Source organism: Protopterus annectens, chromosome 15.part0, assembly GCF_019279795.1.
Source record: "Protopterus annectens isolate FY-2018-M chromosome 15.part0, PAN1.0, whole genome shotgun sequence".
NCBI lineage: Eukaryota > Metazoa > Chordata > Ceratodontiformes > Protopteridae > Protopterus > Protopterus annectens.
Window position 1 is genome coordinate 76493688 of NC_056749.1, and position 72089 is coordinate 76565776.

The window sequence follows — 72089 nt, forward strand, 5'->3', positions numbered from 1 at the left end:
CATCCTGTGAGGATCTGTATAGTTGTGAGGTATGTCCTGTAGTAGTTGCCACTGTGCTATACAGGTGAACAGCAATGATGTGTACATTGGTGCAGTCTGTGCTAAGGAAGGGCCATCACCTATTACACTACTCACATATCCCAAAGCTCTATATTGTTAGTTACATGTAGTAAAATTGGCTGCAATGCATGATGTTGAAGGCCGTGTGTCATGCATGTCACCATTTGGGTAATGTGAGGTCCGTGTAACAGATTTGTCCCACCTCACTTGTAAGTGCATGGGTGTGTGTGTGTGTGTGTGTGTGTGTGTGTGTGTGTGTGTGTGTGTGTGTGTGTGCATGTATGTACCACCCAACCTCAAAGTGCAAGTATTAATGTACATATGTTGTCTTCCCCTCACAGGTGGTGATGGGATTCGGGGTCCCTCCCACTTGGAAACTGATGTCATTGTCTCTGCAGACGCTGACAATGATCATGGGAATAGTGAGGTACAGGTGGGGTTCTCAGGGGCTTAATCTGCACCATTGGTTGGCATCCCACTCTTGTCCACACCATCCCCACACAGTGACAATGCCCACACATACCCCATCACCAGTGGCCACAGATGATGGACAGTTGGCAGGTGGTGGCATGAAACAGGCTAGTGTGATAACTATGGCAGGTGTGAGTGTAGATAGTGTCCATAGCCAGAGTGCTGGTGAGGTCCCACACAGGCCGATAGACAGGGGTGCTTGCAGGATTGCTGCTGCTCATCAAGCCACTGTCACAAGTGCCACAGCAGGTGTCACCAGAGGCATGTTTTGGGCTGTCATAGATACATAGGCACATAGTGAATGCCACACCAGACAAATACTCAGGGTGGTGGAAGCAACTCTTCCTGATTTACGTGGCGATATACATGACCTTGTTGAGGTCACGTGTTAAAATACTGAGGTCATGAATAAATGGTGGGGTGAAACCCTGCAATCCTTAACCATGGCATGTCTGTGCTAGAGCATGTGTTGGGAGATCGGCATCATCCATGTGGATGTAAGTCAGCACCAACAACAGCTGAGAGTCTATGGGGGTCATGCACCTTCACACTGCCATAGTGGCAGTGACACCAGCACTATGAAGGGGGGTTGTAGTCAACATCACACCAGAGTAGGCTATGGGCACATGGTCCTGGCCGGTCCCATCAGGGGCATAGATCCAGCAGACATCAGTCACAATCAGGAAGCAATACTGCATCTAGACTTGGGCCTGGTGGTGCCAGTGATACCCTTGGCAGGACCAGTTCCCATGTCTGTGGCCAGAGACGATGAACTGGACACCTTGCCATGTACGGTCCACAGCTGTCCAACATACCCCTGTGTAGGGAAGCCATATGGTGTGACTGTATGCATACACACACATCTGTATCACTGGCAAGTCACATCCAGACACACACAGCACTTCTGCACAGCCCATCTATTGGATACCCCTCCAAACACACACACACACACACACACACACACACATACACACACACACACACACACGCACACACACAAACACACACGATGTAAACTGTATGGCCCAGCCTAGGTATCTGGCAAACCCACACCACACCCTATGCACATTATGATACCTGTGCCACATCCCTGTCATCCATGACATTGATGCAGGGACATGCTAATATGGGTCTGATGCACAGGGTGAATATAGTGCAGTGTGGCTATGTAATACTATGTAAGGTGCTGTTTGCTTGCATTTGTTATGAGTACACATACAAGTGTATGTACCTTATTAGCCAGGATGCATTATTGCTGTTAGCACCACTGACTGAATGTAATCTGACATGTTGTATTCTGTTTGTGTTCCAGGTGTCTGTGTGTCTGCAAGCTGTGGCCCTGTAGACATTCCCAAGAGGGAGTATGGCAGAATGGGAATACACTGACCATGTCATAGCCAAGGTACAGCTTTATATGTGCATGTACCAGGTGTGTATGCAAGCAACAGTGTATGAGGGACACTGTTGTCAGACAGTGTGACCTTGCATACATACCTCTTGTCACAGACAGGTAGCCTTCAGACATGTCAGCTCTGTGTTGTGTAGTACCACAGACTCATACATACAGAACAGGCTACTGCAGTAATGTCTACAGGTTCTTTACAAGCATAGCCATTGCATTAACTGCAACAGATTCACCTGTCAACACCCGTTGGCCCTGCCATTTCTTTCCCATACACTCAACCCTGATGCAGTTGATGACATCATGCATGATACTGTGTATGACAGGTTTGTGGTATGTATTCCTGAGTTCACCGGGTGGAACAGGGAGACAAAATGGTATATCCTTTGCATACACACAGTAAGGACTGACACAGGGGATGTGCACACAGTAACATAAACACAGGTGGCAATAGACAGATTAGTAAACCTACATTTCCACCTTGCTGTACTATACTATTACATACACATGACATGCCCCACATAGATTATATGCATGGGACATAACACAATACCTCTTACAACATGTAATGTTCTGAATGCCTTCATGGATGGTGAGATAACCCACCAGAAATAGCATGTGGAGTCGTGTAGTGCTCCTACAAGCCTGGACAAGTGATAGTGTAGCAGGCATGGTATCAGCATGATGTTTCAGTCAGGTATGATACCTGATACTGGCATGTGTGTCACTACACTCACTGTGGCTGATTTGGAAACAATATCACATACATGGGCATTGTTAAGGGACACAGACCACATATAGGTTGCAGACATCTGGATATTCCATACACATCTATACAGAGGACTGGTAAGGCATGCACAATGGTTTAACATGCTGCATGTGAGGTAGACGCCATTACCATGATATATAAAGTAATGCCATCAGGAGGTGGTAAACAGATGTGGGTGGTGCACACATCAAAATGATATCAGCCAAACAGGATATGATCTTTTCCCAAACACACACACACACACACACACACACACACACACACACACACACACACACACACAGTTGCCAGTATTGGGATTAGAACCCCCTACCTATCTGGTTATTTCTACTATAGTGTTATGCAGTTATCAGATACACCACAGAGCTTGCATAATTTCACCTAGTCCCAAGGTAATTCTAAGGTGAATGACATCAGCAGGCCTACTAACGTAGGGTGATGGGAATTTTACAGGGTGATACACAACTCAAAATGGTATAACCCCCAGTATATGATTCTCACACAAACACACACACAAACAGTTGCCAGTATTGAGATTAGAACCTCTACCTATCTAGTTATTTCTACTATTGTTTCACAGTTATAAGATGCACCACAGAGCTTACATAATCTCACCTAGTCCCAAGGAAATTCTAAGGTGAATGACATCAGCAGGCCTAGTAAGTAGGGTGATGGGAAGTTTACAAGATGGTACACAAATCAAAATGATATAATGCACACAGTATGTGATTCTCACACAATCACACATACCCACACACTTACTTGCCAGTATTGAGATTAGAACCCCTGGCTATCTAGTTATTTGACCTATAGTGTTACACAATTATCTCACATGCTAAAGAGCTTACTGGGCTGACAATTGGCCAAAGGTGCTGATAAATGCACAGCTGAGGTAAGCTATTACAGGTGCCAGAAAGTCTGCCTTCAGTTTTTCCCTTGGGTGTTGCTAGTTCTTTCTCTCTTGCACTTCAGATAGCCTAATAGCTTTGCACTTCAGCAGGTTTTTGTATCAATTATTCTAGCACGCCTGAGACCCAGTAGTCATTCCTCATAGAATTAGCTCCAGTACTTAGTAGTTATGACCACCCCTCCTGGCATGATTAAAGTGGAGCTATCTGTGCTTTTGCCCATTAACCTGGTGCACTTGGGCATTCTGAGGCACTGTTGCAGCTGCCTCATGTACACAGATAACCCTGTCCTCTAAAATCCCAACACTCAGACTTGTGAGAGATACCCCTATATCACCAAATTGGAAGATATGCACTCTCCAGCGAGCACTGGACTAGCTAGTCAAGAGGAGAAAGGTCAACATCTGCATCACATCACATAGAACACATACCCCTCCAGAACACCCACTATCACAGCTCTGACATACAAACAAAAACCACACACCCACCTTCACAGAGGCACTCAGTAGACATTTACCCAAACAGTAGAGACCACCAAGACAGACACCCACTCTACCACCACAACACAGCACAAACCACAGGACATATATCTCACCTACACAGTGTGCCCCTCAACCTAAGACCCTAAGGCCAACCACCTTGCCTGATACAGTAATCATAGGTGAATCAATAGTGAGGCACACAGATGTCCCACTCTATAGGTTGATTATGGAGGAAGTAACAGTCAGCTATCAGGTGTCAGAATCCAACACATAACACACCCAGTCAGGTCACTCCACAACAACTACAAGTATCACTCTGTCATTGTCAATGTGAGTGTGAATGACCTGAGACACGCCTCCCTGGACTAAATGAAAAGAGAAATGGTTAGGCACTCAGATTATGTGGACCAGGCAGGCATGACTGTAGCCCTGAGCAGTATACTGCTGTCACCCAAAATGATACTGCAGTACAAACAACTAATGATTGACTTTAACAATTGGCTTAAGTGTCTGGAGTCATTCTCAGGGGATCCAGTATCTGTCTGCTTGGGATGACATGACTGACAGACTGTGATGACTTGCCAGAGATGACCTGCATCTGTCACCCCTGGGATTCCAGGTACTGGCTAAGTGTCTTGTCACTCCTATAGTGCCTTTTTAGGTGGCGTTACAAATCAAATTACCACAACAGCTATACATAAATGCAATCTGAGGGTCATGCTGATCAACACTGGACATTTACATCTCGGAATGCAGTCACTCGAAGCACTCCTCAAAATGGAGAACATTGGCATTTGTGCTGCAATGGAGACCTGGTTTGCAGCAGCAGATAGCACCCCTACACTGCCAGGCTGTAACTCATTCCACAACTGTCAGCCTCAAAACATGGACCACAGCTCAAAAGGTGGTGGTGTCTCCATATTCATACAGGATATGCACAACTTCAGACTAGTATCACAGCATAATGCATCTGAGATACTTCAGGTACAACTGTCATTGGGTAATAGTGCAATCCAGGTCATAGCCTGCTATAAGTCCCCATCCATGTCCTTATAATTTCAATCCACATTCCTCAACACCCTGGAATCTATCAAGGTCCATCCCAACACTCTCACACTAGGAGACTTCAACTACCCCTCCATCAACTGGGAAAGATACTCAAGCACCAATACACTGGCCCAATGCTTCCTGGAATTCATCAGTTCCAATACCGTGGACTAGCTCATTCTGACACCCAATAGAGGAAGCAACATCCTTGACCTGTGTTGATTACTAACATACGGGACTGTTGCTTGACAACAGTAGTCAATGCTTACCTGGTCAGATCCAACATTGAGTAATCACCACGGAAATTCACATCACACCCACACCACCCACAAAGGTAACCACCTTGAAAAATGTTTCCAAAGATGACTTTGGACTCCTAAAAACAGAGGTGGCTAACTTCACAGCACCCATGCCAATGGAATACACCTGCAGGACTGCCTAATCATACACAAATGCACTGTACAAACATGTACATCAATGCATGGGACTAGCCATACACAACAGAACCAAGACACTCTCCTCCAAACACTGGAGGCCAATCTGGTGGTCCCCTGCCATTAATAACCTGTACAACAGAAGGAAGACACTGTTGCAGACAAAAGTAGAGTCCTAAGAGTGGTAAAATTCCCTTATTAGCTTCAACAACAACTTGAGGCTCCTCATGAAATCATCTAAAGCCAGCTATGATAGCCGAATTGCAACAGACACTGACAACAATCACAAAGCCTTTGATAGTTATATCCAGAACCTCCACAACAATACCCAGAAGTGCTCTGAGTTACTGCACAATGCTACCTCCTATACTGAGCCAACAGATATTGCCAACATTCTTGCCAAAACATTCAGTGCCAGCTTTACCCCTCTCTCCCGCCTATGGGAACAATCAGAATGCCAGAAGAATGCCAGGCACCCAGGATTACTGCCACCCAGGTTAAACCTGCATTGTCCATGGGCAAGAATACAGCTTCCATGGGACCCAAAATTATCTGTGGCTGTGTTCTTCATGAACTACAAAGATACCTGGCACCACATCTGTGTGCCCGGTTCAGTCACAGACACACCTCAGGCTTTGTCCCTCCCAAATGGTGCACTGCTACTGTCATCTCTCTGAATAAAGGGGTAACAAATACAAACTCTGGGATTTATCAGCCCATTAGCCTGATGAGTCTGATATGTACAGCTATGCAGTGCATCATCAGGGACCTGTTCGATAAACATATAGGTAATCTCCTAACTCTGGACCCCACACAGTTTGGCTTTGTGAAAGGGAGATCATGCCTGCTCAACCTGGTTGACTTCTTTGAGTCAGTCACCAGGGCTGTGTATGACAGTAAGGCACTGCATACAGCCTACATCAATCTAGCCAAGGCTCTTGATACCATTCCTCAGTCAGGAATCATTAATGAACCCACTAAACTAGGCATCAGCCCCTATATCATTAAAGGGGGGGTGTGCAAATTGGCTCACAGATAGAACACACAGTGTGAAAATAGTGAGCTCCAAGTCAGACTGCCAAACAGTCACGAGTGGGGTCCCACAGGGATCACTCTTGGGTACTCTCCTGTTCAGCATCTACTTCTCAGGAGTCCAGGCCAACACAAAGGAACTCTGGGTGACCAAGTTCACAGATGGCTGCAAGCTGGGAGCCATTATTAACTCCACAAGTGATGCAGACATCCTAAAGAAAGGCCTCACTGAGACCACTGACTGGTGTGGAAACCATGGCATGAAGCTTAACACCACAAAATGCATCATTAGCCCCTTTGGTAAAAACTCCGTTCCCACTAAGTACCACATCGATGGGAGCCCACTGAACACTGTAGGTGTTATAAGAGATCTGGGAACACAGGTTGATAGCAACCTCTCCTTTAACCACCACATTGCCACTGTGGTCAGGGAATCCTTCTATGTGGCACATCACATTACCAAGGGTTTTGCATCCAGGAAGAAAGAGGGCATCATCTCTGTGTACTCTTCCCTCATTAGACCAATCATCAAGTATAATTGCCCATTTGGCAAGTACCTCACTAGACACTTGCAACAGCTGGAGAGGCCACAGAGGTACCTCACAAAGAGGATCCTAGTAACTAAACTCATGTCCTACACAGACTCAAAAGACTCTAGCTATTCTCAATCTCATATCATCTACTTAGAGGCAATCTCTGTTTGACTTGCAAAGCCATGTCTGACCCAGCTCTTTTAGAAATGCTACATCTAAAGACATCCCAATCCCTCTGCATCACACACACTGCAGGGACCTCAATCTCATTACCACAATCAACACAACATGCTGGAGGGACAGGTTCATCACCCAGAGACTGCACATGCCCTGGAATAGACTTCCCATACATGTCAAGCAAATCAGCTAGATGATCCTGTTCCAGTGAAATCTTGATGTGTGGATGGGTAATAGAAAGGTCACCCCAGGGATCACTCCAGTGGCTCTACTTGATGGAGGCACTGGGAACTAAAGTTGGCTGGCACAATGGCAGGGCATTTCTATGGGCTAGGCTTGTAAAGGCACTAGGGCCATTAACCTAGTACACATCTATGAACCTATAAGGGGAGTGACATCAGCATGACCGATAAAGTAGGCCAGTGGGTGGGAAACTTATCAAAATACTTCTTCCTACAAACACATACTTACACACACACTTATACAACCACACAAACATTTGCCAGATCTGAGAGTAGAACCTCTGTTTATCTTATTTGTACTATAGCATTACACAGTTATCGCACAAGCTACAGAGCTTAGTGGGCTAACAATTGTCCAAAAGTGCTGATAAGGGGAATGACATCACCAGGACTGATAAAGTAGGGGACTGTGTGGGAGACTTATAAAAGTACTTCTTCCTACAAACATACACACTTACACACCCATACACACATTTGCCAGATCTGAGAGTAGAACTCCTGCCTATCTAGTTATTTGTACTATTATGCTACGCAGTTATCGCACATGCTGTAGAGCTTACTGGTCTGACAACTGGCCAAAGGTGCTGATAAGGGGAATGACATCAGCAGGAGTGATAAAGTAGAGCAGTGGGTGGGAGACGTATCAAATATTTCTTCTTACAAACATACATACTCATTTGCTAGATCTGAGATTAAAACCCCTCTTTAGCTAGTGATTTGTACTATAGTGTTACGCAGTTATCACACACACTTACTGGGCAGACAACTGGCCAAAGTTGCTGATAAGGGGAATGACATCAACAGGACTGATAAAGTGAGGCACTTTGAAGTGTTGTGGGTGGGAATGGCCTAAAACTGTTTCACCTACAAACACACACTCCCTCACTCTTGCATACACAACTGTCTGTCACACACACACACACACACACACACACACGCACACACAGACACACACATGCACACATGCGCATGCACACGCATATGCACACACACACACACACACACACACACACACACACACGCTCACGCACAGGTGATGTGATTTTATAAACCCAACCTCAGTACTGTTACACAATGGGGCTCACCTTTTATGCTGCACGTGCAACTATTTACAACTGGTATGCCACTGTCCACAGCAAGACATCACTGTATGCCATTTACGGTATCCGTGTGTGTGACTCACTTGGTCTGTGTCCCCCTGTGTCTCTCTCTGTATCACTGTCTTTCTCTCAATTCCCCACATCTGTGTGTGTGTGTGTGTGTGTGTGTGTGTGTATGCTTGACATGTTATCGGTTGCCTATATATATATATATATATATATATATATATATATATATATATATATATATATATATGTGTGTGTGTGTGTGTGTGTATGTGTGTCTCACACAACAGATGCAGATATATCACATACTGGCCACCTACAGCTAGCTGAGGGTAACCCTGTCTGATGTGTGTGTGTGTGTGTGTGTGTGTGGGGGGACAGTTGAGGAGTACATAACTGTCTGTATGCATGGACATATATACACCATGCAGTCATATATTCCGTTGTGGATTCCAACATGTCCTGTGATTCTCTAAGTGTAGGAGCATGCCCAGTGCGACCTTCTACAGTTAGAGTGGGTCTCTATTGCAGAGATAGGTGTACTCCAGTCCAGGCTTTTGTATGCTACAGCCATACCTCTCAGGAGCACACAGGACTTTCCGCAGGGTACTTGTTTTGTTTAGCAGACATTTTCTGACATATCTGTAGTCTGAAACTGCAATGTATTGTGTCATTACCCAGTGTGACATCCTCAGATCATCACAATGCTTTACCAGAGGAATACTAGTTGTATGATGCATAGCCCAATATTATGAGGGCAGCTATGTAAATTCTTGCCCAACAAGGCCATTTGTGAGGTGTGGCTACAGCAAGTTTAGTAATGACAGATGGCTGTGTAACCATTCCAGCAATCTAGTGATATACTGGCTGGGGATGTCCTGCTTGTGTGGTATCTTTCTAACCTGAGATGTTATAGCTTTGTGTGGGCAGACCTCTCACCTGTACATTTTTGGCAGGTTGTCCAGGTGTTTGGCTAGAGGTTTCATCCTTTCTATGTAAACTTGTGTTTTTATGGCAAGTTAGTTACATATAATTGAAGTGTTGTTGTTGCTGTCTTTCAGCTTTTCCCGGTTAGGGGTCACCACAGCAGAACTCCGGTCCACTAATGATTGGCAGTAGATTTTCACGGTGCCAAGTTGCCAGGTCGGCGCCCACCTTCAATAAAGGCATGCCCATTCACGCATGTCTTTCGGAACGCCACTCGACCCACGGGGAGGACATGCAGACTCCACACAGAAGGCACACCCAGCACACTAGCTGAGAATCGAATGGGAGAACCTCTTGCCATGAGGCAACAACGCTACCGATGTCACCCTACCAACTTTCTCAGTATGTAAGAGTGATATTTACAACACATGCCTATCATTGTGCCTTTGTTCCACTTTTATTTCTGCCCTTGTCCAGACATCTTGCTGTCAGAGGTTGGGAGTTATGGATGTGGGTACAGAGTGCATTCAACTGTGTAGGCATGTACATTATATGTAAAAGCAAACATAAAAAAGGATTATTGAGAATGACCACTGGCAACAGTACCACAAAGCACTTACATTCACAAAAGCCTTGGCACCTCTGCTACAAATCCTTCAAGATGTCACTAATATATGCAGTATATTCCACATAGCACTGTGACTTCCAGGTATGTCAGTGGCAGAGCAGTGGGTGTCACTGACATGCATAACAGTTGGCACTGCAGGTATCTGCACATGGCCCTGTCAAAGGGGGCACTGTACCTAGGGCACAAGATGACTGCCAGGAGAAAGTGCTGGCCAGATCCAGACAGTATTGACCACACATACACATAGCTCATTGACCCCTGCATATTGTGGACAGGCAACATGTTTTCATGTGTATTGGTACAGCCCTGTCAATGTGTGCTCTGCTGCTATTTCCCTGCAAACATACATGTCACTGCATTTATGTAGGTATATGGGGGGCACATGTGTCAACTGTACAAATTAACAGACTGTGGTGATATTTGCTTTATAGTTTGGTTCCATTTACCATACTATTGAGTCTTGGGGACTAGATGCATATCAGTAAAGAGCTCTGTTCAGAGTGCACTGGCATACATTTGAGCTTCAGACTTCTTACCCTTCATAGCCTTACTGCAACTGCAGGTCCTGCTGTGCTATCACTGTGTGAGTCTGCAGCGGACAATTCAACATTGCTGCTATTTGTGTGCCTTTATTTACCAGACATTTCTCTGTGGTTTTCTACAGCTGACATGCTGTGTGGGTGTGAGGGGTGGTTATGGGACCCCCACCCAGACATCCATGCCTGTGATCCAAGACCACCAGTTAGTTGCCCCCACACATATACTGCTGTGGGATTTGCCACCTTGGGTACTACTGCATAGTGTGTGGAGGCCAGTTTTGGCCAAGCATTTTCTGGTGTCCCACATAGCTGTCATTTGTGTGCTGCTATCCCAGTAGACCACCCCATTCCCTTGCATGCATGCAGCATTACCATACATATGCTAGCAGAACATAGTAATCCATTCATTTATTATTAAGAAGACTGACTTACCTTGTGTTTGCGACAGTTGTGAGTTAAGTGCTTGAGGGCCACCACCTATGTTGGATGCACAGAGTACACTACCTATACATGGTAAGTTACAGGTAATGTGATGTGTGTGTCATCCATTTTACTATGTGTGCGAGTCAGAGAGAGGTGTCAGTCCCTGGGGTCCCTACAGTGTCAGTGTGTGTGCTATGTGTTGTCTCTTTGCCAAGGCCTAAGCATATTGGGCATGCCTCCGTCTGCCTACAGGTGCAGGCTCAGGGCCCTCCTCCTGTGAGTCCCTCTGTGCCTGTGGAGACCTTGGCAATGGTGGTGGGCTGTGTGGCCCTTCCCTGTGCTGTTCCTGCTGCAGCTGTTTCCACAGGATCATATTGCATAGCATGGCACATACTATGAACATGTGTGCACATGGAAAGTACTGCAAGGCTCCAGCAGATATGTCAAGGCAGTGGAACCGTGACTTGAGCATCCCAAACAGACGCTCTATAATGATGTGTGTGTGTGTGTGTGTGTGTGTGTGTGTGTGTGTGTGCATTTCTGATGGGTGTCATCAGCCACAGCTTCAGTGCATAGCCAGCATCCCCCACCAGACGGCCATACGGCATGTCCCCACTGGCAAACGCCTGGTACAGCTGTGATGAATGGCAAATGTGGGAGTTGTGTCAGCTTCCAGGGCTGCCAGCACACACATTCATGATAATGCCCTGGGCATTGCACATGACCTGGCAGTTGATGGAGGGGAATCCCTTGTGGTTTATGTAGACCCTACCCTATTCACCAGGTGGTGCTTTGATGTAGATGTGTGTGCATCTATGCCACCCAGTACCTCGGGGTATTCTGCAACATGGTGGAAGAGATGCATATTGCTGGTCCTCTCCTCACGGGTGTTTGGGAAGTAAATGTGCTCATAACATGGCATCCAGGAACTGGTGGAGTACACTGGATGCAGATGCCTGTGAGACCCCCATAATGTCCCCAGTAGGTGTTTGCGAAGTACCAGTAGCTAGAATTCTTAAGGCTACACATACCTTAGTATCCACTGGGATGGGGTTCCCCTCTGTTGGTTGTAGGTCTGAGCTGAGGGTGGCACAGCTCAGTGATTTGCTTAAGTATGTCTCTGTCCACCCTGTAGCACTCTACTATCTCCAGATCATGTATCCCCTGGTAAGTTACCCTGGGTCTGAACAGTCTCCTCCTCCTCCTTGGACTGTGGTGGTTGTCACCATTATCCTCCTCACTGCCCTCAGCCTCTAGCACATACTGATGGATCAAAGCAATGGCAGCCCACTATCATTTTTTCGGTTAAAATTCTTCCGCACGTGTACACCAATGGTGCAGAGTTTGTGGGAAAAAACAGACTGTAAGGTGTTTCCATTCTTTATACTGTTGTGGTGCAGATGCTGCCTGTATGATTGGCTGACTATGATGCATTCCATGTGCCAGCTATGTCATTTGTACTTGATTGCTTTAATTCTGCTATTTTTCCTTTTTTTTCCTTTTTCCCCTTCCCATTTCCCCCCCTTTTAAGCCTCAAGGTGGCCGCGCAAACCCGATGCCCAAATGTAAACAGTCCTGCTATTTCTTTTTTTTTTTTACACCTAGTGCATGCCACGCAAACCCATTTAGCTTATGTAAACAGTAAGCAATGGCCCTCCCCTGGGCGCGAACATGCTCCTCAGTTCATAGAATAAGACAATACAGCTTCAGACACACCCCCTTGCTTAGCTGTGCTTAGCTAAGCTTATCTCTGCAACTTAGGGCTCCAATGTGCTTACAACATGCCTTACACACACCCTTTTTATGTCTGTTGCTCCTCCTAGTCACACCATTGTGCAAGCACCTACACGGTTAGGTGCAGTTTGGGACTTAAAAGATTTTTGTGATTCAGTAAATTTCCCCTCATTTGCATACTCCACTGCCTTAGTCTGCAGCTACTGTACTTACACTGAGCCTTTCCCCTTGACAACCACTGTTCCCTGGTATTTTCATTCTGCATGGAATAGACTATAATGGCAAAATGCAGATTTCCCTTAAAATTGATTTTTCACCTTTTTTTTTTTTTTTTTTTTTTTTATTTTCCTCCCGATCCCATTTTCACGCTGCTGCCCTATGCTTAAATGGCCAAGATCAGCCAAAAAAAGTTTGACTTTTATAACAAATAAACAGTTTTCTATGTCACTGGCCATATATTTGGCCATTGGCATGCCTAACCACTGTAATACATGATTTTTTGAGAGCTATCATGCCTCCATTTTGTTATTTGCAGAAATGTATTTGGTTAGTAACCAAATACATTTGGATACCTGACTGCTTGGTGAATCGCTAATTCACCTCATTTGCATGGTTTTCACTAACAAATAAGGTAATTAGGATTCTGCTGTGCAGGAACAGTGCAAGAACATTGTAGGCATGCTCGTGCACGTTAGATGAGCTGTTTGTTGGATCGTTCGGTGGCCATATTCCACGTAGGAATGGCTACACTGTTCCTGCACAGATAAAACAGCTTAATGAATCCCGGGGTTTCTTGCTACAGGGAAATGGATACACATGTGGATTCATTTACTCAGATTACAGGCACAAATGGTGTTGGGGAATGTTAGAATGTTACGCCAAATTTTAGAAATTTAAAGTATAGTCAGATTTCCAGATTTTAAGGTAGAACAAGAAAAAAGTGCTTTTATTTTTTTTTAATTTCTCTTTGGATAATCATGTTCTGCTATGAGATAAAGGCAACAAGTACTGGAATGTCTTGCTTGTAAAATAGGAGATGGAAATATAAGTGCCAGATCTAATTTAAATGTCGGGCACTTTTGGGTGGTTTTACAATCAGTTATATATAAATGGAAAGGGACCTTGGTCCTGTGTCTGTGAGGCAGAGGTGTATATAGACAGGCTAACATTACTTTCACTGTCAATGGACAGTCTGACTTTTTATTGCTGATATTACTCATGAAGATGTCAGTCTGATTTTGAAGGAACGTAAGAAAATAAAAATTCTATACAGATATTTCTTAAGGCTGAAGACAAGTTTGTTTCTTTTTTTATATTTATTTTTAATAGAACATGTTTTTTATTGAAAGAATTTAATGATCAATAAGTCACATCAATTATGAACAGAAATTACATATGTACAAAAAACAGCAACAAATAACATTAACATTAAAACAATCAACATAACAACTATATACATGGTGTCTGCAAGTCAAAACTGAATCTAGTCACATATTTAATTGCCATTCTATTTAATTAGGATTAAACGTCCATTTGTTTAATAAACTGTTAAGTTTCATCCATGAAATTAAGGAGGTAGTTATTATAGTGTTTTTTCCTTTAATTGTTAATATCTCCATCTGACACATTTCAGTAGTAATATTGTAGAATCCCTTCACTGTTGGTGTGGTCGTGTTTTTCCAACTTTTTGTTATTACTTTTCTTGCTATCGTAAATAGAGTCCAAAGACGGGAGGAGTGAAGTCTATTAACACAGTTGGGTACAGGTATACTGAATAAAATTAACGATTTGATAGATTGAAATTATCAGTGAAAGTACCTGGAAAAAATTCATATCATTCCAAAAGGTTTTAATTAGTGTACAATCATAAACCATGTGTTGTGCAAATAACAGAAGACCAGGAACCAAATGGAAAATGCACCAAACAAGTCTGTATATGAACTCAGTTTATTGCAGCAAAAACACACCAAGATTAAGCGTTTCATCTTTCACATAGAAGACTTCATCACAATAAAGCACATTGATTCAAGAACCATTTTTATACCAGTACATGCTACATAATAGATAAAATAGAGCCAATGCTATTGTCAAAAAAAGTCACATGTAAAATGGTCACATGAGCAATATTAAATATACAGGATGTTAATATTCAAGCAAATGTAGCTTTTTACAAATAAAACACTGTTATATATTAAATACCTTCAGCATATATTTAAAAATGCAGGCACAGTCCTGCAAGTAAAAATGTTAAAATACTTAAGTTTCATAGATTTTTCTTTCAGGGCTGGAAGTATTGTCAAGGAATCATTTATACCTGGTGTAAAATTAGCTGCTAGTCTGAGTTGCCAAACCAGCTTTTTTTTTACTTAATACATTCTTCCAGTCACCCCCCTCAAATCTGTGTCCACAGTATCCAAAATACCAAATTTAAAACCTTTAAAATTAGAACAAGCGAGGGAATGCGTATATAATGCACTTGTATCCTTCTTGTTTTTAACATCATATACATGCTCATAGATTCTGCTTTTCAATGCCCTCTCTGTTTTCTCAACATAGAATCCATTGCACGTATCACATAGAGCAAGGTACACCACTCTGGTGGTAAAACAATTTCCTTTCTTGAATATAACCTAAGATGCCATCTTATTAGCTAGGTGGGTTTGAGGTGCTTTGAAAATATTAGTACACTGGGAGCACCTCCCACAAGGTGTTGTACCACAACCACCTTCTATCAGTAAATTCAACTTGTTTTCCATAAGATGTTTAATATTCATGCTCACCTTGCTGATAAAAACTGATTTATCTCCCACTGCAGTTAACACATCATTATTTACCTTAAATATACTCCAGTTCTTTTTTAATATGTTTTTCACTTCATATACTATAGGACTGTATTGCACTATACATACATGCTCATAAATCGTTTCACCAGGATCTGAGGGGGCTTTATTAGTTAATGGGTGGTTTCCTAACAGGGGCTTATACCTTTTCCCTATCCTATGTAAATCTCCTCAATAATTTGTTCCACCATCTGTTTGGGGTATCCCCTTTCTAAAAACAGATCTCTTAATGTGAAAAATTCCTGCCTCACATCACTCAATTCTGAAGTCATGCATGCAATTCTTATAGACTGTCCATTGACTAAGCTCTTTTTCTGTGAAAGTTGATGGTTGCTTGTATAATGAAGGTAAGAATTACAAAAAGTACTCATAAAATATATTAGATTTGAAACCTATAGGTGTATGGGAAATTGTTGTGTCCAAGTAATGTATAGCTCTAGTATTGTAGCTATAAATAAATTCCAAAAATGAAGTAGTTTTGTTCAGGTGGTTAATAAAGCCAGGGATATCTTCCACTTTTCCCTTCCACAAAATAAAGATGTCATCCAAAAACCTGCAATATAACTGGATGTTGCTCCAAAATTCTTTGTGGAATACATTTCTTAATTCCCAGCCTAATAGTACTATATTTGCATATATAGGGGCGCAGGGAGCCCCCATGGCAACCTCTCTTGTTTGTTGGAAATATTGGCCCTCAAAGAATAAAAAAATATTCTCTAAGATAAGTGCCATCATTTCCCACACCGGGTTTACTTTATCGTGATTCAAGGTGGAACATGTAAAGAGTGTCTCTTCAAATAATTCTAGTCCTTCTTGCTTAGGAATACAGGAAAAGAGATCTTTCACATCAATGGTTAAAATACCAAATCAGCTGTCCATAGATTTTGTTTAAGCTGTCCTAGAAAATCCCAGGATTCCGTAACTAGATGTACCTGCTCTCTCCACTACATGCTTAGTCATTTTATCTACAAACAGTGCCAGATTATGTGTTTTGGAGCCACTGGCGGAAACAATGGGTCTAAAAGGTGGTTCAATGTTGCTTTTGTGTATTTTTGGGATGCCAAATATGACTGGCACCTTAGGATAGGAATTAGTAAGAAAATTAAGGAGGTCATTAGTAATATGTTTGTCCAGGACATATTCTTCTAAATAACTGTCAATACTTTGATATGCAATATTTATTTGGTTCTTAGAAACCTGTGCATAATTCTCTTCATTAAATAAAATATTCTGCATAATGTTGGAATAATCCTCTGAAATGAATATCACTATACCACCTCCCTTGTCAGGGGTCATGATACGCAGTCCCTTGTCCCCCCTCAGTTGATTCATGAGAATTATTTCATCTGAACTTAAGATGGCATAAAACTTTCTATTCTGAGCCCATAATTCATACATCTTCTTTCACTGCCTTCTCAAAAACATTAATGAGGGGATGGAGTGGTGGTTGAACACACTACTTTTCTTCAGAATATTTTTGTGTGCACTTGCCTCATTTGTAGGCCCCACTTGATTTTGGGAAAAAAGGGGACGGAAATTGAGCTTCCTAGTGTGCATCTGAACATCTATCAAATAGTCAGTAACATCCGGTATTTTGGAGGGAACAAATTTAAATCCTTTAGAAAAAAATGAAATTATCAATCTTAAAGCCTTGAAAAATATGCACAATACGTTCAGTTCCAACAATTAATATCCGTTCTTCTCCCTCCCCCAGTTGGGATGTCCCTTTTGAATTTGCACTGCATGACTGTATGTGTATTTCCTCTCCTGATTTCTGTTTGCTATCCTTTCTGAGCATCTTGTTGCTGAAAATCCTGTGAACCACCTTCATTCATTTCATTATACACTTCAGCATAGTCATTATACACTTCAGCATAGTCATTATACATATCATCAGCCATTTCCCTGGCATTACCAGCAGAATTACTGTGCACATCAGAGCCATGAACAAATTTCTCCACAGTTAACCTACTAGTAGGGTAAGCAGATTTAGATGGATAATGTTTAACATCCCTCTCTTTCTTTTTTTCTTAAAAACAATGCATTACATTTCCTTTCTACCCTGTTAATTTTTTCATAAAAATCTTGATACTGTGAAAACAGCAAGTCATTCACAATATTAGTGTTTAAATCATCTTTATCCATCTTTGCCTGCATCTGTTCATTGTAAAATAATGCTTTTTCTAGAAGTTGCATCCCCATTTATCAAATAAACACACAAAATCTTCAATCATATTGGCATCATACATTAAGCCAAAGGGAAATTTAAAAATGCTCAAGCCTTGTGGTATAACTTTTAAATTGATACATTGTTTCAAATACACAATTTCCTTTGCAAACTTTTGTATTTAAAAAGTCTCTTTTCAAAGAAAAAAATCATGTCCTTAAGTGAACCAAAGTCTTGAACATTTCCTGCTACATAATTTGTGTGACCAGAACCAGCCATATCTTGAAAGTCAAATGCTTTAGAAACTAAAGCACCAAATTTACCACAAACATCATGCTGAACACTTCTAAGGCTAGAAGCCATATTACAGCCCTCAGGCCTTTGTATGGATGAAAAATTGTTATTAAACCTTATTTCTGAGGAAAACAGCATATCAGTACCTTTAGCTGTTAGCTGCTAGCTGCATTTGCAGACCTTACATTGATGCCAGAAACATCCTCGCTGATAGAATTCAGGTCTGATCCATGGTAAACAGCTCCATTGTAGCCTTTGTGATTCAGAAATCCACCATGATGAACGTCAGCTCCCACAATGACATCACAGTGTCCTCTAGAGTCGCCAGCAGGCTGCACACCCTGCCTTAATAGATTGTAGTTACCAGGGCAGCCAGAAGAATGAGTGGAAGACACAGGTACACTGCAACCAGCAGAAACAGCCAAATTAGCCTCTTTGGGGGTCAATAATTCAATAAGTCTAGTTAATTCCCCCAAATTTGCCACAACATCTGATTTACATCTCCAACAATTAGTTTTTTTTTATAGATCAACTATATTTTATGTGGAGTAATGAATGATCTGCTTAGAAATCTCCAGGAGAATAATTTCCATCTCAAATAATTTCCATCTAATTACTAGTGGGTTCGCATCTAGAAATAAAGAGGTTATAGTGCCCCTCTACTCATCACTCATCAGACCCATCACTTCAAACAGTTAGAAAGACCACAAAAGTACCTCACCAAGAGGATCACTGGCCTCAAACATATGTCCTATGCAGCCCGACTGAAAAAGCTCCGGCTGTACTCAGTGGCATATCGCTTACTCAGAGGTGATCTCTGCCTGACTTACAAAGCCATGTCCAACTCAGAATTGATGGATGCTCCACCTAAAGAAATCCAAGTCACTGCGAGCCATGGACTCTAGTGAGCTAAATCTCACCACAACAATAAATAGAACATGCTGGAGGGATAGATTCCTGTCACAGAGACTCCCAATGCTTTGAAACAAAATTCCTAACTACATTAGGCAGAGCCCCTCACTAACATACTTCAAGAGAAGCCTTGACGAGTGGATGGGTAACAGAAAATACACTCCGGGATCATTTCATTGGCTCTGCTTGACAGAGGCTCAGTTAATTAATCAATGGGGTGGCGAAAGCCGAGACACTCTGGCTAGGCTTAAAAATGCCCTCTGGCAGATAGCCTAGTACCTACCTATGAATATATGAATCGAAATATGTGGAGGTTAGCGAAGAAGAAGTAAGAATATTTTTTTCTCGCTATCACTTGGATGATAATTATTGATTGATACAAAATATTACCAGTACTTCTCATCATAAAATTCTGCTTTAGGTTTAAGTATTCTATAGACTCTAGATAAGTATCCTTTTTCTGGGGCATCTTTATGTATTGAAAATATTAAATATTTTATCAAACTGGGAGTCTCTTTTTTAATTGCTGTATGCATTAAAGATATTCTCCTTTCTATTGCAAATCTACAGTTTTGTGTATCAAGCCACATTTCGGTGGAAGACAAGTTTGTTTCTCAGTTCACTATTTAAGTAATCTATGTTGTGAATACTGAGGTTCCTCTTCCTACTCAGAAACAATCAATTCTTATGGTTCTGTGCCTTTCACATCTTCATGCCCACTGGAAATTGTTGTGGGGTCTCAATTTTCATTTGGAATTTCATTCTTAACTAAGTGATACCCAGTGACCCTCAAAATGAGCTCACCGAAGTCAAGCTTACAGTAGGTAAGTCAGTCCTTCAGCTTATAACTTGTACAGGTCCCCTTCCATGGCCCCACATAGCCATGATAAATTCCTAGCATTTCCTAGAAAACATCACAATTAAAGATGGATCTCTAATCCTCAGTGACTTCAACAACCCCCTCCATAGACTGAAGCACTGATACTTCTAATGCTGGTTTGTACAACATTTCTTAGATTGGGTGAATGACAATTCTGTGGATCATATTTTCCATAACCTCACTAGGGGCAGAAATATCCTAGACCTAGTTCTGTTGAACTCACCTCTGGCCTGCTTCCTGATCACGGATGGTCCCTTCATTGGTAAGTCTAATTACCAACTGTATGTATGCCTTTACTTAAGAATATATTCTCCCAGGGTTACCAATGCTGCCGTTTCAGAGAAATTGCATGAAGAAATCTTAAAATTTTCCCATGCTAACCCAAAGATAAAAACAGAATATGCAGCCATCTATGTCAAGCATCTTTATGCTGATTTAGATAAATGCATTTTTATAAGTGTCCTCACCTGGACCAAGTACAGTGTAAAATCAGTAACAAACCCTGGTGGTAGTAGACTGCTTAAATTACCTTGTAAGGCTAGAACCTCTCATCATAATGAGAATATAAAATGCCTCACCAGGAAAATTAAGGCAGCTATTAAGCCCAGCAAAACTGCCCATGAACATAAACTTGCTTCTGAGGTTAAGGATAATTATAAGTCCTTTACTGGCTATGTTAAGAAACTAAGGAATAATTCCCATCACTGCTTAGAACTTATCTGTAATGGCACCTAATATTAAAATCCTAAACACATCAAGTTTGCTGCAAATGTCTCCCCTGAAACTTTCATCTCCACCCCAAACATACCCGAGTCACCCCCACCCCCCACTATCTCCAAGGACCATATCCTTAAAGGAACCCCTGAGAAACTAAGCTCTTTTGCTAGTTTACCTTCAGTGAATATTTATCCATTCAAGGTTCATGAACTAGTTCAGTGATGAAACACAAATAGATTCCTAGCTTCATAGGTGTATACTAAGCTAACAATCACTGGGGCCTTTATAAGCCTAACCAAATATTCCAACTGCATCCCGCAAGTTTGTGTGCTTTAGAGGTTATGTAAGCTAGGTCAAGATTTACAGGCTGTCTTTGTCCATTAGAGATGTAGATGCTAAATCTGGAGTATATTTCTGATCTCCCATTCACTGGTCCAGGTTTTTCTTGAATAGTGTTGAAGAGTTCTGCTTCACATCGATGGGGAGTCTGTTCCAGAGAAGGGGAATTCTCTGAAGCACATACCTCTTCCTCCAACTTGTCCTATTTATGTCAAAAGTGAAATTTAAACCCCCTAGATTGAGTAATTCTGTTGCTATTCATTTTTTGGGTATGCACAGTTCCATCAGAGTGGGATCCAAGGTCACCTCTCAACAGGTATAGAGGTAAGGCTTTGAGGTGATCTGCAGAGGACATACACTTTATGCCCTGTATTCTTTTTGTGAGCAACCTCTGTGGACATTGCATTTGTTGCATTTGCCTGTCAGTTACATACCGAAGGGGTGTTGTAGTAAACGATGGGCTTGATGAATGCTGAATATAGTGGAATAATGACTTCCTTGGACCTAGATGACACACCCTTGTTTATATGTTGAGTAACATAGAATGATTTCCTTATTACCATAGACATATGCTGGTCAAAAGCCAGGTAACTGACTACATAGGGACCCAAATCCCTGACTAATGGTTCTACTCTTAGGGGTGTGTTATTGATTATGTAATTTTCTAGGGGGCTGACTTTCCAAGGGTACTGTTATGGATTTCTTGTCATTGAGTTATAAGCCATGGCTTTGGCACCAGTCATTTGTCAGTGTTAGTCCCTCCTGTAGGACATTAGTGTCTTAGGAGATTCTGTGATTGCTCCCAGCTTGCAATCATCTGCAAAGTTGGTCAGTCTGAGGCCCTTGACATTGGCCCTTACTTCTAAGAAGTAGATGCCAAAAAGAAGTGGACCTAGCATTGAGCTTGGAGTTACTACACTAGCTACTGGCCTCTTTGTGGAGGTGGTCTTCCCTATCCTAACTTCCTGGGTCCTATCTGAGAGCAAGCTGTTTAGCCAGTGTAACTTAGGGGTTTATGCTTATATCCATGAGTTTGTTAAAAATGCTCAAGTTGTGTACTATATCAAATGCCTTAGGCATGTCAAGGTAGTTTGCCTTCATCCATTGCCTTGGTGATCTTTTCAAAGAAGTCCACCAGACTGAGTAGGCATGATTTGCCCTTGGCAAAACCAAACTGGATTAGCTCTAGTGTTTAAAGGTTTTATTTCCATGGCTTTGCATATGAAACTAGTCAGACTTATAGGTTTGTAGTTTTTGTGGTCTATTGATAACCCATCCTTATGCAGAGGTCTGACCATTGCAGTTCTCCATTCTATGGCACAAAGCCCATCTGGCAACTGTGGTTAAACAGTGCCTCCAATGGTCCTGATAGGTTTGTTGTAGGCTTTTAAGAAGCATCCTGGGATATTACTAGGGTCCATCGATCCAGTGTTTTTGGCCTTAGCGAGGGTATCTGGGACCTGCTCCCTAGTGATAATGTGGTGGGGTTTGCTTCATGGTATTTCTTGGGGGGAAGCTGGGAATGGGGGGGGGGCATAAAACTGGAGCAGAATTTATCTGCCAGTAGATTTGCTATATTTTTCTGATCAGTGTAGGTGTCTCCATTTACAATCAGTTCTACACACTACTGTGTGCTGCCTTTCAGGTTTTGGACATAGCTAAAGAAAGCATTGTGGTATTCCTTGCTTGGGATGCTATCTTTACCTCAAGTTTGGCTTTAGTATACTTAACTTGAACTCTAGTTGTTTGTTTAATAAACTACCTGCAGCACAGTCATTGCTATTAGTGCAAAATTCCTGTCCAAAATAGAATAGCTTACATCAAAATATATTAATGACTTGGCTTGCATGAAAATGCACTAGAGGTTTTGATCATGACAGCCCAAGCTAATTTGTTGTAGGCATTTTCATGAAACTATAACATAAATAAAACATGGATACTAAACAGTTTGCAGAAATGGAAAAAGTGAAGTCCTTGGTAATAATTAATTTTATTGTTGTTGATTTTGTTGTTTAAACACCTTTATTAAATTCTCACTTTAGACATAGCCAGACACACATTAATAAAAAAAGAAAAGAAACTATAATAACATTTTTTTCATTTACACATATTATACATTACATGTGTGTTGTTTCTTTATAACAACAGTCTTTCAGTCCACCATTACATCAATTGTTAAATTCCTGCCTTCCCTTATACCGTATTCTCATTCTGAACATTATTCTATATGTAAAAAGTAGAACCAACGGAGCACACCAGCCAAGTTCTCAATAATAAAATCTACAAAAAAGGAACAGCACCGTATGAACGGAAGAATTTAATAAAACACTACAAAACATATATAAAACAGTAAGTGCTTTCGCAAAAACTGCTTCTTCAGACCATAAAAACAACATTTTTCAAATACAATAAATATAGTTTTCCATACAATGAAAATTAATTAATTAATTAATTAATTAAAATCACTTAAAACACAAAGGTCTCCTCTGTTTCAAGTTGGGTCTTAAAGAGACCTTACCATTCAGACCTTCACACCTGTCTGTAAATTCAGTATCCAGTATAACTCCTTATTTTCAGTAATGCTCTTAGCATCCCCCAACCTCTCTCCTAACGTGATTATCTGTTACCTTAAATTTAAAACAATGGTCACCTCCCTTATCCAGGATGTGTTTATCAAGGGAGTTTAAAATGTTGCCCTGTCTAATATCATGAATATGCTCTCTAATCCTGTCCTTAAAACAATGATCTGTCTTCCCCACATAAAACTGTCTGCATAGCTGATAATGAGCCAAATAAACTATATGGTTGGTAGTACAATTTGCTACTATCCTGAAAAAATATTCCTTATTGGTCGTGGGATGTATAAACCTGCTATCGCTATCCAAATTTATGCAGAAATTACAATTCCCACATGAAAAAGTGCCAAATTCCATATTCCATATTGGGTTTCTTTTCTCACAGTGTAACATCCATTTAAGTGTCTTTTTATTCCTAAACCTAAAAGAAGGTTTAGTGCCTTTCACACCATTAATGGTATGATCTGAGGTGAGAATATGCCAGTTCTTCTCTGTAATACTAAATATTGAATTCACATTGCTAGAATAGGCTATAATGACAGGCACTCCTGTCATACTGAAATTAAACCTGGTTCTGGCCCGACCATGGTCTCCATCTCCCAGTGCTTTATCTGAGAAGTAAGGTTTCCCTCTCCCATTTCTAGCTGTACTAATATCTTGCATCTCTCTATTTAATTCATAGATAAAATATCCCCTATCCTGTAATTCCTGTCGCATGACACTAATCTTTCCTTCAAACATCTTATCCCTGTTATGTAGCCTTGATAGCCATAATGCCTGGCCACGTATGATATTCTTATATATTCTGGGTGGATGTAACCTCTGGTGATGTAAAAACTGATTCCTATAGCATGTTTTCCTAAATCTACAAGTCACTATCTTGTTCTGGTGATCCTTCTGTAGCCTAACATCTAAAAAATTAATCCTCAAGCTTGAAACTGTGACTCAAATATTAAAACTAAAGTGGTGCCATGTAAGTATGTAATAAAATCCTGAAATTGATTAAGATCTCCTGCCCATAGAATGAACACATTGACCACAAAATGGGCGAGGGAAACCTTATTCTCACATAAAGCATTGGGAGATGGAGACCATGGTTGGGCCGGAACTGGGTTTAATTTCAGTATGACAGGAGTGCCTGTCAGTATAGCCTATTCTTGCAATGTCAGTTCTATATTTAGTATTACAGAGAAGAACCATCATATTCTCACCTCAGATCATACCATTAATGATGTGATAGGCACTAAACCTTCTTTTAGGTTTAGGAATAAAAAGACACTTAAACGGATGTTATGCTATGAGAAAAGAAACCCAATATGGAATTTGGCACGTTTTCATGTGGGAATTGTAATTTCTGCATACATTTGGATAGCGATAGTAGGTTTATACATCCCACAACCAATAAGAAATATTTTTTCAGGGTAGTAGCAAATTGTACTACGAGCCATTTGAGTTTATTTGGCCCAGTGTCAGCTATGCAGACAGTTTTATGTAGGGAAGACAGATTGTTGTTTTAAGGATAGGATTATAGAGCATATTCGTGATATTAGGCAGGGCAACATTGTTTTAAATTTAAGGTAACTGAGATTATCACGTTAGGAGAGAGGTTGGGGGATGCTAAGAGCATTACTGAAAATAAGGAGTTATACTGGATACTGAATTTACAGACAGGTGTGAAGGTCTGAATGGTAAGGTCTCTTTAAGACCAACTTGAAACAGAGATGACCTTTGTGTTTTAAGTGATTTTAATTAATTAATTAAGTTTCTTAAGTTTCATTGGATGGTAAAGTATACTGTTTTATATATGTTTTGTAGTGTTTTATTAAATTCTTCCATTCATATGGTGTTCCTTTTTTGTACATTATTCTACGTCTTGTTTCAAAAATTCTATTTATTTATATCTAATGTACTCAAAAGATCCCTCTTCTAGTTTTTTCTCTCTTTTACAATATTCAGTACTTAAAAAGTTGGTTCAGATTTGGATTTCCATTTTCTAGTAATTGTTTTTTTTTTTTTGGCAGCCAACAGAATTAAACTTAATAAGGCTTTATTATGTCAAGGCAATTCATATCCTGTGTCCCAGCTCAATAGCATAATTTCCTTAGATACAGCCATTTGCTATCAGAATATTTCTGACAATGTACTCTGTGGGAAATTTTTAAAATCTCCCAACTCATTATACTCCCAAAAATATGTTCCCTGTTACCTCTTTTTTCCTTGTCACATCTCAAACGTTTGCTGTTTACTGAGGAAAAATTATTTGAAGTCTGCTTGGGGTATAAAAATACCTACACAAACACTTTCAAGCAAAAATCCTAAACCTTCAGGACTTTGTTGTATACTTGGAAGCCATATGTATGTCCTCTGATTGTTCCAGTCTCTCTTCCTAATATTTTCTAATCTTCAGTGATTGATTCCTATAGTTATCATGCAATATTTTATATACCTTCTTATTATCCCTTTCTCAACAGCCACTTCCACTCCAGATCACTTCATCATTTTTCATATCACTTTATATTACAATTCCTATTTGTATTTGACTAACTTACCTTTAATTTCTCTACAAACTGTCTAACATTTCTTGAAATATTAAATGATTGTCATATACCAGGTATCGATTTTTAACCTATGTTTTTATATTGTGTGTAATTTGTTATAATTATAAAACTGCAGATTCTTTTTTCTTTTTGAAGATTCTAAAATTATTGTTCTTAAAATATTTTGTAATAAATTGGAGCTTTTCTCTTAGAGGTTGGACCTCCTCTGAAAATGAGCTTCTACCCAGTTGGACGTTCGTGGATATCAAGTGTCACCAGATACTAAAAGTTCTAGTGGAGCAGGTCTTTCCCTTTCCCTTTATCTTTGTCTATACTCTGATATCAATCCCTGGTAGGGAAGGCAGTCTTTAACATGCAGTCCAAACTTCGTCCTGATCTCCCTCTACTACCTTTCCTTCTCTAGTTTTTGCTTATATTACCTTGGTTTCTTTGCCACCCATGGAAGACGCGGTGGTACAGCGGTAGCATTGTTGCCTCACAGCAAGAGGTTCTCCCATTTGATTCTCGGCAGGAGCGCCTTCTGTGTGGTGTCTGCATGTCCTCCCCATGGTCGAGTGGCCTCTGAAAGACGTGTGAATGGGCATGCCTTTGCTGAAGGTTGGGCATTGGGCTGGCAACTCGGCACCATAAAAAAAATCTACTGCCAATCATTAGCAGACTGGAGTTCCGCTGTGGCGACCCCTAACTGGGAAATGCCAAAAAGACAAAGAACAACCTTGGTTTCTTTGCCAGTTTTCTCCAGTAAATTCCAACCCCCTCTTGTTCATTTTCTGTACCCCTACGTACGATCTGCTTATCCCATTTAACTCTTACCCTCTTTCCCTCTAAGATAAAGTCTTTCAACTCATTATTAATTATTGTCTGCAACTTCTCCCCTGGTTCATAAAAATAAGCCTGACCAGTATATAAAATGAAAGGGACTAAAAACATTTTCACTGCTTGTAATGTATTATTCATATTCTTAAACAAGAACTTCCAGTTTCTCAGTTTTTGTAGCATTTTTTAGTCTCTTCTAACATATCTTTAGATTACAAAACATAAGCCTTATTATTACATATTCCTAATTACTTCATGTCTCCAACATATGTGCATGGCTGAACCAATTTATGTGTGGCTACATAATTTACAGTCACACCCTTTCTTTTATCTTCATTAATTTTATATACCAAAAAGACATAAAACAGTCTCAAAATTTTCCACACTACTGAGATTTCCTTTTCGGGATTTATCAGGTACAAAATAACATCATCTGCAAATAAAGCCAACTTTTTCTGATTACCACAATAATTATATCCTTGAATTTTTTAGTTCTTTTTTTTTCTTAGCCTGTTGCTCTAAATATAAATCAAATAACAAAGGGGAAAGATGACACCCCTGCCTGCTTCCACTGTTCAAACACAACTTATCAGATAGGAACCCTTGTACTCAAGTATATATATATATATATATATATATATATATATATATTGATTTTTCTTTTTTACCTTGTATTGTTTACTCATATTAATGCTTTATTTGCCAAATCATTGTTTATTGCCTGTACTGGAGCTTTTCTCCCCGGGTCTCTACTGAAAACGGATACATGTCCAGCTAGACTAGCCCGGTCAACAAATGTAAAATAAATAAAAATAATATATATATATATATATATATATATATATATATATATATATATATAAACTATCCTTCTAATTAACCTTATTATTGTATTAAGGAATGCAAATGCTTCTACTGGCCTACTCATTAATCCCATCTTACTCTGTCGAATACTTTCTCTGATCCTTCCAATAGAACAAGGTAGTTTAGGATTACCTGATTTGAAAGGATATTTTTGAGCTACACAGTTAAGGCTCATATACATAACATAAGCAGAATTTTAGAATTCAAAATGTAAAGGGATGGTGATGAAATGAGGGTTTTTTTAAGAAATAAAGAGCGAATAGGATTTTGAATGCAGATCCTTGAAGAGAAAAATAAAAAACATTCAGAATGTTATATTCATAATATAGTAGAAAGTATTCTAAGATGTAAGCAAACACAAGAATGGAGAAAGGCGATTTTGCCAATAGGGTTGATTGCAAGTAGAGGTACAGAAAACAGGCAAGAGTGGGCTCAAATTTATTGTTGAAAACTGGCAAAGGAACCAAGGTACTGGGAGCAAATAACTAGAAAAGGAAAGGTAATAGGTGAGGCCAAAAAGCCATTTGGACTGCAGGCTAGAAACTGCCTTCTCTATCATAGACTGATATCAGAGTATAGGCAAAGAGAAAGGCATAGGGGACTCTTAAGTTAAAGACTTGCTCTTGTAGAGTTTTTAGTTGAATCTGGAACAGAAGCAGTTGTTGAAAAAGGGATAATTAGTAGGGAATATAACATATTGTATGAAATCTTTAAGAATTAATTAGAGGAGGGTAGAAAGGATTGGGAAGAGAGTCTGGAAAAGCAATTTGCAAGAGAACAATGGGAGCAACATATAAGGCTCCCAGGCATGCAACAAATTCCAGAATGTTTAGGATCTTTGCTGAGAACTATGTGCATATGTATTTTTATACCCAAAGCAGACTTCAAAGATTTTTCTTCAGGTAGATAGTAAATGTTGGAAATGTGTTGAGGAAGAAAGGGGTAACTGGGAGGATATGTTCTGGGATGGAAATGAATTAACAGCTTTTAAAAATTACATACAGAGTATTCTGTCACAAATATTTGGGTGAGCAAATGGCAGTAACTAAGGACATAATATTTTGAGCTGGGACACAGGATCTGAATTGCCAAGACATAGTAAGGCCTTATTAAGTTTAATTCTCTTGGCTGACAAAAAAAAAAAAAAAAAACAATTACTAGAAAATGGAAATTGAGGTCTAAAGCAACTGTATTTTAAGTACTGAATATAGATAAAAGAACTGGGAAATAGAGCTTTAGCAAGGGAAGGAGTAAATTACACAGAAATGAATGGAAATTGTGGGAACAATACATGCAGAATAGTGTTCAGGAGAAGGAGGAGTGAGATTTAAGGGAATGCATGAATTCAGTATTTATTTAATATTGGACTGATGACATTTATAAAGAAAGAAAAGATATGTGTTAAAATCAGTAGTGGGTAGAGAAAAGTATAAGTCATTTGTAAAAGCTGTTAAAGCAATTTTATTGTGAAAAAGTTGTGGAACAAGGTGGTATGCTTTTTGCTTTATAAGAAGGAAAATGGGTTCTATATATAAATTGAAAAGGTATGGTGAAAATGAGCAGCCCTGTCTAGCCCCATTGCACATGTTTATTTGACCCGAATTTGTCCTGTTTATATATAGTGTTATACATGAATTAAAATAGATGGTTTTAATTACGTCTATGAAGTTTTTCAGTGAATTAAAATAGGGTGGTACCACAAATAAAAAAAATATGATTGAATCTATCAAAAGCTTTGGATGCATCTATTGCAAGTGCATATATATTAGGTAATTCTGTTGTTTGGGTAATAACATCATTGTGTCCAGTGTAAGTGTATTATCACGTTTGCCTGTTTTGGATAAAGCCTGATTGTTCAGGTGAGGTAATACATTCTTCAATCTATTTGCCAAGATTGCTGCTAGGATTTTAATATCCAGATCAATGAGAGATATTGGTCTATAATTCAGGGGGCTTTTCTTATCCGCTTATCTTTTAGGGATAAAAATTGTCTTAGAGTTGTTTAGATATAAGTCTGTAATACATTGCTCTATTATATAATTATAAATTAACAATAGGAGACTTGATAATTTTTGTCCAAATGTCTTATAAAACTCAGCAGTATAACTCTCCAGACCAGGAGCTACCCACTACCGATTTGAACAAGATATTAGACTCTATCAGTACATTCTCAAAATTTTCCAGTTATAAAATTAATCCTGAAAAAAAAATCCATATTACTATTAAACACTTCATGCCATGCAGGCTGTTATTTCCTAAATTGAGAAATAAAACTAAAATCCTCATTAAAATACCTTGGAATTTCCTTTCAATATGACCAAAAACTCTTTCTCCAGAATAATATCTTAAAACTGTTCTCATAAATTGAACAAGATGTTCAAAGATGGGGCATACTAAAGCTATCCTTCCTTTCAAAGGTTGCAATTAAAATGAATATTCTTCCAAGATTTTTATTTCACCTCAGTGCATCTAACCTAATAATACAAAATAAACTTTTTAAAAAGCTAAATGCAATTTTAGCCAAGCTCATTTGGCACCTCAAATTGATTAGGATAAGCTATCAAAAACTAATTTACCCGAAAGAAAATGGAGGGTTGGGATTACCTGACTTTAAGTTATATCATGATATAATATGCTCAAGAATAATTATAAAAATATTGGAATTTGATCCAAAAAGTAAAGAACGGTCACCAACATGGATCAAAATGTAGTATGACTATATAAAGACATGTGAATTTAATCCTAAGGCCCTTCCATTTCTTAACAATTGTAGTATTAAGACGATCAAAATTACTGCTTCGCTAAAATGCCATGTAATAAGACTACAAAAACTGTTGGATTCTCTAGCCTTATTTAATGCATTCTTGTTGTTGCAACCAATACATTTAAATCCAAATATTAGATTAAATAAGGAAATGGTAAATTAAACACGTTTCCGCTTATTAAGGAGAAAAACCTATAGGACATATATGTGCATAGAAACAAATCTCTGGAAGATATTAGGAAAACCTTAAAACTTCCCAAGGGTTACACCATAATTTTAAGACAGTTTAGGTAATTAACTGTTTCAATTACAGGGGAATCTGAAATTAATGGAGACAATGTCAATACATGTAAAACATTATGTAATCTATTACAACTTAAAATTTTATTTATTTATTTATTTAACATTTGTTTACTGGGAAAGTCTGACTGGACACAGATCCTTTTTCAGCAGAGGGCCGGGGAGAAAAGCTCCTTGACTAACAGTAAATTTTAATGCATGAATTACAGTAATCAATAAAGTATAAAGTAAAGAAAATGTAGTATACATAAGAAAATATAAATCTGTTACATCATGACAACAAAACTTAGGCTTTCAACATAGCTAGTACTATTTGTAAAGTATGACTTATGTCAAGTTATAAGGTTAAGACAGGCCAGTAGGAATAAAAGATTAAACATCGGGAAAGAAGTTGGATATGGTTGGTGTATACTGTGATGTATTAGAGCATTCATGAGGGGTTAGCCACTTATTTTTTAGATAAGCTTTAAGTGATGGCTTAAAGTGGTTAGTGGACGAGACTGAGAGAATGGAGTTAAGAAGTTCCATATAAGAGATATATAGCTGGAAAATAAAGATTTTCCTGCAGTGTTGCTGGCCTTGGAGATTTATTGTTAAAGCAAAGTGGTCTGCTGGAACTGTAAGGAAGGATGAGATTTTGTAGTGCAGGGGTTCCTGAGTTAATTGTAAAGAATAATGTTGGGAAGCTCAAGCCAGTCTAGTATCCTTAAAGCTGTACAGTGATGTGTTCTATATGGGCAGTCAGATGCAAACTTAGCAATTTTATTATAACATGCTTCTAGCTTAGATAAGTCAGTTTTCCTAAGATTAGATAAAATTGGAAAGGCATACAGTAGAGTGGAGAGCAGATGGGTTTGTGCTAATGTAATTTTGGCCATTTTGGTCAGGAACCTTGTGTGCCTATACAGGCTTCTAAGTTTCTTATGAACTTTTTTATCGTTAGGGAGACATGCAAGTCAAATTTTAGGTTATTGTCTATTTCCAGTCCAAGAAGCTTTGCATGGTTTGTCGGGAGATGGCAGTATTGTCTTTGGCTATAATTTAAATGGTGGGCATGAGACAGATGTCTAGTTAGGTTGGAAGAGTAATAATTTAGTTTTGTTTGGGTTCAGGATTAGATGGGCCTTGGCTAACCATGTTTCAACAGAAGTGAAAAATTCCTGTGTTTAAGAACGAAGAGTTGATAGAGAAGTGGCAGCACAGATAGGTAAGTGTTGAATCATCAGCATACTGGATTATAGAACCATGTGGAGTAGCTGTGTGTAGATTATTAGTAAAGAGGGAGAAAAGGAGAGAGTCCAAGATCGATCCTTAGGGGACACCAATGGATAAAGGAAGGCACGGAGATAGATCACTCTGCCATAGAACAGATTGTTGATGGCCAGATAAATAACTATGAAACCAAGCTGTGCCAGATTGTGAGAAGGATAAGTTCAGTTAGTACATCTATTAGTTTGGAATGGGAGACCATATCAAAAGCTTTTGATAGGTCTAGAAAGATGACAGATACAAAGTTGTTGTTATTCCTGTGATGGTTTACGTTATTAGTGAAGGATAAGAGAGCTGTAGTGGTAGTATGCAATGGGTGAAACCCATGCTGAGTGTTCGAGAGAAGGTTATTTGTTAGTAAGAATTTCATGACCTGGAGATGAATACACCATCTGAGTATCTTAAAAAGAGGTGAAAGAATAGCAATTGGATGATAGTTTGTCAGTTCTGTGGAAGGTCCCCCCCTTATGAAGTGGGATTACATTGGAGATTTTCCACAGTTAAGGAACCTTGTTTTCAAGAATGGATCTGTTTATAAGGATTGATACTGGGAATGCTATAGATTCAGCTGCAATTCTGAGGTATTCACTGGGTAAGTTGTCTACAGCAAGTGTAGCAGGATTTAGTTTCTGTGTAGTTTTTTTATACTGGCTGTAAGAACTGGGGAGAAAGAGAATGAGACATTGTTAGTTGTAGACTTGGCTGGTTTGGTATCTGGAGTAGGGGTTTGTTGCTTGGAAAGGGCAATTATAGATTCAGTAAACTGTTTGTTAAAATGGTAGCTATGCTATCGGAATTGTTGTGGATGTTTGGGGTTGGTGTAGTAGATTTTCCTGGGTGAAGGATTGAGTTTATAGCAGGCCAGAGTTTTTGAGGGTTTTTTTGATGTGTTTTGAATGTTATGATAGAAATTTATTTTATCCTGTTTTATTTGTATTTTTGCCTTATTTCTAAGTTCCTGATACTGTTTAGAAATTACTGTGCTAGTCTTATGCCACAGTTCCCAGGCTTTAGCTCTAGTTTTCAGAAGGGCCCTAGTGTCTCTGCTTACTCAGGGGGCATAGTTTGATTTTACTCTGATGGTTCTAACAGGGGCATGTGCATTTAATATGTCTAGAAAGGATTTATTAAAGTAGTTCACCCCACCATCTAGGTCAAGGTATTTGAGTAGAGTCCAATTGCACCTTTGTAGGTTAGCTAGGAAGTTGTCAAGATTAAAGTTATGTTTTTTTATAACTTGTTTCTGATAACCTTCCAAAGCAAAAATTGTATATCTTCGTCACCCTCTTCTCATTGACAAAACTATATATTACTCAAAATTGGTTGGATAGGAATCAATTGTCATGAGCGAGCTTCAGACAAATGGCAAGCAAGTATATCTTAGCCCATAAACTGATAAAAAATGCTATCTAACTCACACAAACTGATCATTCATCTCAAATATCAGTCATCCATTCTTATGTCGGATTACTGGATGAAAAAGAATGATACAATTACTAATAATCAAAAATCTCAAGCTATTAAAGATACACTGAAATTAATCCCCTTTAAAAAACGTACCTATATTCAATTAATGATTACAAACAATGCCTATCTAACTTCAGTAAAATAAACAAGTTTAATGCAAGAGTCTCCCCCAGCTGCCCATGTTGCTATTCCCAGAAAGCAGATCTAATTAATATCTTCTGGAGCTGTAAATGATGTACAAACTTTGATGTTCATTCAGAGTTAGACTTGAGAAGATGGGTTATGAAAAATCCACATTTTCATGGGAATTTGCATTATTACATATTACTTCTGATAACCTTCTGAAGCAAAAATTGCATATCCTTGTCACCCTCTTCCCATTGATAAAACTATATATATTACTCAAAATTGATTGGATAGGAGTCAGTTGTCATGGACGAGCTTCAGAAAGATGGCAATCAAGTATATCTTAGCGTATAAACAACCCAACAAACGGTCCCATTTTCTCCAATGCTGGATGGTTCTCCTCGATATTATTTTAAGCTAAGTCAGGCAGAGCTTAGTATTTTGATTGTCATCTAGTGTTTAGGACAGTTACGTTCTGCATTGTTTGTAGTAGGATATGAGATATTAGCTTCACGAGATAGGAGAGTAGGTCAAATAAGATTACATGTATGTTTAATACTAAAAATAGCACTTACTATATATATATATATATATATATATATATATATATATATATATATATATATATATATATATATATATATATATATATATATATATATAGTGTATACAGATTATGTTGTTTGTCCTTTGCCTATTTTTTGTTTTATTTTACCATATATTAATGTTACTCTTTCATGTATTATGATAGGTTCATAGGTTCATAGGTTCATAGGTTCATACTAGGCTATCTGCCCAAGGGCATTTATAAGCCTAGCCCATAGTTATGTGGCTTTCGCCACCCCTTTAGTTTGAATAAAAACTATGCCTATCATTTTTCTGTGCCTCTGTCAAGCAGTGACACTGAAGTAATCCCTGGGGTATATCTGCGATCTCCCATCCATTGGTCAAGATTCCTCTTGAACAAGGCCAGCGAGGTGCTCTGCCTCACATGTACCGGGATTTTGTTCCACAGCATAGGGAGTCTCTGGGTGATGAATCTGTCCTTCCAGCACGTTCTATTTATAACCGTGTCAAGGTTTAAGTCTCCCGCCCTTGTGGTTCTGAGGGATCTAGATTTTTTGAGGTGAAGCATATTCATCAAATCTGGGTTTGACATGGCCTTATATGTCAGGCACAGGTCACCTCTGAGCAAGTGGTATGAGACTGAATAAAGCTGGAGTTCTTTCAGTCGGGCAGCATAAGACATATTTTGAGACCCTTTATCCTTTTGGTGAGGAACTTTTGGGGCCTTTCAAGCTGCATCAGGTGTCTGGTCAGATACATTCGAACGGGCATTGTACTCAATCATAGGTCTAATGAGTGATGAGTACAGGGGGACGATGACCTCCCTTGATCTAGATGTGAATCCCTTCATGATCAGGTGGGCGATATAGAAGGTTTTCCTAACTACTTTAGCAACATGAGTGTCAAACGAAGACTACTGTCAACTTGGGTCCCCAGATCCCTGATGACTTTTCTGTGCTCAGTGGATTGTCACCTATATGGTAGCTAGGGGTAACCTTGTTTTTCCCGAAGGGTATGACTATGCATTTTTGGCGTTTAACTTCAGGCCATGGCTCTGGCACCAGTTATCCATTTCTGTGAGGCCCTTCTGGAGGATATCTGTGTCAGATGTGTTTTCGACTATGGCACCCAGTTTGCAGTCATCTGCAAACTTTGTCAGCCATAACCCTCCTGTGTTTGCTTGTACTTCAGAAAAGTAGATGCCGAACAAGAGTGGACCCAGGACTGAGCCCTGTGGGACACCACTTGTGACAGGCTTTGAGTCTGACATGGCTCCAGCAACTCTGACCCTGTGGGTTCTGTCGCTTAGCCAGTTTGCAACCCATCTTGTGATGTATGGGTTTACATTCAAGCTGATGAGTTTTTCGATGATACCTGAGTGGGGTATTGTGTCGAAGGCCTTTGCCAGGTCGAGGTAGGCTGTATGGACTGCCTTTCCTCATCAATGGCCTTGGTGACGGTCTCGAAAAAGTCAACCAAGTTTAAGAGGCAGGATCTGCCTTTGACAAAGCCAAACTGGGTTGGATCCAAAGTCTGCAAGTTCCCTATGTCTTTATTTATGAGTTTCATTATGATCCTCTCCATGGCTTTGCAGATAAGGCTTGTCAAGCTAATGGGCGGTAATTTCCAGGGTCTGTGGAGGCACCGCCCCTATGAAGTGGGACCACAGTCGCGTCGCCACTCCTTGGGTGCGATCCTGAGGTGAGGCTAAGATTAAACAGCTGTCCTAACTGTGGGTTTAATTCCTCGTTGAGTTCATGAAGCACACAGCCGGGACACCATCCGTCCCATGGATGCTGTGTTTTTGCCTTAGTGAGGGCAGTTCTCACCTGGGCGTTGGAGATGATTGGGGGGCTACAATCCTCTGGAATAGATATCTCTCCTTTTGGGGGGGTGGGAGAAGTTTGCACTGAACCTGTCAGCCAGTATGTTAGCAATGTGTGTAGGTTCAGTAATTTTCACATCATTTTGAACTAATTCTGAGCATATCTGGGAGTTTCCTCCTAGGTTTCTAACATAGCTAAAGAAGGCCTTATGATTGTCTTTAGAGTCCTTGGCGATTTTTCTCTCAAAATTTGCCTTGGATGATTTTATGAGAGCTCTTAGTTTTTACTTATAATGATCAAAGGTGTCTTACCTTTCAAGGATTTTGCTCTATCTTGTAGTAGCTTCCTCCTTTTGTTGTAGAGCTTGTTTATGGCTGGGGTCCACCAGACTGGACGCTTGCCTTTGGTACAGAGAGTCTTAGTTTTGTTTGGGATTGCCTGATCCATGCAGTCCTGTAGGTGCTGGTAGAAGGCATTTGTAAGTGAGTCAGCGGTTTGAGTAATGTTTACCACTGGCTCAGGGGCCTTAAAGGAGACCACACTAGTTTTTAGAAGTGTGAAATCGGCTTTTGAGAAGTTTTTCACTGTGGTCTTTTTGTTTCAGGTGGGGCGGGATGAGGACCTCCAGCGAGATTAGTTTATGATCTGATCTCACCAGTGAGGGGTATACTTCGGTGTTGAACATTTTGATCCCATGTTCGTGATGATGAGATCAAGTATGTTTTCACCTCTTGTGGGGATGGTGACTAGTTGTTCCATGGCATTTGAGTTTATGAACTCCAGGAATCTTTGGGTTAGAGTGTTCGGGCTTGAGTAGTGTTCCCAGTCTATATCAGGGTAGTTGAAGTCACCTAGTATGATGGTGTTTGGAGATACATTTATCCCCTCCAATGTTTTCAGGAAGGCCATGTGAGGTTCCTGAGTTTGAGTGGGTGGCCTGTAACATGCTACAAATTGCAGAGCAGTCTTGCCTATGGTTAATTGCACCTGGATGGTCTCCGATGCATCGTGCGTTGCCACCAACCTTGAGGTGTGGGTGTCCTTTATGAATATGGACACCCCCCCCTCCTTTCTTGGTGTTGTCCGGATTTTGGGGCCGGAACGTATGATATGAGGTGAAACCTGTTAGTGCTGGGGTGCTCTCAGGAGCCTTGAACCAGGTTTCTGTCACAGCACAGACATCGATGTTCTCCATATTGAGAAGGGCCTCGAGTGCGTGCATCTTGAGATTGAGACTTCTGGCATTGAGCAGCATTACCCTTAGTTTTTTCCTTTTTGGTGTTCTAGGGTGGTAGGTTTAGAATTTGAGCCTTGCCTAAAAAGGCACTATGGGGTGGCAAGAGCCTTTGCCAATATCCGAAGCCCAGGGTGACAGGTGCAAGCCGTCCCTTGCGAAGCAGCGTGGCTTGTCCAGCATGTCATCCCAGGCAGACAGACATTGGATCCCCTTTGAATGACACCAGAATTTAAGCCCATTATTAAAGCTGATCATCTTATCACTGTATTGTGGCATCATTCTAGGTGAAGGTAGGATACTGCTCAAGGTCAGGGTCATACCTGCCTGGGCTACATAATCAGAGAGCTCCTGGACGTCCCTTTTCATGTAGTCCAAGGAGGTACGTCTCAGGTCGTTGACACCAGCGTGGACAATGACTGAGTCGTACTTGTACCTGCTGTTGAGAGACCTGAGTGCTTGCGTTATGTGGCGGATTCTAGCGCCCGACAGGCAGCTTACTGTGACCTTCTCCTTACTCAGTATGGTGAGCGGGACGTCAGTGTGCCTGACTATGGAATCACCAATGACAAGTGTGTCTGGCATTTTGTTTGGCCTTAAGGGCTGTGACTGTTTGACACTCTGACTGTGTGGTCTATGTGTTGCATGTGTTGGGTCGTGAGGTGGTAGTTGTTTGGGTGTCTGCTTTGGTGGCCTCTGCTGTTTTGGTAAATTTTTGACCAGAGCCTCCGAGTATGTCTTTGTGTGAGTATGTGTATGATTTGAAGTTGTGATGGTACCATGTGTGACTGGGTATGTATTGTGTGTGGTTGCCTTCTCCTCCTGTCTGGTCTTGCCAGTCCTATGTTGAGAGAGCTCAGCCTCCAGTTTGGCCGTATAGTTGCATCTCTCGCATGTATTTGTGTTTTGTGGGAGAAGGAGAGGATTGTCTGTGTACATGAGGCAATTGTAACATTGCCTCAATATTCCCAGGTTCACCAGTTGAGCTGGAGAGGACACTAGCAACTGATCCCTCGACATACTAGAAGTAGTAGATAAAGAACTTTCAAAGGACTCGGGGAAGTGGGTTTTGGGCTGGTGGGGTACTATCTATAATAAGAGTGCTTTATCAAGGTGCAAGTACTGTAGGAGTAAGTGCTAGGCTTTACAGATAGAGAATAGTCTACTTGGGAATCAAGTAGAGATGAACTTTTCAGTTATAGGATATGCTGGTTAGATCAGCAGTACAGTTTAGCGTGTTTTATAGCAGGGGCTGAAGGGAGCTAGGAATTGGCCCAAAACGACCAATGGACTACTAGTTTCTGGCTGAAACTTCACCAAATCGGACAAAAGGCGCTCAGTGCTTCCCACTCCCACTGGTAAGCAAAGAAACTTCCCTCCTTCCTAATAAGGCAATGGATCAGTAACAGGAACTAAAAACAAAGCCCAGGGATCAGCAACTCTGAAACTGGACTACTCTAGTTCAGTAAAGTGGGAAAACAAGAGATTTTTTGTTTTATTACAGAGATAAGGAAAAACAGACAGTAAATGCTATAAATGCTGTAAATCGGCTAGCACTTTAGTGTGTAGCCTACAGAAACAATTTGCAACAATTAGTAACTTAAAGTGCAATAAACAGTGTAAAATGCAGAAATCACTTAAAGTAGCAGTAAAACAGGCGAAATGCAGTCGCTAGCTTAATAACAGTGGGAAAGCCACAAAAATACTTATATCTGGTAGAAAGTCACTCTTTTAGCTCTCTGCTGCTTGGATCACTCTGCAGGCCACCACGAGGATCTGTGCAGAGTTGGTACAAGCTGGAAAACACGTGTTTAGCGTGTTTTATAGCAGGGGCTGAAAGGAGCTAGGAATTGGCCCAAAACGACCAATAGACTACTAGTTTCTGGCTGAAACTTCACCAATTCGGACAAAAGGCTGCTCAGTGCTTCCCACTCCCACTGGTAAGCAAAGAAACTTCCCTCCTTCCTAATAAGGCAATGGATCAGTAACAGGAACTAAAAACAAAGCCCAGGGATCAGCAACTCTGAAACTGGACTACTCTAGTTCAGTAAGGTGGGAAAACAAGAGATTTTTTTTTTTTTTTTTTTTACAGAGACAAGGAAAAAACAGACAGTAAATGCTATAAATGCTTTTAAGTGGCTAGCACACTTGAGTGTGTTAGCCTACAGGTAAAATTAAGCAACAAATAACTTTTTAAGAGTGCAAAACAGTTAATCAACACAAAAACAGTTTAAATAGAATGCAGAGCTGTATAAACAGGCTAAGATGCAGTCGCTAAGCAGTAAATATTCAAAAAGCCAGAAAAAATACTTAAATCAGTTATAGCAAATACAGTTATAACAAATGCTCTGAAATATACTGTATATTTCCAATATGTTTGAGAAGGACAGTCAGAACACAAGAAGGTTCAGGCGAAGAAGAAAAAAAGTTTTGTTTTACTTTTTGAAAAGGTAAAAGGAGGAACAGAAGGCCTTATCAAATGTTCTCTCTGTATTAAGAAGAATGAGCTAATGACACTAGACTGGGAGGTGTGTCACAGTAGGGGCGGGCAACTGCAAAGTCACCAAGTATAAGAGCAAGACACCAACAGGGAGGGAGGGTGGGACAAAATAGCCTAAGACAACAAGCTATGAAAGTTTTTAAACAGAAAAAGATTTCTGAAGATTCTGAATAGACAAAGTGCTTTATATATATTAAATTATAAAAACAGTAATCTGTTAAAATAATCAAAAAATACTTATATTTTGTAGCTCAGTTGCGGTCAAACAACTTCTCCAGCCTGCACCAAAGACCAGAAACACAACTTTATTTTTACAAGAACACAAAAGAACCAGCCCCCACTAGCCAAGAGATAATTACACAGAGTAAATGTTTCAGTTTATACAATAGCCTAAGACAACAAGCTATGAAAGTTTTTAAACAGAAAAGATTTCTGAAGATTCTGAATAGACAAAGTGCTTTATATATATTAAATTATAAAACAGTAATCTGTTAAAATAATCAAAAATACTTATATTTTGTAGCTCAGTTGCGGTCAAACAACTTCTCCAGCCTGCACCAAAGACCAGAAACACAACTTTTTTACAAGAACACAAAAGAACCAGCCCCCACTAGCCAAGAGATAATTACACAGAGTAAATGTTTCAGTTCATACAATAGCCTAAGACAACAAGCTATGAAAGATTTAAACAGAAAAAGATTTCTGAAGATTCTGAATAGACAAAGTGCTTTATATATATTAAATTATAAAAACAGTAATCTGTTAAAATAATCAAAAATACTTATATTTTGTAGCTCAGTTGCGGTCAAACAACTTCTCCAGCCTGCACCAAAGACCAGAAACACAACTTTATTTTACAAGAACACAAAAGAACCAGCCCCCACTAGCCAAGAGATAATTACACAGAGTAAATGTTTCAGTTTATACAATAGCCTAAGACAACAAGCTATGAAAGTTTTAAACAGAAAAAGATTTCTGAAGATTCTGAATAGGAAAAGTGCTTTATATATATTAAATTATAAAGACAGTGATCTGTTAAAATGACCGAAAAATACTTATATTTTGTAGCTCAGTTGCGGTCAAACAACTTCTCCAGCCTGCACCAAAGACCAGAAACACAACTTTATTTTTACAAGAACACAAAAGAACCAGCCCCCACTAGCCAAGAGATAATTACACAGAGTAAATTTTTCAGTTTATACAATAGCCTAAGACAACAAGCTATGAAAGTTTTTAAACAGAAAAAGATTTCTGAAGATTCTGAATAGACAAAGTGCTTTATATATATTAAATTATAAAACAGTAATCTGTTAAAATAATCAAAAATACTTATATTTTGTAGCTCAGTTGCGGTCAAACAACTTCTCCAGCCTGCACCAAAGACCAGAAACACAACTTTATTTTTACAAGAACACAAAAGAACCAGCCCCACTAGCCAAGAGATAATTACACAGAGTAAATGTTTCAGTTCATACAATAGCCTAAGACAACAAGCTATGAAAGTTTTTAAACAGAAAAAGATTTCTGAAGATTCTGAATAGACAAAGTGCTTTATATATATTAAATTATAAAAACAGTAATCTGTTAAAATAATCAAAAATACTTATATTTTGTAGCTCAGTTGCGGTCAAACAACTTCTCCAGCCTGCACCAAAGACCAGAAACACAACTTTATTTTTACAAGAACACAAAAGAACCAGCCCCACTAGCCAAGAGATAATTACACAGAGTAAATGTTTCAGTTTATACAATAGCCTAAGACAACAAGCTATGAAAGTTTTAAACAGAAAAAGATTTCTGAAGATTCTGAATAGACAAAGTGCTTTATATATATTAAATTATAAAACAGTAATCTGTTAAAATAATCAAAAATACTTATATTTTGTAGCTCAGTTGCGGTCAAACAACTTCTCCAGCCTGCACCAAAGACCAGAAACACAACTTTTTTTTACAAGAACACAAAAGAACCAGCCCCCACTAGCCAAGAGATAATTACACAGAGTAAATGTTTCAGTTTATACAATAGCCTAAGACAACAAGCTATGAAAGATTTAAACAGAAAAAGATTTCTGAAGATTCTGAATAGACAAAGTGCTTTATATATATTAAATTATAAAAACAGTAATCTGTTAAAATAATCAAAAAAATACTTATATTTTGTAGCTCAGTTGCGGTCAAACAACTTCTCCAGCCTGCACCAAAGACCAGAAACACAACTTTTTTTTTACAAGAACACAAAAGAACCAGCCCCCACTAGCCAAGAGATAATTACACAGAGTAAATGTTTCAGTTTATACAATAGCCTAAGACAACAAGCTATGAAAGTTTTAAACAGAAAAAGATTTCTGAAGATTCTGAATAGACAAAGTGCTTTATATATATTAAATTTTAAAACAGTAATCTGTTAAAATAATCAAAAAATACTTATATTTTGTAGCTCAGTTGCGGTCAAACAACTTCTCCAGCCTGCACCAAAGACCAGAAACACAACTTTTTTTACAAGAACACAAAAGAACCAGCCCCACTAGCCAAGAGATAATTACACATAGTAAGTGTTTCAGTTCATCTAATAGCCTAAGCCAACAAGCCATGAAAGTTTTTAATCAGAAACAGATTTCTGAAGATTCTGAATAGACAAAGTGCTTTATATATATTAAATTATAAAAACAGTAATCTGTTAAAATAATCAAAAATACTTATATTTTGTAGCTCAGTTGCGGTCAAACAACTTCTCCAGCCTGCACCAAAGACCAGAAACACAACTTTATTTTTACAAGAACACAAAAGAACCAGCCCCACTAGCCAAGAGATAATTACACAGAGTAAATGTTTCAGTTTATACAATAGCCTAAGACAACAAGCTATGAAAGTTTTTAAACAGAAAAAGATTTCTGAAGATTCTGAATAGACAAAGTGCTTTATATATATTAAATTATAAAAACAGTAATCTGTTAAAATAATCAAAAAATACTTATATTTTGTAGCTCAGTTGCGGTCAAACAACTTCTCCAGCCTGCACCAAAGACCAGAAACACAACTTTTTTTACAAGAACACAAAAGAACCAGCCGCCACTAGCCAAGAGATAATTACACAGAGTAAATGTTTCAGTTCATACAATAGCCTAAGACAACAAGCTATGAAAGTTTTTAAACAGAAAAAGATTTCTGAAGATTCTGAATAGACAAAGTGCTTTATATATATTAAATTATAAAAACAGTAATCTGTTAAAATAATCAAAAAATACTTATATTTTGTAGCTCAGTTGCGGTCAAACAACTTCTCCAGCCTGCACCAAAGACCAGAAACACAACTTTATTTTTACAAGAACACAAAAGAACCAGGCCCCACTAGCCAAGAGATAATTACACAGAGTAAATGTTTCAGTTTATACAATAGCCTAAGACAACAAGCTATGAAAGTTTTAAACAGAAAAAGATTTCTGAAGATTCTGAATAGACAAAGTGCTTTATATATATTAAATTATAAAAACAGTAATCTGTTAAAATAGTCAAAAAATACTTATATTTTGTAGCTCAGTTGCGGTCAAACAACTTCTCCAGCCTGCACCAAAGACCAGAAACACAACTTTTTTTTACAAGAACACAAAAGAACCAGCCCCCACTAGCCAAGAGATAATTACACAGAGTAAATGTTTCAGTTCATACAATAGCCTAAGACAACAAGCTATGAAAGTTTTTAAACAGAAAAAGATTTCTGAAGATTCTGAATAGACAAAGTGCTTTATATATATTAAATTATAAAAACAGTAATCTGTTAAAATAATCAAAAAATACTTATATTTTGTAGCTCAGTTGCGGTCAAACAACTTCTCCAGCCTGCACCAAAGACCAGAAACACAACTTTATTTTTACAAGAACACAAAAGAACCAGCCCCACTAGCCAAGAGATAATTACACAGAGTAAATGTTTCAGTTTATACAATAGCCTAAGACAACAAGCTATGAAAGTTTTTAAACAGAAAAAGATTTCTGAAGATTCTGAATAGACAAAGTGCTTTATATATATTAAATTATAAAAACAGTAATCTGTTAAAATAATCAAAAAATACTTATATTTTGTAGCTCAGTTGCGGTCAAACAACTTCTCCAGCCTGCACCAAAGACCAGAAACACAACTTTATTTTTACAAGAACACAAAAGAACCAGCCCCACTAGCCAAGAGATAATTACACAGAGTAAATGTTTCAGTTTATACAATAGCCTAAGACAACAAGCTATGAAAGTTTTTAAACAGAAAAAGATTTCTGAAGATTCTGAATAGACAAAGTGCTTTATATATATTAAATTATAAAAACAGTAATCTGTTAAAATAATCAAAAATACTTATATTTTGAAGGTCAGTTGCGGTCAAACAACTTCTCCAGCCTGCACCAAAGACCAGAAACACAACTTTTTTTACAAGAACACAAAAGAACCAGCCCCCACTAGCCAAGAGATAATTACACAGAGTAAATGTTTCAGTTCATACAATAGCCTAAGACAACAAGCTATGAAAGTTTTTAAACAGAAAAAGATTTCTGAAGATTCTGAATAGACAAAGTGCTTTATATATATTAAATTATAAAAACAGTAATCTGTTAAAATAATCAAAAATACTTATATTTTGTAGCTCAGTTGCGGTCAAACAACTTCTCCAGCCTGCACCAAAGACCAGAAACACAACTTTATTTTTACAAGAACACAAAAGAACCAGCCCCCACTAGCCAAGAGATAATTACACAGAGTAAATGTTTCAGTTTATACAATAGCCTAAGACAACAAGCTATGAAAGTTTTTAAACAGAAAAAGATTTCTGAAGATTCTGAATAGACAAAGTGCTTTATATATATTAAATTATAAAAACAGTAATCTGTTAAAATAATCAAAAATACTTATATTTTGTAGCTCAGTTGCGGTCAAACAACTTCTCCAGCCTGCACCAAAGACCAGAAACACAACAGTTTACAAGAACACAAAAGAACCAGCCCCCACTAGCCAAGAGATAATTACACAGAGTAAATGTTTCAGTTCATACAATAGCCTAAGACAACAAGCTATGAAAGTTTTTAAACAGAAAAAGATTTCTGAAGATTCTGAATAGACAAAGTGCTTTATATATATTAAATTATAAAAACAGTAATCTGTTAAAATAATCAAAAAGTACTTATATTTTGTAGCTCAGTTGCGGTCAAACAACTTCTCCAGCCTGCACCAAAGACCAGAAACACAACTTTTTTTTACAAGAACACAAAAGAACCAGCCCCCACTAGCCAAGAGATAATTACACAGAGTAAATGTTTCAGTTTATACAATAGCCTAAGACAACAAGCTATGAAAGTTTTTAAACAGAAAAAGATTTCTGAAGATTCTGAATAGACAAAGTGCTTTATATATATTAAATTATAAAAACAGTAATCTGTTAAAATAATCAAAAAATACTTATATTTTGTAGCTCAGTTGCGGTCAAACAACTTCTCCAGCCTGCACCAAAGACCAGAATATATTAATTATGAGCAAATGATTTCTGTACTATTATTACATCACTTATAAAATACTTTGAGCTCATGATGTAAAAAGAAAATAAAGAAATATTAAAAAAAAAGAAAAGATATGTGATGCATAATGTATGTAAATTGAAAAGTGTTAGGATGGATTGTTCTGTTTTCTGTTAGTGTATGTTTACCTGTGTCTTAAGTGATAATTTAATAAAGGTGGTAAAAATACCAACATCAGTACCATTACTCTACTACTACTGTCATTGTAAAACTTATACTGATAACTCTTGACCACTCTGCCAAGTGATATGAATGAACTGTATATAACGGTCACTTTGTCATATGCCCTGAGTGAAAGTTAGAAGAAATGGCTGTGCTTATCTAATGTCACATTTTTTCCTGTACTCGTTTGACCTTTTGCCTCTGTGGTGGGTATTGGCAAGGTGATTATGGTATACAGACTGACTCTGCCCTGTAAACTCAGTGAAGCTATGAATAATTTTGGCAGTCCAGAACTAGGGGTACAAGTAAAACTGAATAAATTGTTTGATGTTTCTCTAAGCAATGGATATTGCCGGTGCTGATGTGTGGACAATCACAAATTTTGTTGTAGCTGCTCACATGAGGCAAAAAATCTAAAGTGGATTCTCACATATATAAAATGGCATCTGTATTTGAAACTGCCTAGTCATTAAGGTGGATCAACTTACTCTGTCTCTGGAAGGTTTGTATATCCCATTGGGAATGCAAAGAAAGTGAAACTGGGCAAGAGAATGTTGTAGAAAGAAGTCCTCTACAGCTACATTCTGTGATGTTACTGTACACAACACAGAAATGGCATGAAATGAAACATGGTTTTACCACTGGATTACCAGAACCTGCGACTTAGTAATGGGAGATGTCATTACATCTAGGGTGGGGCTTGGTAATGGAGAGATGTCATTACATTCAGGGTGGGGCTTGGTAATGGGGAGATGTCATTGCATTCAGGGTGGGGATTGGTAATGGGGAGATGTCATTACATTCAGGGTGGGGCTTGGTAATGGGGAGATGTCATTACATTCAGGGTGGGGCTTGGTAATGGGGAGATGTCATTACATTCAGGGTGGGGCTTGGTAATGGGGAGATGTCATTACATTTAGGGTGGGGCTTGGTAATGGGGAGGTGTTACATTCAGGGTGAGGCTTGGTAATGGGGAGATGTCATTACATTCAGGGTGGGGCTTGGTAATGGGGAGATGTCATTACATTCAGGGTGTGGCTTGGTAATGGGGAGATGTCATTACATTCAGGGTGGGGCTTGGTAATGGGGAGATGTCATTACATTCAGGGTGGGGCTTGGTAATGGGGAGATGTCATTACATTCAGGGTGGGGCTTGGTAATGGGGACATGTCATTACATTCAGTGTGGGGCTTGGTAATGGGGAGATGTCATTGCATTCAGGGTGGGGCTTGGTAATGGGGAGATGTCATTACATTCAGGGTGGTGCTTGGTAATCAGGATGTCATTTTCATACTGAGTCTAAGTAGTGGCAGAACATTACTGTCACAAAAGGAGATACTGCCAGCCCAGCTATCTGGAATTTTATAAATAATTATATGTCATTTGAGAATATCGACATGACTCATATAAGATGTTTGTGTTACAACTGTATTAGCATTGCATGTTACAGCTATATCAAACTGCTGGTACAAAGTTTGTGTTGAAAAGGTATTTACAAAGTACTGAGCTTAAAGATGTATCCACAGTGTACCCTACTAAAAAAGAACAGAAATGCACATACACTATTGTAACTGTTGAAATGTATATATTTTAACAACGGAAACTGGAACACATAGCTGAAATTAAATAATTTTATGGCTGGGCCATAAAAAAGATGTTATCTTTCAGTTTCAGTGCTGCAACAGACATAACGTCTGTACTAGAGAAGTTTTCTGTATTGTCTTTAAAGGTGTAGGAATGTAAATTATTTTATGACTTCCACCATTTGCTAAAAGATCTGAGATCTATGTATTTTCATAGGAGGATGCTAAATACTGGTAGCTTTTAGCAGCGGTGGGTTTACCCGGGATAAAGTCAGCTGACAAGAAATTATATCATTCTGCAAGCTATCCCAGCAGTAATATTTGAGATATTAATTTGGGAAGTCTGAGAGAGAGAGAGAGAGAGCATTCTGTATTTTGTCTTTGACCTGGAAAGATCTATTCACCACATATCTGCCTTGCCTGCTCTGAAGTAAGTTGCTAGGGTACAGTAATTCTGTTAGAGACAGTCAAGAATATAGCAGATCTTAGCTTAGATGTTTTTCTCTATTTATTTGAGACTGTCCTGAAATGTTCTTTCAAATATTTCCTGTGATTCCGAACTTTGTTACTATATATATATATATATATATATATATATATATATATATATAGTATTGTCTTGTTCTTTTATTATTTATTATTAAATATATTTAAATATTTCATTGTGGCTGATCTTTGTGAGACAGATTTAAGTTCTGAGAGTACTTGCATATTTATTTGGTGACACTGTGTAGGCCACTCCTAATATACTTGCTCTTGGTCAAACGAAAGCCAGGGTAACTTTTTAGTTAGGTTTATATAGGCCCTAGGGTTAATAGCCTAGTACCTGCCTATGAACCTACGTATGAACTACCATTTGTATTGATAGAACATTACACAATAAGATCGGACACCCTTTGTTAAGGGCCTTAAAGTAGCTGATAAGGAGTGACTGGTGGCAGGGGAAACTACCTTATAGTCTGGGCAGAAGGGGGCATAGCTATTAAACCTGTGCCAGCCTTTTCCAGGTGTGTGTGTGTGTGTGTGTGTGTGTGTGTGTGTGTGTGTTGTGTGTGTGTAACTCAGACTTCAAAGAGTGTGTGCGTCAGCTACTTGAGCAGGGACACGAAGCACTGGATGGAAAGAGAAGGTGCTGCAGGTCTTGGCTTGGTCACTCAGCTGAGATCTCAACTCTATAGCTGTGCCAGTGGGGAGTCTTACTGGGGATCCTGAGAAAGAGGGAGAAACCAGCCCTGTGCTGACTGTGGTCTCTGTGTGCTCTTAAGGGAAATTACACTTGCTGCAGAGAGCTGCATCTGGAAATACTGTGTGTGTACCTGTCATCCTTCCAATATATGTCCCCCACTGCTGTCAGTGGTTTGGATTGAGGCTCTTTGATTACTGAGCCAGTGGTGGGGAGTCACAGTCACTATGTTCAATGTACTCAAAAGCTTTACATACTTTTGTGCAACCCTTTCAGAGATCAGGTTATCATAAACTTACATTTCAAATTTGGTGTCCTCAGTTTCCTCTTTCTTTTGCTAATAGATCAAGAGTTTTTTACTCTGTCTTATTATTCTGGCCTTTCACAAAAATAAACACACCACTTTTTGCAGTTCACACAATTAAATGGTAGTGGGTATATTTGTGGCAATTTATGTCTGTAGCAGTGTAGTTGTATCTGGTGGTAGTGTTGATGGAAGAAGAGGTTAGAAAGGATGAACAAAATTTTGACTAAACAGCTGAAGAACTTTTATTTTCTGTGGTAAAATCATCAATGGAAATTGTTATATTGCTTTGTCTATCTTAAGGCTTAAAAAGCAGGATGTAAATTTAGGAACCCAAGGTAGTGGTAAAAATGTCAACAAAGAAGACCAATAACCAACAAAAAGTTAACATTAGAATCAGGTAGTCACCAGCCAAATGTTGTCAAGCAATAATATTTTATTAAGCGCTTTTGTCCTATTATTAGGACTTCATATGAATAAAACAATAATCTTACTCTCGCCTTCCCAGTTCTATATAAGTAGTTCAACATATGGAAATTCATTCTTGAGAAGGTCATGACATGAAAATTTTGCAGTGATCCACATATATTTAAAATAAGTGGCAGCCCATGTTTTTTTTAAATATTAGATTGTGCTGGCACACATGCAGAAACCAGAGCGGTTATAATTTCCAATAAGAAAAATTGATTGGGGAGTTGAGAACTACCGAAAAGAACTTAAGTTTGAATTTCACCCATATTACATTCAACCACGTGTCTGTGGTAATGGCTGCAATAAAAGAGAGAGCCAGAACTCAATTCAGTTTGTGTATGATTGGGACGAGGGATTTAACATTCATGGATTGAAGTAGGGATGAAGATTCAGAGGCATACAAGGACATATACATCACTGATATCAACAGGATGGTTGAAGTAATTTTATAAACTTCAGCAGTATTCTCATGAGACATACAGGTCTTGTTATCTTTTTCTCACCAGAATCATCATTACAGTCACTTCTCTTCCGGAGAAATAACAGTACATGTGAGTCTTACTCTGAAAAGAGTTTTGTGATAGTTTAAGCCAGGCATATGCTACATATATACTGAGATACAACTTTTTAAATGTCACGTTGCCATGTTGTTTGCTACTTATTGCCGATAGTATGATTTTCTCTGGCTTCAGAGATTAAATGCAGAAATTATCTTTTGATTGACTTTTTCTGATTTTGTTCAACTCTGTTTACTGATTAAGTTTCCTGACTGGTAAGCTTAAATGGAAAGGGATGTTAATGGGGGCTTTGTGAAATGGAGGAGTATATGACATAAACAAGCTATGGAAGTAAGTCTAGGATGGTACACTCAAGGATATAGATAAAGGCTTAAGGAAGAGACAAAAATACATCAATGCTGTTATATATGAATGTGAGACTAGTAAAAGGCAGGACATATTAGAGGCAGAAAGGATGTCATGGGAAAATAAAGCAGACACAATGCAAATAGGCTAGAAGAAGTGCAACAAAAGATAAGGACAGCAAAGGTGTGTACTGAAATGGAGTTGACAGAAGGGCTCAGAAGGAAAGCAGGGTCTTTTATAGATACCTAGTAGAAATAAGGAAAGAAGGTGAGAAAAGACTGGAACAACAATCAGGGAAAGGCAGGGAGAATGCAAAGAAATTGTATTTTTACATTAAGAAGACTGGGATTGCAAGTGTAGTGGAAAGGTAGCCTGGTTTGTCTGAATTGGGATACTCACAGGTAGGCATAACTGAGAATTACTTGTTGTAGCTAGTTGTTTCATTTCTTTCTGGTATCTTTTCACTTTTGGCTAACTAAAATGTGTTTTTAATACTGCGGTGGTGGTGCTGCGATAGCGTTGTTGCCTCACAGTAAGACGTTGTCCTGTTCGATTCTCAGCTAGAGCGTCTTCTGTGTGGAGACATGCGTGAATGGGCATACCTTCGTTGACGGTTGTACGTCAGGGCCGGCAACTCGGCACATAAAAATCTACTGCCAATCATTAGCAGACCGGAGTTCCACTGTGGCGACCCCTAACCGGGAAAAGCCGAAAGACACAACAACATTATGAAAACTGGGACTACAATTCTAGTGGGAGCAGAGAGGTAGCCTGGCCTGCCCAAGTTGGAAAATACACAAGGAGGCTTAAAGTGAGAATTACTTGCTGTAGCTAGTATTATTTGATTTACTTCTGATACCTTTTCACTTTTGTCTAGCTAAAGTGTGTTTCTACATTAAGAAGACTGGGCCTCATATTTTATTGGCAGTATAACAGTACCCTGGTCTGTCCAATTTGGGAAACACACAAGGGGACTTAAAGTTACAATTAATAGTTGTGGTCAGTTGGTATATTTTCACTTTTGGCTAATTAAAGTGTGTTTTACTTTAAGAAGACTGGGACTGCTATTCTAGTGACAGTAGTAAAGTAGCCTGGTCAGTCTGAGTTGGGAAAAACACAGAGAGGTTTAAAGTGAGATTGTTTCATCAGCTAGAGGGTTTTTTAGGGATTTGGTAGTTTGGTGTTAATCTGTACTTGAGAGCTACTTTTGGTTTGCTTTTACATTAAGAAGCTCCAGGATCATCCATCTTTTGGCAGAAAGGTGTTTGCCTGGTCTCTCTGAGTCAGGAAGCACTCTAGGCAACTCAAAGTTTAGCTTTTTATTGGGCAGAAGGCATGGGAGTTAGTTTTCACCTTTTTTCTGTCTGCAATAAATTAAATGTGTTTGTGCAAAGCTGTTCACCTCACAGTGGCAGTTAGCAGTACCCTGTATAGTATCAAGCCAATAAAACTAGTACTAAGTACATTGAACTGTAACAAAGAAATGATTTTTGAGGAGCAAAGTGCAGGGCAACTAGTTAGCACATCAAACAGCACTAATATCAGATCATATCACTATCTAACATGTAGCCTTAACCCTAAACACCATTCAGGTGACCCCTATGAAACCAAGTGCCTAAACCATAATAGCCCAACCTTAGGAGAGGTCTTCACAACATGGATTTGCAATTTTCTAATATCTCTGTGGCCAGCTTGGCTGATATGAACATTCTAAGATAGTGTAATAGTTGCCTCATGTACAAGGTCTAGCGTTTAATCCTTAAACAAACTAATATTGTATGTGACAGATGTACATACATAACTTCCTTGGAGGAAAAAAAAAATCTTGCTTACAAACAAGGTAGTCAAGAACATACTCACTGCATCCTTCATATATATCGCTCACCCCACACATAGACCTTCTTATGCTGAGGCACTTATAAGAAAACTTTCCAAACCTCAAAGACATCCTAAGTGATCAAACGGCAACACCTATCTTCAGCGATCACTAAAGCACACACCAAAAGTTACACCTAATACCACACATAAGCCTACACACAATGATGTCCCAAGAACAAAGCCTATAAGGCAAGCAAACACTTTACTAGTATTCTTGTCATAGGAGGTTCTATTGTGTGACAGACAAATGCCCCTCTCACCAGGCTGCACAAAGGGGAGATATGGTTAGTTGCCTATTGGGTCTAGGATCTGCAATATGATGCAAAAGCACTCAAGTCACTGCATCACAGGTACCAGCATGATTCTATCATAGTCTGTGCGTGTAAATAACCTGAGACATAGCACTCAAGTCACTGCATCACAGGTACCAACATGATTCTATCATAGTCTGTGCGTGTAAATAACCTGAGACATAGCACTCAAGTCACTGCATCACAGGTACCAACATGATTCTATCATAGTCTGTGCGTGTAAATAACCTGAGACATAGCACTCAAGTCACTGCATCACATGTACCAACATGATTCTATCATAGTCTGTGCGTGTAAATAACCTGAGACATAGCACTCAAGTCACTGCATCACAGGTACCAACATGATTCTATCATAGTCTGTGCGTGTAAATAACCTGAGACATAGCACTCAAGTCACTGCATCACAGGTACCAACATGATTCTATCATAGTCCGTGCGTGTAAATAACCTGAGACATAGCACTCAAGTCACTGCATCACAGGTACCAACATGATTCTATCATAGTCTGTGCGTGTAAATAACCTGAGACATAGCACTCAAGTCACTGCATCACAGGTACCAACATGATTCTATCATAGTCTGTGCGTGTAAATAACCTGAGACATAGCACTCAAGTCACTGCATCACAGGTACCAACATGATTCTATCATAGTCTGTGCGTGTCAATAACCTGAGACATAGCACTCAAGTCACTGCATCACAGGTACCAACATGATTCTATCATAGTCTGTGCGTGTCAATAACCTGAGACATAGCACTCAAGTCACTGCATCACAGGTACCAACATGATTCTATCATAGTCTGTGCGTGTCAATAACCTGAGACATAGCACTCAAGTCACTGCATCACAGGTACCAACATGATTCTATCATAGTCTGTGCGTGTAAATAACCTGAGACATAGCACTCAAGTCACTGCATCACAGGTACCAACATGATTCTATCATAGTCTGTGCGTGTCAATAACCTGAGACATAGCACTCAAGTCACTGCATCACAGGTACCAACATGATTCTATCATAGTCTGTGTGTGTAAATAACCTGAGACATAGCACTCAAGTCACTGCATCACAGGTACCAACATGATTCTATCATAGTCCGTGCGTGTAAATAACCTGAGACATAGCACTCAAGTCACTGCATCACAGGTACCAACATGATTCTATCATAGTCTGTGCGTGTAAATAACCTGAGACATAGCACTCAAGTCACTGCATCACAGGTACCAACATGATTCTATCATAGTCCGTGCGTGTAAATAACCTGAGACATAGCACTCAAGTCACTGCATCACAGGTACCAACATGATTCTATCATAGTCTGTGCGTGTGAATAACCTGAGACATACCTCACTGAACTATATGAAAAGAGATGTTATGGATCATTCTGAAAATATGTTTCACAGACAGGCACATGCTTGTATTGAGCAGCATTCTACCTTCACCGAGGATGATGCCATAGTTTGAAAACAAACTGATTGATTTTAATAACTGGCTGAGTTTCTGGTGTCACTCCAGGTGAATCCAATATCTATCAACATAGGAGGACATGGTTAAGAGACCACATTGCTTTGCCAAACATTGTCTGCACTTGTACTCCCTGGACATTCAGATATTTGCTAATGCTTTATCTGCCTCCTTAGTACCTTCTTAGGTAATGTCAAAATGAGAAAAGTACCAACATACAAAAAAACATATCCTCAAAGCAACCTTAAGGTGTTACTGCTCAGTGCCAAGAGCCTAAAGAAGAAACTCCACACCCTACAAGCTCTGCTCACTCTGGAGAATGTAGGCATGTGTGCTGTTACCAAGACTTGGTTTAAAGCCACAGAACGTGCTGTGGCAGTGCAAGGCTGCAGTGCCTTCCACACATTTAGACCAACGGCAGAACAGACAGGAACTAAAGGTACCTTGATCTACATTAGCAACAAATAAACTCCAGGTTAGTTAAACAGGATGATGCCATGAAGTTCACCCACGTCATATCTCTCAAACCATTAGCACAAGAAATCTGGACAAAGCCAAACATAATGGGGAGACAAAGGCTCAGAAATAGGGACAATTAAAAAAAAATGCACTTATAAACATTAGAAAGTTGTTAGAATAACAGGTTTTGCTTTAGCATATATTTTCTGAAGAATATGAAGTCTGAAATTGAAATGTCTGCAATATTTACTGACTTCAGTCCTCAATGATTTACTAGAAAACCATGAATATTATGAGGAACAGACCAAAAATATGAGGCAAAAATCTGGACCATTGATAGCTATAATCCACATCCAAATATCCATAGACAAGATTCCTTACCATGTCCTGGCCAACTACAGATCACACTATGACCTATGAAGCTCACAACTCTTAACTAGCTCTACTAGCTTACCATCCAACCAAATACCCCATTCATGGGAGACTTTAACTAGCCCCTCTATAGACTAGGGGAATGTACACTGCCACTAACTCACAGGCACAGTGTTTTCAGGACTATATCAACACAAACAGCCTGGACCAGATAGTGTTCACTCCAACCAGAGGATCAAACATATAGACTTGTACTCACCAATATGGGGAGAGTGTTGTACCACCCGGTGACACCCCACACTTCCTCATAGGAGAGGGTGGACCACAAAGCTGTCTGTCTTAAATTGAAAATCAACCTGGAAAACCCAACTAAACCCATAACAGAAACTTTCTAAAGTAAATTACATCCTATTAATTATTTATTATTATTACAGTTTTTCAAAATTCACAGCTCTCCAAACCCGGGAACACAACTATCTATGCAGAATTATTTACAGAAGCCCTGTACAAACATGTAAATGTCTACATTGAGGCTGCTATACATACCAGAAGTAAGTGCAGATCTAGCACCAAAAACAAAGCCCACTGGTCTAATCCTTACCTTAACAACATATATAACAACAGAAAAAATTCATGGCCAAAATCAGAAAGAACAACTCTCATTGGCAAGAGCTGTCTGATTCAACTAAACAAGAAACTAAGAGGTCTAATAAAGTCCAACAAAGGCAATTATGTGGTCAGAATAGTAACCCAGGCTAAGGACAATCCAAGACCTTCTTTGGCAATGAAGGAACCTTAATGGTAACACTCAGCAGTGTGCATAGCTGCATAACTGCATAATTGGCAGGAAATGACACAACCTTCACTGACCAGAGTGACAAAATGAATCTATTGGCTGATACATTTAACTCTAACTTCACCCCCACTATCTCCTGTGAAATCTCTTCTAGCATATCCCAAAGATAACATAACATGGTCATAACAACAGGCAGCATTAAATAAAATAAAATGTAGTAAAATGCTGAGATTGAAGAAAAGCAGAGTGAATGGAGAGGTGCCGGGATAGAACAGGAGGTGGTCAAGAGGGAAACGGTTGCCGTTAGTGCGGATGAAGCATATGAACCAAATGGACTGACTCCCAGTGTTGTTACTTGGTTACTTACTCGTGTGACCACTGAGTAAGTGGGATGGTTCACTAACAATTTTATCTATGGCCTGTTCCATAGGTTCAATGAATATAAACTGAAACCATACAAAAACACAAAGTACCTTAATATATACACATGAAATTATTCACAGGCAATAGGCAGTTATAAATTATGACAGAAGTGCACACTGCCTTTTATAACATCATGAAGAAACTAACCAAAAATTGCAAAGCTCTTCATTCAGAAAGTGGAAAATACACCACATTATTATTAGCAAGCTTGGTAAATGCTAAATTTTGATAGAAATCCAGCAGATGAAGGGGCAGAAATCCTTGCAAAACAAGGACCCTTCTTTGAATCCTAAACAGAAACAAGCAAACAACACAGAAATAAAGTAATTTACTTATATGCACTTGGTCAATGGATTTCAGGAAATTACCCCATCCACCACCACAGTGTAAACAAGTTAAACTTCATCCATCCATCCATCCATCCATCCATCCATCCATCCATCCATCCATCCATCCATCCATCCATCCACTGAATGCAGTTGAGTTGCATCCAACCCTTCTAATGACCCAGTGAGTAGCCATCAGTAGAGCAGAAGTAGATTTCTAGGCCTTACTTCTAAATCTGTCACACACTTTAAAATCACCAATCACCTACCACATTTTCAGGATGTGGGAGGAAACTGGAGTACTTGGAGAAAGCCATCATGGACACAGTGAAGGCAAATAGACTGTATTCAGAATGCACCCTAGCCAAGAATCAAACCCAAAAACTTCTTGCTGTAAGGGCTACACACTACAACACTGTGCCACCCTCAAGTTAAACTACAGTAAATTAACTTCTGAAATCTGGTAAATAAAAGAGTTTTATTCTCATGATCTAACTACAGTTCTTAAAGAAGGAGGAGCTTTAACAATAAAAAAATAATTGTAACAATTCTTAAATTTAACAAGGTGAAGGACATTTTGAATATATGCAGAAGCTTATTTCAGCAAGCGGGGACAATCTCACTGAAGGACATTTCCCCAGTAACTAGTCTGAATGATTTTTAAATGATAATGTCCCTTATTCACAGGATCTCAGTAACTGATGTTGAATAAGAGTCTCAATTCTTCTTGTAACTGGTAGACAAAATTAAATGTCAAATAACCAGCAGATATGCAAACAGTGTATTAGAGGAGGGGGAGAGACGTATACTGGTAACCAACAGGTATACAGTGTATTAGAAGAGGGGGAAGGAAGTATACAGGTACCAACAGATATGCAAAGAGAGTATTAGAAGAGGTGGAGGGAAGGGCCGGATGTATACAGGTAATGAACAGATATACAAACAGCGTATTAGAAGAGGAGGAGGGAAGTATACAGGTAACCCACAGATATACAGAGTATTAGAAGAGGGGGGGAGGAAAATATACAGGTAACCAACACACGTACAAATACTGTGCTAGAAGGGAAGGGCCAGAAGTATACAGGTAACAAACGGATATACTGACAGATATACAAATAATGTATTAGAAAAGGGGGAGAGAAGTATACCAGTAACCAGCAGATATACAGTGTGTTAGAAGAGGGGGAGGGAAGTATACAGGTAAAGAACAGATATACAAACAGTGTATTAGAAAAGGGGGTGGGAAGTGTGCAGGTAGCCAACAGGTATACAAATACTGTGCTAGAAGGGGGGGTATGCAGGTAAGCAGCAGATAGCAAACAATGTATAAGAAGAGGGGAGGGAAGTATTCAGGTAACCAACTGTTAGAAAAATATGTATTAGTAATATGCATGCTTAGTGCATCAAGGTTTAAAAGGGTTAATACATTTATTCTGTTCACACTGCATGAATCTGCACAGCTATTAGAAACTTAACAAGAAGCATTCTATTTTCTGCTAATGTCAGCAAATAACAAGAAGTGTTTCATTTCTACTAGTGTCATGAGACTTAACAAAGAGTTATTGATTTTCTGCTTATGCCATGAGAAAGTACACAGCTGTTAGAAGCTTTAATAAGGAGCACAATGGATGCTTGAAAGTATAAACCGTAGTCAGCATTACTTGTACCTAAGCTAGAAATGTACCTTGAATCTAGGCAAAATGTAACACATATATTAGAACTGCACAATTGAAGAATTGAAAGTTTGTGGTGGGCTAAAATAAGCCCCAAGGCCAGGTTGTTTTTCTCAAATGTTGTGTAAATCAGCAGTTATTCTCAACTAGTCAGCAATTAGTCTAGTAACATTTTCTGTAGAACAATACAGAAAGCTGTGCTAAATATGTCAGCAATAGAAGTAACATTTCTGTGTAACATGGAAAGAACTGTATAAAAATGCCATACTAATTATTAATGTCCAGACAAACCATTCTGCCAGCATGCTTTGTCTCCTTGCTGCAAGTTAATAAAGGCTGCCTTACTTGAACCTTACGTGAATTGGTCTTTGAAGTTTTTTCCTTTGACACCAACACATATGCAAACAGTGTATTATTAAAGGAGGAGGGATGTATACAAGTAACAAACAGTGTATTAGAAGAGGGGGAGGAAAGTATACCGGTAACCAACAGATATACAAACAGTGTACTAGTAGAGGGGGGTTGGAAGTATACAGGTAACAAACAGATATACAAACAGCGTACTAGTAGAGGGGGGTTGGAAGTATACAGGTAACAAACAGATATACAAACAGCGGGTAACAAACAGATATACAAACAGTGTACTAGTAGAGGGGGGGTTGGAAGTATACAGGTAACAAACAGATATACAAACAGCATACTAGTACAGGGGGGTTGGAAGTATACAGGTAACAAACAGATATACAAATAGCGTATTAGAATAGGGGGATGAAAGTATACAGGTAACAAATAGATATACAAACAGCATATTAGAAGAGGGGGATGAAAGTATACAGGTAACAAAGAGATATACAAACAGCGTATTAGAAGAGGGGGATGAAAGTATACAGGTAACAAACAGATATACAAACAGTGTACTAGTAGAGGGGGGTTGGAAGTATACAGGTAACAAACAGATATACAAACAGCATACTAGTACAGGGGGGTTGGAAGTATACAGGTAACAAACAGATATACAAATAGCGTATTAGAATAGGGGGATGAAAGTATACAGGTAACAAACAGATATACAAACAGCGTATTAGAAGAGGGGGAGGAAAGTATACAGGTAACAAACAGATATACAAACAGTGTACTAGTAGAGGGGGGTTGGAAGTATACAGGTAACAAACAGATATACAAACAGCATACTAGTACAGGGGGGTTGGAAGTATACAGGTAACAAACAGATATAGAAATTGCGTATTAGAAGAGGGGGATGAAAGTATACCGGTAACCAACAGATATACAAACAGCGTATTAGAAGAGGGGGATGAAAGTATACAGGTAACAAACAGATATACAAACAGCGTATTAGAAGAGGGGGAGGAAAGTATACAGGTAACAAACAGATATACAAACAGCGTACTAGTAGAGGGGAGGATGAAAGTATACAGGTAGCAAACAGATATACAAACAGCGTATTAGAAGAGGGGGATGAAAGTATACAGGTAACAAACAAATATACAAACAGCGTATTAGAAGAGGGGGATGAAAGTATACATGTAACAAACAAATATACAAACAGCGTATTAGAAGAGGGGGATGAAAGTATACAGGTAACAAACAGATATAAAAACAGCGTATTAGAAGAGGGGGATGAAAGTATACAGGTAACAAACAGATATACAAACAGTGTATTAGAAGAGGGGGAGGAAAGTATACAGGTAACAAACAGATATACAAACAGCGTACTAGTAGAGGGGGGATGAAAGTATACAGGTTACAAACAGTGTATTAGAAGAGGGGGATGAAAGTATACAGGTAACAAACAGATATACAAACAGCGTACTTGTAGAGGGGGGATGGAAGTATACAGGTAATGAAGAGATATAAAAACAGTGTATTAGAAGAGGGTGAGGGAAGTATACAAAATAAAATGGTTAGGGCACACAGAAAAACATGGCAGCACAGATAAAAAATGCCTTTAATATTCAGTAACACGCGCTTTCATCCTGCCACAATGCAGGACTTTTACAAAATGAATAATGCAACAAACATTCCTACACTCATTAAGTACCCTCGTCGTACACAAAGGCACCAAAATCTAAAGTTGTTTCTTAAAGAAACAGTGTCCACGTCACAAGTGTTACACATAGCAGCTCAATAATACCCCCCCCCAATTTTTTTTATATAAAAACAGAAAATGCATATTCAGAAATAATTATAAGATCCTATAATAAAAACATTTTCTGTAGTATAAAATATAATATCCTCAGTCAAAAAATAATATATATATATATATATATATATACATATATATATATATATATATATATATATATATATATATATATATATATATGTGTGTGTGTGTATGTGTGTGTGTGTGTGTGTACACATACATATGCTTCTGAATAAAAAAATGTATGCAATTAATATGTATATTATAAACGAACACTTACAACTAATTACATGTCTGAAATATCCTATAACTTAGAAGTTTTGTTCTTAAGAAATGGTTTAATTGAAATATGATCATTCAACTATGAGGGTGGGGTGGTGGCATTAAGTCTAAGTTGCCAGGAGGCTGTCCTGCAACAAAGCCAATTTTCCCAATCACCCCACTAGGGTCCACTAAAACCCGCTCTAAAATTCTAAAAACCCAGTGTGTGTCGGCTGGGCGGAAAGATATTTAAACAAAGCATTGTAAAGGTTCTTTTTCTTTATACTATAAATGTGCTCATAAATACGCTTTCCCAGGGGTCTTTCGGACTTGCCAACATAAAAACAGGGACAGTCTTTGCACAAGGCTAAATAAACTATCCCATTGGTGTTACAGTTACCCTTTTTTAAAATGTATTGTACTTTGAACATTGATACCTAGAAGAATAGATTATTTTTCATAAATGTACTTACAGTACATACATCTACCACACTTCCTTGTCCCACTATCTCTCTCAAGCTCCTTGCCTCTACTATTCCTTTCAAATGCCTGTTTGAAGTTTTTTCCAGTCTTAAACACAAACATAGGGGTTACTCCTAATTCTTTTACAATATCGGGATTGAACCTTAACATCTTCCAGTTGTTTTTAACTATGTCCTTAATCCTATGGGAAGTGTAGTTGTAGTCTAATACCAGTGCTCTCGTAAATTCCTGAGTTTCATTTTCCTTATTAGTCACAAATACCTGTTCTTTATTTCCTAAAAGTGGTACACGTTTTGTCCCCCATCCATTAATAATTTCCTGTGAGACTTCATTAATCAAACTTTCAGATAACCTCCATCCAAAAATAGGCTAGAAATGAATTAAATTTTTTTCCATAAAGTCACTCCTCTGGGAAGTCATTCTCACCGCCCTGACCATCTGGCCTCTCATATAATTTTTCTTTGTTTGAACGGACGTGCACTTAAATAAGGCAAGTAAGAGTTACTGAAAGTAGGTTGCCTGAAAATCCTAGATTTTAATTTCCTTCTATGATGTCTACTCTTACGTCTAAATAGTCAATCCCAGTGTTGTTATAACTATAGGTAAATTTTAAGAAGCTGGTAGTGGTGTTCAAATAATCATGAATGTTGTAATAGCATATTCTGATCCTTCCCAAATGACAAAGATGTTGTCCAAAAACCTCCTGTACAGTTTTATGTGTTTCCAAAATTCAGATTTAAAAACACATGTTGTCTCCCATTGTAAAAGAAATAAGTTTGCGTATATGGGGACACACGCTGCCCCCATAGCAACACCTTTTATCTGTTTAAAGGGTTCCCCCTCAAAGTACACATAATTGTTTTCCAACACTATTCTCAAAAGTTCAGCAAAAAGGTTTAAATCCTTTTCTTCTAGAGTTTAGTACTATTTAAGGTCTCCAGGAAGAGGTTCAATCCTTTTCCATTGGTATACAGAAAAACAGGTATACAAACAGTGTATTAGAAGAGGGGGAGGGTAGTATACAGGTAACCAATAGGCATACGAACTTTGAGCTAGAAGGAGGGATTATGCAGGTAAGCAACAGATATGCAAACAGTGTATTAGAAGAGGGGGAGGGAAGTGTTCAGGTAACCAACAGATATGCAAACAGCATGTTAGAAGAGGGGAAGAGGGGGCGGGAAGTATACATGTAACAAAGAGATATAGAAACAATGTATTTAGAGGGTGAGGGAAGTATACAGGTAACCAACATGTATACAAACAGTGTATTGGAAGAGGGGGAAGGAAGTATACAGGTAACCAACAAGGATACAAACAGTGTATTAGAAGAGGGGGTGGGAGGTATTCAGATAACCAACAGATTTACAAACAGTGTTTTAGAATGGGGGAGGGAGGTATACAGGTAACCAACAGGTACACAAACAGTATGTTAGAAGAGGGGAAGGGAGGTATACAGGTAACCAACAGATATACAAACATTATATTAGAAGAGGGGGAGGGAAGTATACAGGTAACAAACAGATGTACAAACAGCATATTAGAAGAGGGGGAGGGAAGTACAGAGGTAAGAAACAAATATGGAAACAGTGTATTACAATAGGGGAAGAGAAGTATACAGGTAACCAACAGGGATACAAACAGTGTATTAGAAGAGGGGGTGGGAGGTATTCAGGTAACCAACAGATAGATTTACAAACAGTGTTTTAGAATGGGGGAGGGAGGTATACAGGTAACCAACAGGTATACAAACAGTGTATTAGAAGTAGGGGAGAGAAGTATACAGGTAACCAACAGGTATACTAACAGTGTATTAGAAGAGGGAGAGAGAAGTATACAGGTAACCAAGAGATATACAAACAGTATGTTAGAAGAAGGGGAAGGTAGTATACAGGTAAAAAACAGATATGGAAACAACATATTAGGAAAAGTATGCAGGTAACCAACAGGGATACAAATAATGTATTAAAAGAGGGGGTGGAAGGTATACAGGTAACCAACAGATATACAAACAGTGTTTTAGAAAAGGGGGAGGGAAGTATGCAGGTAACCAACAGGTACACAAACAGTATGTTAGAAGAGGGGAAGGGAGGTACACAGGTAACCAACAGATATACAGACAGCATTTTAGAAAAGGGGGAGGGAAGTGTACAGGTAACCAGCAGATATACAGACAGTGTTTTAGAAGAGGAGGGATGTATGCAGGTAACCAACAGTTATACAAACAGTGTATTAGAAAAGGGGGAGGGAAGTATACAGGTAACCAGCAGATATACAGAGAGTGTTTTAGAAGAGGGAGAGGCAGAGGACAAGGAGGATATTTTGGACAAATAACTAAGTGTACAGAGCTTGGAAAGAAGAGAAGAAAGGAAGGGTCAGGAAATGTATCATCCAGGAACTTGCATGTAGACAGCCAAGTGTCTCTTAGGTATTCTATGCTTGTGCCTTAAAAGAGTGGTGTTGTTACCGTGTTTCTTTACAGTGACAGAAATGTAGTTCCAAAGTTTGTCCAGGAAAGTGGAGTACAAAGAGTCACTGGCTGTAGCTGTTAATAACATTCTCTCAGTGGATCTAAGCTGTCTACTTGGGTTATAGATTGGAAAATATTTTTCAAAATGGGGTATTTGTCTAGATGACAGATGAGTTTCTGGGAAGTGACTAGTTAGGAAAGTGTAAGGTAATGCCTCAGCTCTAACCACTGAACTTGTTTAAGGCCAGACAGTGACGTGCCCTATTAAGATGATGGGAGCACATTTTGCCACTTTATTATAGCACTGTTCCAAAGGTTGACTGGATTGTAGGTTAATCAAGATGGTAGCAGCATAAAATACTGTAGGTGTGAGAAGGGATTGAGTGACACTTTCTCTAGCATTATCTGTGAGGCATTGTTTCACTCTACAGAGTGCATCTACCTTTTGGCACGTGTTATTTACTACTTGTTTTATGTAATGATCACATTTTAAACTTTTGTCAGTATTGATTACTAGAAGGTGAGTCTGGCTTACTAGTTCTATGTGGGTGTTGTTAGAGGAAGTGATTTTGAAATTATTTTTGTTCTAAGTTGAATGCTTTGGAGTAAATAGGACTAGTTTTGTTTTTCAGGGTTATGGGCCATTTCTGCATCACACAGCCAGGCCCCTATGGTGGACAAAGACTCTTGAGTAAGTTGTTTTAATTTATCTATACTTTTAGCAGAACAGATCATTTGAATCATCTGCATATTGTATGATAGTGGCTTGTTTAGAAGCTAGGTGGAAATCCAGTCTAAGACAGAGGCTTTACCAGAGCTTTTGCTGAACTTGTGAGAGTTGAAATAAGCCGAGTGAAACCATACAGACAAATGACATTTGAGGACTTCTACTGCCAGTAGATTGACAATCAATATTCAAGTCTCCTAAAATTATTGTCTCAAGTGAGATATTGCATGAGGCCAAAGAGGAAATTCTTCAGCATTAAGTATATTATTTCCTGCAGGATATGTAAGCTCCTGTAATGCAGATGCTTTTCTGTGCTGGCTGTTACAGGTAACCACTTGACTTTCTTCAAGCTGAGGCAGTAATGATCCCTAATGTGTGAAAGTGAAATAAAATTATAGATTGTATTTACACTGGCTTGCAATTGAGTATGTTGGGAGGGTTAGTTAGGATATATTCCAGCACTGATATTAAAACACTAACCCCAACTGCACACTTAGCTTGAAGTGTTAGAAAACTGAGTTGGCTATAACTCACCTTTGGTTGTTGCTAAACTTTTACCACAACCATATCAGTGTGAAAGTAAAAGAGAGATTTTCATGTAACCAATCACCAAGGGACTTCTAATTCTGTAGTAGATGAAAGCAAGTCTTGGAGATCTATATCTGTAGCTCTTGTCAGTTCTCAGATGGCCTTCCAAAATTGTGTAGCATTATCCCATAAAGTAATCCGATGGCTTCTGAGGTACAGTGCTCCCCTCTATTCCATCCTCCTTCTTAGGAATTTCCACACTGTCAAGGTCTTGGGACTGTTTCCAGTATTTATGGAATCATTTCCCCATAACACCATGGCAGGAATGGATCTCATTTCTAAGTCAGGATATGATTACCCACAATATGCCCAGAAATGACTCCTTCTCCAATTCCTATGAAGTTACATGAATTGGTAGCATATTAATAAATAACAGTAAATTCTTTTTTAATAGACCCATTGCTCCTGCTGCTGTTGGATCTGTCTGGGTATCTTTCTTCCACATTGGTTTTGCCTGCAAATCCTGATATTTTATGACTTTGTGACTCTCTGTGTATGTCAGACACTGTAATCACTAGGTGCAGCGATGTCAGTGATCATACGTCAGACACTGTAACCACTAGGTGTAGTGATGTCAGTGATCATACATCAGACACTGTAATCACTAGGTGTAGCGATGTCAGTGATCATACATCAGACACTGTAACCACTAGGTGTAGTGATGTCAGTGATCATACATCAGACACTGTAACCACTAGGTGTAGTGATGTCAGTGATCATACATCAGACACTGTAATCACTAGGTGTAGCGATGTCAGTGATCATACGTCAGACACTGTAACCACTAGGTGTAGTGATGTCAGTGATCATACATCAGACACTGTAATCACTAGGTGTAGCGATGTCAGTGATCATACATCAGACACTGTAACCACTAGGTGTAGTGATGTCAGTGATCATACATCAGACACTGTAATCACTAGGTGTAGCGATGTCAGTGATCATACGTCAGACACTGTAACCACTAGGTGTAGTGATGTCAGTGATCATACATCAGACACTGTAATCACTAGGTGTAGCGATGTCAGTGATCATACGTCAGACACTGTAACCACTAGGTGTAGTGATGTCAGTGATCATACATCAGACACTGTAATCACTAGGTGTAGCGATGTCAGTGATCATATGTCAGACACTGTAACCACTAGGTGTAGTGATCATACATCAGACATTGTAATCACTAGGTGTAGCGATGTCAGTGATCATACGTCAGACACCGTAATCACTAGGTGTAGCAATGTCAGTGATCAGTGACACTTTTGTCTTTTTATCGTGAACTATTACATCAGATTTTCTCACATTTTTTTTAACTTTTGATAATGGGTGATTTGTGATCTCATGTGATGTACACTTCATCATTCTTTATAATGCATTGTGGTTTGTGTTTCCAATGCTTCTCAGCTACTTCTGCATTCTTGTATTTGCACAATCTTCAATGCAACAGTATTGCCACATGATTGTGCTTTTTAATGTTCAGGACCTCTGCCATGTGGGTGTCACACCAAGCAACAAGATATGTGACTTTTTCCAATTCATTTTACAGTTCCTACATTTGTCTGTTTCTTCTAGATGTTCACTGGGCTTTGTAAACCAATGTGTATGTAGTCCACTATTCTGAGCTGCCATTATTAACCTTTTATCTTGTGGTTTCAACTCACCTTTCCTTAAGCATTCCTGCAACAAATTCTGATCAACATGAGGTTGTTTCAGGAGATTTCTATATTTGCCACCATATTTATCTTGTTTCCACATTTCTTCCTTCTCATCTGATCCTCCTCGTTATATACTTTTGGGGTCTGAATGGAGACATGATAAGTCAGCAAGCGAAGGAGAGTAGTTTTCCTGAAATTGAATTAATTCTCAAGTTTTGGTGAGTACCTTCACAAGGTGGATCCTGTTTTTCACAAAAGTTTCACCAAGACAACAATGATATATAGACTGTATTTGTATAGCATATATCCTGGACAGAAGTAGGTCAAAAATGAAGAAAGATAGCTGGGTACACAAGACCCAGGATAAAAAAAAGTGCCCAATCCTGGTAGGTGCACTGGTGCTAGGACTGGAAGAAATGAAAGTGCAAAATCCTCAAAATACAGAAACATTTCTACAATGGGTCAGGCCAGGCCCAGGGAGAGGATGCCCCCCATGTTGTAGAAGGAAATAGCAGTCCACAAAAATCACAAAAACCTGGTAGGCCAAAGTTGAGGATAAGAAAGAAATTATGTGATGTTACTATTATGAAAAAATCCCAGAATTTCTAGACACAAGATATACAAAAAGATTAAGCGAAAACCAATACATGTAACTGTATACAAATTGCAGAAGGAGTCATTTCTGGGCACATTGCGGGTGCTGCAAAGAGCACTTCTGGCTGACATCAAAGGTTGAAACAACACTAATTTCATGAACTTTAATTGTACTTTGACTTAGGAATGGGGTACATTCCTGTCATGGTATTAAAAACCCAAAAGATATGGAGAAATTAAAAAAAGAAACTATATACTTTCTTTTGTTTGGCACATTCAGTTGCTGTCTGATTTTTGTCTACTCCTGGTTTTGTTTCCATTCCTACTTGACACCGGAATGCTTCTACTAAACTAAGCAGAGAGGTTGTTTTAGACTTCCTTGCCTCATCTTTTAAAACTTTCACTATATGTGAATCTGATGAGGTCTGCAGATATGTATGCAGTCCCAGGACTGGAGATCTATGCATGTAATCAGCTTTGAGGAGGTCCATACGTCCTTCCGAATGAGGACTATATAAGTTAGGTATTCACTGTTTTTTATATATCATTCAATGAGAGTGGAGTATATTTCTTGTTTTCCTGTCCTACTGATTCAATATCTTTTGGGACCAGTCAGTCACACCAAAACTGTAAGTTAGAACAGAAGAGCAAATTGGTTTATAGCCTGGACTTTATTGCTAGATACCAAGGCCTTTTCCATTATTAATTTTAGTTTTATGATGTATTCCTTAGTGAATTTTATTTGCATTTATTCAAGTTTTGTTTCCAATCCTTCATCAGTTCCAAAATATTCCTAAACTCCATCCTGCTCAAGTTTCTTATATCAAATTATTGCCCCAGATTGATATTTTATTGGTACTACAACTTTCCTGCTTTAAACATTGCTTTTGCACATTTACAAGAATGAAATGACATTATATCATTAGAAAAATTTTACCCACTTCCAGTTGTGCAGTCCTCATCTGATGAACTATACAGTTTTAAGTCATTCACAAAAACTAAGTGAAAAATCTTTAAGCAAGGTTGTTTTCTGGGAGCCAAATTGTAACCATGACCCAGTCGGTTAAGTAAATAGATTAACAGGTTAAGGGCAAGGCAAAATAGCAGGGTGACAAATAATCACACTGGAATATCCCCTTTTGAATTTTTATCCCTGGCATAATAATTTTCCCCTTGTCATGGCTCAACTGCAAAGTGGGTTGCCATTGTTTCATGGATACTGTAATGTAATTGATCAATGCAGGGTGTAACTTATACATCTGTAAGCACACCTTTATCCATGAATGTGGGATGCTGTCAAATGCTTTTTTGTAATCTATCCATGCTATACTTAGACTCTTTCCCTTTTTACAATTCTCTTTTATGGCTTTATATATCCTTTGTTCCAAATTATATTATTTTGTTATCCTTTTGTTCTATGCCAAGATTGAGTTTTTTTTCCTGAATGACTATTATAAACTCTATCTGTATCAATTCTAGCAAATAGTTTCTACTTTGTCAGACAGCAAGTCAATGATCTATAGTTTTTCAGACAGCTTACTGGTTCACACTTAAGGAGGAGTATCATTTTTCCTTTTATTAACCAGGTTGGTGTCTGTTTGGAATGTGCATATAAGTAATTTTTACTTAGGACTAAATCTTTGAGTAAAGATGTTAATACCTTTAGCCAGAGGTCAGGCACTACGTCTGGGCCTGGGGTTTTCCAATTAGAAATGTTTCTTAATTTTGTTTCAGTTTTCCTGGCTATTACTTAATCCCATTTTATTTCATGCACATTTAAACTCCTTACTGTTTCTTTTAATTTTTCTATACATTCATCATCTTTGTTATATTCCACGGGGTCAGCATAAACATTATTCCAAAATGTGTCCGTTTCTTCTGTTTTAGTGGTGTTTCTATTCCTTTTGCTTTATTTCCCAGTTCTCTATAAAACCTTTTTTGGGTCATCAATAAATTGCTTATTTTGTCCTTTTCCTTATATCTGCATATCTTCTAAGTTTTTCTACTTATATTTATTTTATTATTTCCAATACTGTATGATAGATCCCAGTCTGTTGCGGATTTTTGTTCATTTGTTGCCTCTTCCGTATTCTTCTGATAGTGACACTTCCTGCCTTAATCGCTTTATAGTTTTCTCTATTTGATGCTTCCATGATGGCGTTTGATTTCTTCCTTTCTTTCCCTAATTGTTCTAATGTTTTTATGGTAAGATTTCATTTGTTATTAATGTAGCTGCACAGTAATATATCCTATTAACTTCTGTTATATTACATGAAGTTCTCTTAATAGTCTTGATTACTGTGTTCATTTATGTTATCAGACTTCTAACATTTTGGATTGTATTTTGTTTCTGTAATCCATTTCTTTCATCGATTTTAATATCTCTATCCGTCTCTATTAAATCAAGCAACTCTTCCCTTAGATCATTTTCTTCCAAACTGAGGGCACATTCTTTGTTCTCTGTTTCCTGCAGACATTCTACAGAAAGTTCCAGAACATCTTCTTGTGACATATCCTCTTCAGCTGCATCACGAGTCATCTGCTGCTATTTCATATTGGAGCTCACTGGCCTATCACTCCACAACATTGTCTGCGTCAGAGTTGCCACTGTTTCCTACTCCTTTCCGTGCTGTGCGACCACAATTGAACTTTTGTATTGGTTTCCTATGAAAGCTCAAGGGCATCATCATGTGGTAAGTTATCCGATGCCTTCCATTGCACCTGTTTCTCCTTTGTCTGGGGACTCATTTTTCCATCACGCTGTGACATTACCTGTGTTGGATTTTCTACACTAAATCCTTCACTTCACAAGTAATCCATGTCTTCAGTTTCTATATCTTTAGAAGTAATCCATGTCTTCAGTTTCTATATCTTTAGAAGTAATCCGTGTCTTCAGTTTCTATATCTTTAGAAGTAATCCGTGTCTTCAGTTTCTATATCTTTAGAAGTAATCCGTGTCTTCAGTTTCTATATCTTTAGAAGTAATCCATGTCTTCAGTTTCTATATCTTTAGAAGTAATCCGTGTCTTCAGTTTCTATATCTTCATAAGTAATCCATGTCTTCAGTTTCTATATCTTTAGAAGTAATCCGTGTCTTCAGTTTCTATATCTTTAGAAGTAATCCATGTCTTCAGTTTCTATATCTTTAGAAGTAATCCGTGTCTTCAGTTTCTATATCTTTAGAAGTAATCCATGTCTTCAGTTTCTATATCTTTAGAAGTAATCCGTGTCTTCAGTTTCTATATCTTTAGAAGTAATTCATGTCTTCAGTTTCTATATCTTCAGAAGTAATCCGTGTCTTCAGTTTCTATATCTTCACAAGTAATCCGTGTCTTCAGTTTCTATATCTTTAGCAGTAATCGTGTCTTCAGTTTCTATATCTTTAGAAGTAATCCGTGTCTTCAGTTTCTATATCTTTAGAAGTAATCCGTGTCTTCAGTTTCTATATCTTTAGAAGTAATCCATGTCTTCAGTTTCTATATCTTTAGAAGTAATCCGTGTCTTCAGTTTTTATATCTTCATAAGTAATCCATGTCTTCAGTTTCTATATCTTTAGAAGTAATCCGTGTCTTCAGTTTCTATATCTTTAGAAGTAATCCCTGTCTTCAGTTTCTATATCTTTAGAAGTAATCCGTGTCTTCAGTTTCTATATCTTTAGAAGTAATCCATGTCTTCAGTTTCTATATCTTTAGAAGTAATCCATGTCTTCAGTTTCTATATCTTTAGAAGTAATCCATGTCTTCAGTTTCTATATCTTCACAAGTAATCCGTGTCTTCAGTTTCTATATCTTCACAAGTAATCTGTGTCTTCAGTTTCTATATCTTTAGAAGTAATCGTGTCTTCAGTTTCTATATCTTTAGAAGTAATCCATGTCTTCAGTTTCTATGTCTTTAGAAGCAATCTGTGTCTTCAGTTTCTATATCTTTAGAAGTAATCCGTGTCTTCCGTTTCTATATCTTTAGAAGCAATCCGTGTCTTCAGTTTCTATATCTTTAGAAGTAATCCGTGTCTTCAGTTTCTATATCTTCAGAAGTAATCCGTGTCTTCAGTTTCTATATCTTTAGAAGTAATCCATGTCTTCAGTTTCTATATCTTTAGAAGTAATCCGTGTCTTCAGTTTCTATATCTTTAGAAGTAATCCGTGTCTTCAGTTTCTATATCTTTAGAAGTAATCCGTGTCTTCAGTTTCTATATCTTCAAAAGTAATCCGTGTCTTCAGTTTCTATATCTTCACAAGTAATCCGTGTCTTCAGTTTCTATATCTTCACAAGTAATCTGTCTTCAGTTTCTATATCTTTAGAAGTAATCCGTGTCTTCAGTTTCTATATCTTCACAAGTAATCCGTGTCTTCAGTTTCTATATCTTTAGAAGTAATCCGTGTCTTCAGTTTCTATATCTTCACAAGTAATCCGTGTCTTCAGTTTCTATATCTTTAGAAGTAATCCGTGTCTTCAATTTCTATATCTTTGGAAGTAATCCGTGTCTTCAGTTTCTATATCTTTAGAAGTAATCCGTGTCTTCAGTTTCTATATCTTTAGAAGTACTCCGTGTCTTCAGTTTCTATATCTTCAGAAGTAATCCGTGTCTTCAGTTTCTATATCTTTAGAAGTAATCCGTGTCTTCAGTTTCTATATCTTTAGAAGTAATCCGTGTCTTCAGTTTCTATATCTTCACAAGTAATCCTTGTCTTCAGTTTCTATATCTTCACAAGTAATCCGTGTCTTCAGTTTCTATATCTTCACAAGTAATCTGTGTCTTCAGTTTCTATATCTTTAGAAGTAATCCGTGTCTTCAGTTTCTATATCTTCACAAGTAATCCATGTCTTCAGTTTCTATATCTTTAGAAGTAATCCGTGTCTTCAGTATCTATATCTTTAGAAGTAATCCATGTCTTCAGTTTCTATATCTTTAGAAGTAATCCATGTCTTCAGTTTCTATATCTTCACAAGTAATCCGTGTCTTCAGTTTCTATATCTTCACAAGTAATCCGTGTCTTCAGTTTCTATATCTTTAGAAGTAATCGTGTCTTCAGTTTCTATATCTTTAGAAGTAATCCATGTCTTCAGTTTCTATGTCTTTAGAAGCAATCTGTGTCTTCAGTTTCTATATCTTTAGAAGTAATCCGTGTCTTCCGTTTCTATATCTTTAGAAGCAATCCGTGTCTTCAGTTTCTATATCTTTAGAAGTAATCCGTGTCTTCAGTTTCTATATCTTCAGAAGTAATCCGTGTCTTCAGTTTCTATATCTTCAGAAGTAATCCGTGTCTTCAGTTTCTATATCTTTAGAAGTAATCCATGTCTTCAGTTTCTATATCTTTAGAAGTAATCCGTGTCTTCAGTTTCTATATCTTTAGAAGTAATCCGTGTCTTCAGTTTTTATATCTTTAGAAGTAATCC